Source organism: Tachypleus tridentatus, chromosome 2 (genome assembly GCF_004210375.1).
Source record: "Tachypleus tridentatus isolate NWPU-2018 chromosome 2, ASM421037v1, whole genome shotgun sequence".
In the NCBI taxonomy this organism is placed as follows: domain Eukaryota; kingdom Metazoa; phylum Arthropoda; class Merostomata; order Xiphosura; family Limulidae; genus Tachypleus; species Tachypleus tridentatus.
The window spans coordinates 29,880,427-29,952,515 of NC_134826.1; the positions used below are offsets into that span (position 1 = coordinate 29,880,427).

Genomic DNA, 72,089 nt, shown 5'->3' on the forward strand with positions numbered 1-72,089 from the left:
AACTGAAGATCTTTACGAACTTTCTAAACGCAGCGCACCCCAAAGTTTTGGAATCTAGTCACATTTATAGTATGTGAACACGTATAAACCTGAGCGAGATTTAAGAGCTTTCCACAGCCTTTTTATTTGAAAGCTAAAGTTGTACAACTATGAAAAGTGAAACCAATTTAAACATGGTGGTTTCTTTGGATACTAACCTTTATCTCGATCATGATAATGACGAGTTTTTGGACATAAGTTCATTTCATCAACTTGTCATAAACATAAAAATCCTGAGCTGTAACAAGGTGCGTCTTGACAAATATTCTGACTGCGTGTTCTACGTGATCAAAGTGTATTTTCAATTAACTTTTGTGGTCTCAGAAGAAGTACAAGACAAACGACGCTTTCACATTGCAAGTTGATTGAGCCCCCTAGTGACGGTATGTTTGCAGACTCGCACCAATATAAACCGGGTTTCAATACCCGTGGTAGACAGAGCACAGATAGCCCATTGTTTGGATTTGTGATTTTTGTTTTTGTTTTGGAATGGCTCACAAACAAGTCAACGGGAGATATTTAACAATATGGACTCAAGTCAGTTGTTCGTAAACATCGAAGTGTTAAGAGAATCTGAAGATTATCAAGCATCAAAATCAACCACGAATATCTGCTCCCTGGTAACAGTAGTGCCTAGAATTACTTCGTTCACAATTCATCATTTTCAACTTCAATTACAAACCATACTTAACTGTAATTCAGAGAGATGTGAAAGAGTGATGGGTGCTGAATACGACACAGTATTTTTCAACTCAATAATCAATGTTGTCATCGTGTCATTTATCTGTAAACTGTTTGAAGATGGTGAAATTTCTTATTCGTATTTGTTGTGCAGTTTACGTTCATATTTGTATTATATGTTTGTGTGTGTACGTTTCTTTTATTATGTATGCTTATCTATTAGTTAAGAGTTTACAAGAAATAATATCTTTGAAAAATTACAAATCATATTAGTCTTTAAATTTATGAATTCAATCCACACTTTTGTAGTTTCAAAAAGTATAATCTGGTTTCAATAGTTTTAATATCTTAGTAATGGTTTCTGGTTACTGTCACACGTGAGAGGGTTTTTTTTTAATACTTGCTTTTCATCATTACCAGAGTATCACATTTGAGTTTGATGCTATTAATGAGAACTGCTATTATTTTGTATTCAATTAGGTGTAAAGTCAGGTGTTAAACAAGTTTAATATACAACTAATACTGATTTTGCAGTGAACTAACTATGAGTCTTCGTCGTTACACAGCCATAAGGACAGTACTTTTCTGAATAAAATACAAATTAAATATACCTCAGAGGTTTTTATTAACTAAATCCCTTTAAACCCACCACACCAGTAGTGTAGGAACATAACAATGTACAACGTATATTTTACGTCTTGATGAATTGTGAAATAGCCTACCTCGTAGGTTGATTATTAAAACTATTTTGGAGTCTTACTGTGTCATTAAAGACCATGTCGCCACTAAGGTGCATCTTAACAATCGTTTTGTAGCATGGTTGTTTTGTTTTCTGTAAAAATACATTGTCGTGAAGTTGTTGTATAACAAGTACACCATTCTGTCACACTTTATCTCGACAGCTTTCCATAATACATATAATGTATGAAGATGATGATTTCCCAGGGTTTTGTTTCTGCACTCTGAATGCATACAAATTGGAAGGAACTTTGTCTAACAACCTTAATTTTATTTATTCGTGTGAAATAACATAAATGTTCATTTTCATCCCGAGCTGCTTGAGGTATGTGACGGTTGAACGGATAAGTCATGGAAGCGGCTTGTATAACTTTGAGTTGTATCATATTTTTATAATTAAATATTTGTTGGTCGTATTGCATAGTTTTACTTTTCACATGGGACATGCCGACAGGTTTTCTCACTTGTAGCAATACGCCACACTTTGCTTTCTATGGCTGGAATATATGACTTGTTACAGGTCTTAGAACCTCAAATTATTTTTCAGTTAGATTCTTCTACATCATGTAAAGTATAAATATATCAAATTAATATATATTACTACGACAAACAAATGTTTGAAAAACATTAATTTAAGTAGAAATTAAATTTTTAATAAGGAGCAATTTGGATAAACACTGTTATTAAATTTTAGTAGCATTATAAGGCTTCTACTAAGGAACAGAATAATTTCACTTTATTTATATAAAAGAAGATGCTACACCCATTAACACACAAAAGCAGAAACGTGAAATATCACAGTATATTATGTGTGAATAAAACATGTTCAAGTGTTTAATATGGTTTTGAAATAATTGACTGCGTAGATTTTACAGAGAATAAAGTAAGTATGTTGTAATAAAAACAAGGAAAACAAACAAAAATTTCCTGAGATATTAAACTACATCAGTCCTCAGACCCTTCACGTGCATGACGTGTGCCCTTCCTCCACAAGGTGCCCAAATCGACATTAGAATTAGAAGGTTTTTTATTTTTTACAAGCTTAAGGAGCAGGTTTGTCGAATACAAAGTTCATGCTTACCACAAATCTATCTAGTTCCAGCTATGACATATTATTGACTGTGATTTATTCAAGTCATTTATTAGTTTTTCAAAAATAAAATCCATTGAAATGTAAATGAATAAAAAATATGTAACACGATTCAAAATTCTTTGATTTCGGATGTTACTGCCATTTCATTTTGAAAAGGTTTTAAATATCTCGAAGTTTCGTTGTAAACTTTCTTCCAAACGTTAAATCGCACTAGTAAGTTGCAAATCGAGGGTTAGGGATATTATTTGCAACTTCTTTTGAAAACTAATTTGGTTGAGAAGAATGAAGAATGAATTGCAGGTTACTGAGAAGAATCTGATGGTTTACAACTTCATTTAATTCCTTTTTTTTTTTAAGAATTTGTTTAGGACTAACTAAAGAGTTAAAATGTACAGCCAGTACAAAATTTGGACGATTTTTCAAAATTCAGGTCTTACATTTTTTAACCTGAGACTGCTGTAAATAACGGCTATTTAAAGTTAGGTTGATAATGTGAAGAGTTAATTAGTGTTTGTGTTCTTAATATTTCATCCAATGTAAAATACAACTTTTTGAAAAGTTGATTTCTTATTTGGAATGTTTTATCTTAACTTTGTCTTCTTACCATTGGACTTGATTTAAACAAATGCATAAGAATTTTCCTTGTTTCTAAATTTTCTCGTATTTTTCAAAAGTGTAGTTGTGTTCATCATATTTCGTTTCCCCTAAGTGACTTAGATACGGCGTTACAAGTCGTTGTTTAAACTAAGAAAAGTTTTCTGTTATCGTTTTTAGTAATCAATAAAATCACCAAAGTTTAATTGTTTATAATTAATCAACTTAGATACTTCGCAAATGAAATCAGTTAATAATTAGTTTTTACCTTTCATTTCGGTTATATTTAATTTTTGTCTTTTGAGATAGGATTCAATTCTTGGTTAGGACGTTCGATTACGTGTTTACGAAAAGTTAAGCTTTATCCACTGAACTTGGGTTCATTTTATCAGAAATTGCCTTAATTAGCGATTTGGATGTTGTCAAGAGAGATATTGGGTACTACAACAGTGTCTATAGGTCGTTTTCTCTGAAACTGAAACTTTGTCATGGTAGTGTGATTTGCACTTTCTGTGCGACATGATGACTCACTTGAATAATTTGAATGCGAAGCTTCAGGGAACAGGTAAAATAATAAGCAAGCAATCACAGTTTATTCATGAATTTTAATTAAAGCTAAACCTCCTTGTGGAACAATTACAAAAGAATGATTTGACACATTTTGTAAAGTTGAATAGTTTTCTAAAAAGCAATAATGACTATGATTTATCTGATGCTAAAGATGATCTCTGTGTAAACCGGATCAAATCTTTATCTCAAAAATTTGAATCACGTTTCCTCGAATTTAAAAATTTGAAATTGATATTTGAGTTTTTGCATGATTCATTTCAATTTGACTTAGAAAATTTCAGTAAGGAAATTACATCTTTTTTTGTCTTTGGACAAGTGTGGATTTGACGACGAAATGCTTACCCTGCAAAGGTGTAGAACACATAAAAGGTAAACAACAATGTTCTATCAGAGAGATGTGGCTCACTATTCTGATAAATGAGTCTTCCAATTTCAAAATTATTTTCCATGTTTGGATCCACATAGGAATGTGAGTCAACATTTTCTACGCTAGATTTTCTTAACTTTAGATACAGATCTCGGCTTATTGACAAATTTAAAAGCAGAGCTGAGATGCTCATTGAGCATAGATATTAAGACAAATTTCATGAAACTTGTTGATGAAAACTTCCATCAATTTTCACATGGAAGGTTAATTGAAATGCAATTATTTTGATTAAACTAATATCTTTCAAGTTGTTGTTTTTTTGTTGTTGTTAATAGTGTGGCCAACGTTGTTTTCATTAGCCACAGTTACTATGAAAAATACGTTGCCCACTCCTGCTGTAAGCCTTCAGATTTTCCACGGCAGAATTGTTAGGGTTTTAAAAAAAAAGGATTAAGGCACTATAGAATATTTAAATATTTCTGTTATTTTGAAAAGGTTTAGTAGACTTTAACTCCGTTTGTGCTGAGTTAGAGATTCAACTAGTTAAAGCAGTGTTTATCTTAACTCTATTTAGAAAAAAACATCAGTTGGTATACAAGAAAGTTTAAAAGGCTATCGTAACCTGTAAAGATTTTCTATGTATTTTGGATTTAAGTTTTTACTTTTTCTTATGTTTATTTTTCAAACTTTAATTTGACGCAGACAAATTAACAGAAACGTACAGACAATTTAAAGTTGAACGCATTTATCCTGATTTAGATGTGTAATAAACAACTTGGAATTAAGTCAAAATTTTAAACATCTAGAGATTTGTCTCGATGTTTTTACTGGGCTGTAAGAACAACTGAGAAGTTACAGTAATGTAAGGTTTGATTGATTTTTATAGGATGTACTTTATTAAATATTTTATAACAATCTTTAGCTCTGTTATAACTAACAGGCAACTTATAATTTAAATCACTTTTAAAAGGACTTGAATTTTAATACAATGATTTCCGTCTTCACCTTATTTTCCAAGCAGTAGCTATGCTTTAACAAAAGCTAACTAAAGGCAATTATATAAAATTGCTTAATTTTGAATTAGTAGACGACTACTTTACCTCAGTTCTTTTTTTTAACAATTTAACAGATTTTGGGAGAACTGTAAAGGAAATTTCACCATATGTTTCAAAAATCTTTTATATTCTATCTATTTTTCACCTTATCGTTCTCTCTTTTCCTAACATTTCTTCTCAGGAGTTCGTAAGTCTTCTACTAGGCTACATTTTTCAAACTCTGACAAACAAATACTGGAATCTATTCCTTGAAGTGCAAAGTTTCTTATTACTTGAATTCCGAGTTTTACAAACACCACTAATTATTTGACATCCTTCCGTTCGGTTTCTGAATTATTCATATTTTCCAGAAGTCTTCTTTATTCAAGTTCCCCGGTATTCTTTCAAAAGTTTATATTATCTATCCTCAAACCTACTTACTAGAGCTACGTAGTCAGCAATAAGGGTACATGCGTTACTTTAACTGTTAGTTTACATTATAAAAATTCCAAACACCTAAGCTGCAAGAGTTGTGAAGTTTTCTAAGTGAACATTATCAAAGTATCGAGGTCTTTCGAAAATATAAATTTCTCTGTAAATGTCGAAGATAAACATTTGAAATTTGAATCACATCATCAGAGAGACCACAAATATATGAAATACGTAACCTTTTTATCTGAAAGTATAACTTAACAATAACGCTGTTTAATAATCTAACAACTGTCAAAATGACCAGCAGCACCAAACAAGGGAGTTTCTTTAAATAAATATACATGTAATGTTCTTTTTTTTCCTGAAATGTTCATATTATTTTGGATTTAACCTACGCTGGTTTGTACAAAATATTTTATAAGTGTCAGAGTATTATTTAAGATGCAGTTAACCTATCACCTTACTATTTAATTTGAAATCAAATTATTGTGGGAAAAAATCAAATGGATGTTTCACACGTTGTATTCTACAACATAAGTACATTAAGGTACAATAAACTATTTCCATTTATGATTAGAAAACAAACTTAAAAATAAATTTATGTAAAACTTTTGAAACTTATGAGAGTAAAATACAATTGTACATTTAATGCAACATTTTCTTTTTGATGAAGTGAAAGTTATTAAATGTTTGTGAAAAAAATGAAACACAAAAAGTTGTTTCAGGAAAATTTTATTTCAATTATACATAGAAAAGTTGACAGTAGTTAAAATAAGACATTAATGTAAAACGTTATTTTATTACTAAACTTTAGAATTCAGTGAAACTGGAAACTACACTAACAACACTAACTAGCACAGGTATTGCCCTCTTTTAATGCTGAGATTCACTGTTATTATTTTAAGATTCTTTCTCTAGATTGTTGTAGAATATACTCAGCTAATATTTTGTATTTGAAGGGTTAAGCAAGACTAAATATTTTAAGAAAAGCCTCATTTTGATTTCACGTGAGTTGAAAACTCCTGTTAGCACCTAAATCTTTTAAAAAATAAGAAACAAATATCAGTTATTTCATGGTTCTTAGCAGCCATTCTTTTTATTAAACCTACTATATTTTCTATCAAAAATGAAAATAATACTTAAAATATAATTTTTGAGTTACAGAAAATAGAAATGTTTTTCTCTCCTGGCTTAAGTTGACTTCCAGAATATTTTTTTTTCCCACAGAAGAAAATAGCATTGCATACTCGTGAATCATAGATGACTCACGTGACTTGAAACATTTAACATTTCTTGAAGCAATACTACCGCATGTTTTGCAGTTCCCCAAGATAAACCAATACCATGACTTCCGTGGCCATAATTGTGTACAACCTAAAAAAATATAAATGTTTATTTTCAATGATATTGTTAATCTTTAGCCTTTTATCTTGAAATGCTCTTAAAAAGAGACTGTATAGATAAACACCAAACATTAATATACAGCATATATCTCCTACATTTTAAAATTTTTAATTCATAACAGTGATCCAAAAATTAATTTTAAAACAAATTTTGGGACACTCCGTTTCATGCTTAAAACTTGTAAATATTGTATGTTAAAACTTATGAGATGAATCAAACTTGTAATATGCAAAAACGGCTCGCTTGGGCTGAGAAAACACTTTTACATAGAAGAGCGAACAACGTTTCGACCTTCTTCGGTCATCGTCAGGTTCACAAAGGTGACGATGACCGAAGAAGGTCGAAACGTTGTTCGCTCTTCTATGTAAAAGTGTTTTCTCAGCCCAAACGAGCCGTTTTTGCATATAAATTTCTCAACAAGTGGGTTTCTCGTCATCACTGATCAAACTTGTAATAATCAATTAATCTGAAGGAAAGAATTAATAAATAAAATAACTTTTGTAGAATAAACTAGTTTTATACCTTTTTGGAACAATAATGAATTTAATTTTAAGATCTTTTTAAATGTCCTCACTAATCAGCAATGATTCTTCTCTTCTTTTTATTCAGGAATGATGTAAGAGGTATAAACTAGAAAAAAGTCTGAGAGAACTTGATTCCCAAAGAAAAACATACTGTGTATATATGAAATTCATATTTCTTTAAATTGTGCGGGGATTTATGACAAATTATTTAAAGAAGTGTACTATAACTCTCAACATTTTGTGGTGAATGACACGTAAACAAAATAGTTGGAATGTTTTGTGTCATTTGGTTACTTTAAAATTTATTTTTAAATAAACTACTTATAATAAAATAGATCTTTTAAGGGATGTTTTAAGGCTAAGTGTATGAGTGTAGCTGTCAAAATAAACACAAGTATCAAGGGAGAAGACTGGATAGATCGAAGAGTCCAAAGTTCAAGAAGTAACACTGCTGAATACTTTCAATACTGGGCATGTTGTAAATCGTAATAAATCACGTTGTTTGGTCAAAGAGATACACAAAGCTCTTGTAGTGGCAAGCGATTGTTTGCTGGCGACCTTCTCTCTGGTCAGTTTTTCAAAATTTCAAAATGTGCACATAAAATACCGTTCATGTTGAAAATTCGTACTCTTTTACCAATGGACAGCTAAATCTGAGTAAATGCTAAAGATGAAAAATTTTTAGATACTCTCGTAGGCCTAACTCCAAATATTTATTACTCATAAGGTTACATAAGGAATTTTTAAAGATTAGACGTATAAGTGTGCAGCTTAAAAAAATAATGACTATGCAAATAATGTACGGTTCATTAGTTATTGTTCATTCTGTTCTTCATAACTCAATCTACCAGGTTCTAACTGAGCCTTAGTTGTTCATTCTGTTCTTCATATCTCAATCTACCAGGTTCTAACTGATCCTTAGTTGTTCATTCTGTTCTTCATATCTCAATCTACCAGGTTCTAACTGATCCTTAGTTGTTCATCCTGTACTTCATATCTCAATCTACCAGGCTCTAACTGAGCCTTAGTTGTTCATTCTGTTTTTCATATCTAAATCTACCAGGTTCTAACTGATTATTAGTTGTTCATTCTGTTCTTCATATCTCAATCTACCAGGTTGTAACTGATATTTAGTTGTTCATTTTGTTCTTCATATTTCAATCCACCAGGTTCTAACTGAGCCTTAGTTGTTCATTCTGTTCTTCATATCTCAATCTACCAGGCTCTAACTGATCCTTAGTTGTTCATTCTGTTCTTCATATCTCAATCTACCAGGTTCTAACTGAGCCTTAGTTTGTCATCCTGTACTTCATATCTCAATCTACCAGGTTCTAACTGAGCCTTAGTTGTTCATTCTGTTTTTCATATCTAAATCTACCAGGTTCTAACTGATTATTAGTTGTTCATTCTGTTCTTCATATCTCAATCTACCAGGTTGTAACTGATATTTAGTTGTTCATTTTGTTCTTCATATTTCAATCCACCAGGTTCTAACTGAGCCTTAGTTGTTCATTCTGTTCTTCATATCTCAATCCACCAGGTTCTAACTGATCTTAGTTGTTCATTCTGTTCTTCATATCTCAATCTACCAGGTTCTAACTGAGCCTTAGTTGTTCATTCTGTTCTTCATATCTCAATCTACCAGGTTCTAACTGAGCCTTAGTTGTTCATCCTGTACTTCATATCTCAATCTACCAGGTTCTAACTGAACCTTAGTTGTTCATTCTGTTCTTCATATCTCAATCTACCAGGTTCTAACTGATCCTTAGTTGTTCATTCTGTTCTTCATATCTCAATCTACCAGGTTCTAACTGATCCTTAGTTGTTCATTCTGTTCTTCATATCTCAATCCACCAGGTTCTAACTGATACTTAGTTGTTCATTCTGTTCTTCATATTTCAATCTACCAGGTTCTAACTGAGCCTTAGTTGTTCATTCTGTTCTTCATATCTCAATCTACCAGGTTCTAACTGATCCTTAGTTGTTCATTCTGTTCTTCATATCTCAATCTACCAGGTTGTAACTGATCCTTAGTTGTTCATTTTGTTCTTCATATTTCAATCCACCAGGTTCTAACTGAGCCTTAGTTGTTCATTCTGTTCTTCATATCTCAATCTACCAGGTTCTAACTGAACCTTAGTTGTTCATTCTGTTCTTCATATCTCAATCCACCAGGTTCTAACTGATCCTTAGTTGTTCATTCTGTTCTTCATATCTCAATCTACCAGGTTCTAACTAATCCTTAGTTGTTCATTTTGTTCTTCATATCTCAATCTACCAGGTTCTAACTGAGCCTTAGTTGTTCATATCTCAATCTACCAGGTTCTAACTGATCCTTAGTTGTTCATTTTGTACTTTATATCTCAATCTACCAGGTTCTAACTGATCCTTAGTTGTTCATCCTGTACTTCATATCTCAATCTACCAGTTTCTAACTGATCCTCAGTTGTTCATCCTGTACTTCATATCTCAATCTACCAGGTTCTAACTGATACTTAGTTGTTCATTCTGTTCTTCATATTTCAATCTACCAGGTTCTAACTGATCCTTAGTTGTTCATCCTGTACTTCATATCTCAATCTACCAGGTTCTAACTGAGCCTTAGTTGTTCATTCTGTTCTTCATATCTCAATCTACCAGGTTCTAGCTGATCCTTAGTTGTTCATTCTGTTCTTCATATCTCAATCTACCAGGTTCTAACTGAGCCTCAGTTGTTCATTCTGTTCTTCATATCTCAATCTACCAGGTTCTAACTGATCCTTAGTTGTTCATTTTGTTCTTCATATCTCAATCTACCAGGTTCTAACTGAGCCTTAGTTGTTCATTTTGTACTTCATGTCTCAATCTACCAGGTTCTAACTGATCCTTAGTTGTTCATCCTGTACTTCATATCTCAATCGACCAGGTTCTAACTGATCCTTAAGTGTTCATTCTGTACTTCATATCTCAATCTACCAGGTTCTAACTGAGCCTTAGTTGTTCATTCTGTTCTTTATATCTCAATCTACCAGGTTCTAACTGATCCTTAGTTGTTCATTCTGTTCTTCATATCTCAATCCACCAGGTTCTAACTGAGCCTTAGTTGTTCATTCTGTTCTTCATATCTCAATCTACCAGGCTCTAACTGATCCTTAGTTGTTCATTCTGTTCTTCATATCTCAATCTACCAGGTTCTAACTGAGCCTTAGTTATTCATCCTGTACTTCATATCTCAATCTACCAGGTTCTAACTGAGCCTTAGTTGTTCATTCTGTTCTTCATATCTCAATCTACCAGGCTCTAACTGATCCTTAGTTGTTCATTTTGTTCTTCATATCTCAATCTACCAGGTTGTAACTGAGCCTTAGTTGTTCATTCTGTTCTTCATATCTCAATCCACCAGGTTCTAACTGATCCTTAGTTGTTCATTCTGTTCTTCATATCTCAATCTACCAGGTTCTAACTGAGCCTTAGTTGTTCATCCTGTACTTCATATCTCAATCGACCAGGTTCTAACTGATCCTTAGTTGTTCATTCTGTACTTCATATCTCAATCTACCAGGTTCTAACTGAGCCTTAGTTGTTCATTCTGTTCTTTATATCTCAATCTACCAGGTTCTAACTGATCCTTAGTTGTTCATTCTGTTCTTCATATCTCAATCTACCAGGTCGTGCCTCCTGTTTTCACATGAAGCTCATTTGATGTTAACATTTTTATGAATAGATGAAAACAGTCATGCAATTCTATCCAATTAAAATTACCCATCAACAGTTCAGTCTAGTAGAAGAAACTGCATAATATTATTGATGAATAATCCCTCTTCACAGTAAACTCGATGTAAAAATGAACTAAATTTCTATAAAAGCCAAGACCGGAACCTATAATGATAGTCAAGGGTCCCTATGTGTTATCAGAGTGTGCCCTGATAACATCAAAAAGACTTCCAAGTTTTTGTTTGATTATTTGTTTGTAGTTAAGCACAACACTACACAATGGGTTGTCTGTGGTCTGCCCACCACGAGAATTGTAAGCCGGTTTTTAGTGTGTGTTGTAGGTCCGCAGACACACCGCTATGCTACTGGGGGGGATGAGCCTCTAAGTATCGACAGAAATGTCTCTACACACTGAAAACAGAATACAACCACATTATCAAGTAAATAGAATAAGAAAGCAAGTTCCCTGGATTTTACAGAATTATATGAGACGTATTCGAGATGTTGTCACATTCACAGATCCTTTTCTGGCTGATGTAACGCAGCGAAATAACAGGTGTAATTAAATGTTAACATGTGATGCAGTAAAGTAAATACTGGTCCGAAGGACTGTGACTCACACTAGCATAATACTGGAACAAGCTATATACACAGATGTAGATGCTGTGATTTGGAGTAAAGAAGACAACCATCAACTGTTCAGCAAGAAAGTGACTGTGTGATTAAACCATGTCTCATTGAGTTGGTTAATCAATTTTCGAAATTTAAATGGGACGATGATTCAATGTGATATGTTACAAAGAACGTTATCATGTTTATATAAAAATCAAGTCCACATATGAAGTTTGAAAGAAGAGTATTAAAGTACTTTTGTTGTAAGGTTATGTCTTATTATGTAGTTAATAAGTAAATACATATGTACTTGTGTAGGTTTAAGTATCAATTTATCGTTAAGTTAAGAAGTGGTAATAAAGATACTTATGTAAGTATTTGGTATTTTCAATCCTGATGACATGTTATGCGATACATAGACGAAAGAACAAGGACAGACCCCCTAAGATTTAATCATAGCTATCACTGAATTAGAAATGATTACTTGATGAAGGGCAGCCAGTCAGTAGCAACCGCTGTCCATTCAGTTACGCTTAACCGAATATTGGGATTGTACGTCTCTGTCAAAACGTAATCACAATTCAAGTTTTAAGCGTTCAGTAGTATATCGCTATATGAATCTTGGATTTCCCAATACACAGCTCTTCAAGCTAATCTCTAGGTCTTACCCAGCTCGATCTCGTGCTGGTCTGAGTATGATTGTACGAGTAACAAGTGAATATTAACATATTTAGAGTTAGAAGATGAATAGTGGTCTAAATGATTCTGCAATTTTGACTGATCATTATAGTAAAGATTTTATCAAGTGAGACAATTTATCATTTTATGTAAAACTCAGGGAATAAATTTACGTGTGGCAGTTTCGGTGTGATCACAGTTTTATTTGATATGCAACTTATAGCAGAAAACAACAGCTAAAAAATCATGTGCATATAAATGAACAAAATAACTACTGATAACATTAATTATTTTTTAGGTTTAATATTACACAACACACATGCTGTTTCAGTAGACATAACTTCAGCATTAAAAAACACTTGGATATTTTGAAACGTATTTTTAAACAAAGTTAATACAGATGCTTTTAATATTAACCTTATAAAATTATGTTATTATAAATATTTTATACCTTCTGAGTTCCATGCTTCAATTTTATTGTCTCTTTCTCGACACGAACAGGCTGGCGGAAGGGTCTAAGTCCGACCCACTCCCACAAAATTTCTGCTTTCTAAAAAGATGTGTTGTAAACATCTTAAATTATTCTCACATGAATTATATGATTCAGTGTAGGTATGCTCACAAAAGCACCGGCTACAGAAGGTACAGGTATGAACACATAAAATTGTTTTGAGGAACTATGAAAGCACACTTTATTAACTAAAAAAAGATTTATTTAATTTTTGTAGTGCATATCTGTGTATAGAAAATATTAATACTAGAAATAAGTGACCTTATAAGACCAAAATATTGTTCATTTTTAATTAAACAATCAACGTTTCGCTTTACAACTTCTTCAGGATCGTTTGCCAAAACACAAACCGAAAACAACAAAAAATAACTTATTGTATTAGGAACAAAGTTAACTTATTTTTAACAATGAATGTAAATGGTGATTGTTGTTTTGCACAAACTCACAACATTTACGTAAAAACATCATTGGAGCATTAACAAAAAAATTAACTTAAAATTGTTTTTGAGAAAATGGGTTAATAAAAATGGACTATTTTATTAATGTACAGTTCACAATAATGTGATTATGAAGCAAACAATATTATGACTTAATATGTGTGTATATATATATATATATATATATATATTATTTATGTGCAAGTTGAATAACATGTGATAAATCAATCAGCCTGTCGATACTTAAAACTTTGTTTAATGCTCATTTTATCTTGTTTTAACTTTGTGAGAACAAAACTTTTTACACCAACATTTGCTATGACGTGAACATCGTTTCTAAGTTGGCAAAGCATTGGTATTAGATCTATCGTATTTTGTAACACGACATTCTTTAATCAACCATTTGGGAGTTTTGAGAAAAAAGTAACGTGTGTAACAGTGTTTCAACCATATTAAATCTGTCACATCAACTTCCGACGACGCTTTCACTCTGCAGAACTTCTCAGACTAACTGGGACACAACAAACACTATAATGGTCGAAACATTGTTTAATAAGCCATACAACAACGATTGTTTGGGGGTGAAAAACCATAAGAAAATGAACAAATGATGTATTGTTGAAAATATGATAGGCCTAATACCAGGGTCTTATAAGTGTAATTAATCACAATTATTTATACTTCAGAAACATTAAGAAATTAATAATAAACTACATACTGTAATCGTTATTCCTAATATGATTAGTCAGTTTTATTTACTACACGTTAAGAAAAACTTCATATGAAAGTAGTTTAGATTACAATTATTTCAAGATGGCTTGTTCATCTTATGTTTTATAAGAGCGCCATTTTAGAAATTGTCACTTTATGAACCCTTATAGCATAGCATATAAATCTTTAATCACATTTCCTTATTTACATCTAATTAACTAAAAGTTAAGTACCTCAAGGCTCGGTACAAGTCGGATACATCTTTCCCAAATGGACCGTCGGTCATAACAAGACAAGTCAGTTTTCCAATTTCCTAGTTCTTTAGTGCCTCCTAGTGTTACATAATCAGTCCTAAAGAGTTGCGAAAAGTAATTTTCATTTCAACGAAAAATACTTTCATATTACTTTTATAAGCAAAATTTGTGAAGCTTAAATTGTTCACCTCAGAGGAATATCTTACAAAATATAGCATAACATAGTAACAATTACATTTCATAGAATGAATAATATTATTTGTGCTAATAAGAATAAGTAACCATCATGATATTTTCTTACAATATTGTATATTTTTCTTTTGGAGATTGCTAAAGGTTTGTTTTCGTATAAGAAACATTTTTATAAGTATTTATAAGATAAGATTAATTATTTGTTTCACATAATGAATTTTACCACAATATGAGTTGTCAATGAGAAACATGCTTCTGAAGCTAAGTTGTGTAGTTGGTAAGATAGGAAGAATTTTTTAAATATAAACATAAAAGCAAAGAATCATCATTTGCGTATGATGTATCAATAACTGATACGTCACTGACTAGAAAGATATCAACAGTTACTAGCTAGGTTCTATCATGTATTCTTATATACCTATCACTTATACAGCAATTTTAAAATCTATTCGATACTAGTTACACAAGATAAGTTGTGGGTTACCAATAACTGACAAGTACAGGTTATTACTGGGTGAAAAGATGGTAACAATTACCAGCCATAACATTCACTTCGCTACATTTATTGGTTAAATAGATATAATTACTGTAAGTTATACCAGTTAGAATTCTAAATTCACTAAACATGAAATAGAAAGGCGAAGAACAAATCATGATAAGGATCTACGCTCAATCCATTGTTGTTTTCTTAAAGACTACAATAATTCAAAAATACAAAAAAGAGAGAAAATATATGAAACATAGTTGCCAAGAAATAAATTCTAATAAAAATATAAAATAACAATGTCATTTTACACTACACTTAAATTTAGTATAAATTATCTAACAAATTTTCAATAGAACCAATTAGCCATTTCAAGATTTCTTTTTTAAATTTCATCTCATTATGTTGTCTTTCACAGACAACGTTAATAATCTATAAAGTTTATGGTCAAAGAACTTGGGATATATTTTTTGCAGTTTTCTTGGTCTCAAATGGAATATTCATTGAGTTACCAAATTTATATTGATATTACTTGTTCACTAATACATACAACTTTTGAAGTTAATTTCCTAGTAGTCATTAATTAAACTTACCAAAAATATTTCTAATGTAATTTGTAGAATTTTCTTTTGGTTTTGGTTTGAATTTCACGCAAAGCTATCTGTGCTAGCCGTCTCTAATTCAGCAGTTAAGAAACGATTGAATGCAGCAGTTTAGGTGATGATAGATTGTGTGGGAAGCTTGTTTATGTTTCGTGGAAGTTGTTAGCCAATCACCGACATTCTTTATTTATTTATTTTATAATGAATACATTTATATAATTTTTCACTAATATATATCCCATTTATTTATTTCTACCTTGTTTATTATTTGTGTATAAAGTGTGTTTGAAATATACAGTTTGGACCTATCAGTTGTTATATAACCTCACATTACACCGGAATGGCTAAGCGTGTTAAGGCGTGCGACTCGCAATTTGAGGGTCGCGGGTTCGCATCCCGGTCGCACCAAACATGCTTGCCCTTTTTAGCCGTGGGGGCGTTATAATGTTATGGTCAATCCAACTATTCGTTGGTAAAAGAATAGCCCAAGAGTTGGCGGTAGGTGGTGATGACTAGTTGCCTTCCCTCTAGTCTTACACTGCTAAATTAGGGACGGCTAGCACAGATAGCCCTCGAGTAGTTTTGTGCGAAATTCCAAAACAAACAAACTTTCTTTTTTATTCAGTTAGCTGTAAATTACGTGTGTATTGAGTCAATTATTATGTAAAAATAATTATGTAATTAGATTACAAATACACTTAAAGTTGTGACAAACATTTTCTTAGCCACCCGTGGAAGCTTGGAATTGGAAGGCTTCACTAAACATAATAAACGTTTCCGTCTGAATTCAATACAATGTAAAATTTTGAATATCAAAATCCACTATTAGTATTAGGAAATCACATGTGATAGATATTTAACACATTCTGCGTTTGCAAACAGATTTAATTCGTTAATACTTACCCTGGAATGACGTAAGTGTGTTCTGCAAAATAAAAATGCTTGATCCATGGAGCTGAGACCTAATATGTAATATAAAAAATAAATTAATATTTTTGAATTGATAAACATAGTTTAAACTTCACGACATGCAAATAAAACTATGTAACATCATATAAGTAACATTTCTGACTGAGATGAATTAAAACATACAAATTATGAAACATCATGGTAATTAACATTCCTGACCGAGACGAATTAAAATACACAAATTATGGAACATCATCTAAGTATTGGATTCAACATTGAATGGAACATCATTGGATTTCTGACTAAAATGGATTAAAACATTTAAGTTGTGGGGCATCGTGGTATGTAACAATTTTGACCAAGATGGATTAAAATACACAAATTATAAAAGGTCATCTAAGTAGCATTTCTGTGTGTGGTTTCTTATAGCAAAGCCACATCAGGCTATCGGCCTTGTCCACCGAAGGGAATCAAACCCATGATTTTAGTTCTGTAAATCCGAAGACTTACCGCTGTTCCAGCGGGATACAGTGACATATCTGACCGAGATGAATTAAAATACATAAATTATGGAACATCGTGGTAAGTAACATTTATGACTGAGTTAAATTAAAATACACCAACTATTGAACATCATTAAATTAATATTTCTAACTGAGATAATTATTATAAGTCTGTCAAACAGCAACTACCTTTCCAAATGTGCATCATTTAATATGGGAATGATAACTCGTATTTTCACAGAAATAAAATGTCGCTTTACATATTATATAAAATCTGCAGTAGAAATATTTTTTCCCTGCACAATGATCCACCTTATAAATCAACGAAAATGTTATAGAACTACCTTGATTACTTGTCCACGCACCGGTGTCAAGTATTTGTCATCGAACAGCTGTTTTGACCCCAGTCCTGTACAGTTGACCAGAACATCAAACTGCCCAGCTAGCTGCAAATAAAAATAATTAATTTTGTCAAATTATCCCAACTAGTAAAACAATATGCATTCATAAATGTACAATGTTGGAAATAGCCAATAATGATAATACAGTTATTTCAAGGATCAAAAAATACTTTTAGTTATAATAAATAAGTTTATTCGTAGGATATAAAAGTAACTAATAGATATAAGAATGTCCTCCCCAGGAAGTAAAAATATACTAACAACTATAATAAAATTATTCCTAGGCTATAAAAAGTAGTTAATATGGCTTCTCGTAAGATAAAAGATAACTAAAGGCTATAATAAGTAATCCCCAGGATAAACAACTAACAGTTATAATACAATTATTCATACGCTATAAAAAGTAGTTAATATGGCTTCTCATAAGATAAAATATAACTAATGGCTATAATAAGTAATCCCCAGGATAAATAACTAGCAGCTATTCCTGTGCCAGAAAGTAATAGTTAGAATACAGTAATTCCTAATATAAACAATAATTATTATCTATAGTATACTTATTGTTAGAATGAAAGTAACTATGTTTAACATTCAACTAATTAATGTGATAAATTGTTCGATTTTTGTAGCTCTCGTGTTAAGATTAAATTTTGTTCTAGTCCTTGCTCTAATGACAAGTGAGTGGTAAGAATTTTAAATCTTCTGAAGTGGATAGGGAGAGTGTTTTATGTTGATAATCTAGTTTTGTTGGTGTCTGTAAATTTCTAAAATACAATTTCTTTCCTTTTTCTATTATGAAATATAAATCGAATGACGATGATTGACAATACACGTAGGTCACTTTCATTGGTGTCTTCTTAAGCTTTTGCTTGAATTGATAAGTTTAACTGCACTCAACTGTGTGTTTGTTCTTAGTACCTCTGCTCAAAGTCCCCCGCTGGTACAGCGGTAAGTCTACGAATTTAAAACGCTAAAATCAGGGATTCGATTCGATGTGGCTTTGCTATAAGAAAAACACGCAAACCTCTGGTGAAGCCGTCTGGCGGTGGGATCAATGTAATCAAGTTCTCAACTTGGACGAAGGCCCGACATGGCCAGGTGGGTTAAGGCGTTCGACTCGTAATCTGAGGGTTGCGGGTTCGAATCTCCGTTGCACCAAACATGCTCGTCCTTTCAGCCGTGGGGGCGTTATTATGTGACGGTCAATCCCACTATTCGTTGATAAAAGAGTAGCCCAAGAGTTGGCGGTGGGTGGTGATGACTAGCTGCCTTCCCTCTAGTCTTACGCTGCTAAATTAGGGATGATTGGGGCGCAGATAGCCCTCGAGTAGCTTTGCGCGAAAATTAAGAAACAAAAACAAAAACTTGGACGAGCATAACGAATAGAAATACAATAATAATATAAAAAAGGAAATTAAAAAAAAACTTTAAAGATCTTATCCACAGCTTAACCTGAATCTTTAAAACTATTAAACAAACTAAGATTCATGTTTTCTTTTACGGACAAAACTTTTGTTAAGATTTTTATTTTATTTTAAGCATTCCTTTGTGCATACCTAAGACACAAAAAACACCGGAAATTAAAACCCTGTACCTTATTACAAACACGTGTTGAGAATGCTGGGGTACAGTGATATTCATCCAGTCAAGCAGCAACACAAAACTATTATACAAGCCACAATGAAAGTGATCTATGTGCATTGGAAACCATCGTCATTCAACTTAGAAGACTACAGGTTAACAAAAGAAAACAGGCTCTACTTCTGAAACTAAAACTGAAACTCATAAAGATTTCAACATATGAATTATAAGAAATGTAACTGAAAGGAACCTGACATTTAAATATGTAAACATGACTAAATAATAAAAATATACTACCTACCTCTTTAAAACTTTTGATATTAGTACATTGTATTTTTACTCCTTTACGTTCGATCCTACATGGTGAAAAAAGGAAGTATTTATGAACGTGATCCACAAATTAGAATTGTAAGTATTTTAGAATTTGTAATTTAATTAGAAGTTTATAATTATAGAAAGTAATGTCCCCATAATCTTATATTTTTGTTGTGTATATCAGTATTTCTTATACAGTTTGATGATTCTACTGTTCGTTACCCTGTCATTAGGTAAAGAGTACAACTTTATTACTGGTCTTGAATTACTAGTTGTCGGTATCCATTTTGTATTTTTATGTTTTGAATATTTCGAAGGGTTTTTTACTTGAATGATGCCGTATGTACGAAGAAGGTTGCATCTTAGAGAGACCTAAGTTTCAAGTACAGCCATCTCTACTTTTGAACTGCGGACCGAAATGAAAACAATCAGTCAACTGCAATCGTCGCCTGAAGCAGTTACTCTCAAATGGACAGCGAGATTTACTGTCAGCTAAAACTGTGAAACGTGCTTGATAGAACTACGTCTCAAACTGGAATTCCGATGAGAGATACGTGCAAGTTTTGTTTAGACTTTACAGAGCACTGTGCCAAAGTTTGCAGCCGAACTAGATGGTGCCAACATATCTAACGTGATTCCATTATGGTTGGAAGCAAGCAGCATCAGCTTTAACAGGAAAACTGAACTTCACCAATCACAGCATAACAACTTGACAGTTGCGCAGTACAGGGGTAAAGGGGTGACGTCTTATCAATTTACAAAAAACATTGGTGACAACTTCATCCTTATGAATGACAATGTTAACCACACTGCACTGTGTTCGTGTTGAGGAGGTTATCGTTCAGAAGGAGTAGTGTACCATGAAGTGGTCAAGTTGTGAGTTGAGCATATCGCGAACACTCTTGAGCATAGAAAATTATTAATGTTTATAATTTAACGGAAATATAATAGATTTACAAACAGTAAGCTTAAGAGCATACATTATGTTGTTAACTATTTATTAACATGTATATTAAGTCTCAAGTTAGAATATTTTCAGTTGATTCTCTTTTATCCTTGCCAATTTAATGATGAAAAAATGTTTCACTAAATACACATATTGAAATAGAAAGCCCTGAAAGCCTATAATAATGGTCAGATATGTTCATAAGAATTGTGAATAAGACTGTAATGCATCACAGGTAATGCCCAGTCTAAATTATCACAGGTAATGCCCAGTCTAAATCATCACAGGTAATGCCCAGTCAGTTAAAGTATAATTGATTTCTGTATTGTATCCTTTATCAATTTAAACAACGATGTTCAACCTAGCTTAATTCAAGTATGGTCAAAATGATGCCATTTGGTATTTAAGGTTCTTACCAAATATACTCTTCAAAAAAAGAAACGCAAAAGAGATATTTGTTTTATTTTAAAGAGAAATATATGTAATAACGTTACAAGCTCAGAGTATGTAATGTTACACGTGTTAAGGCACTGATTGTCAGACCAAAATGACAATAAAAGTTGTGCACTTTGAATACGGAGGAAAACATCGGATTTTTCGCCAAAACGCATTCGTGTCCAATAAATTTGTTTGAGAGATCTGCATGCTCTGCAAGTGCAACATGTGCAAAATCCCTATAAAAGTGACGGGTTCTCGGTTTCCATAGCTCAGTGTTAAGCCACCGACACGCAATACAGTTACGCCAAGACTGACTGAAGCACAACGCAACAATGCCATTGGTCGCTTGGAAGCAGGCGAATCTCAATCAGATGTTGCCAGAGCTGTGAATGTCTACCCAAGCACCATCACAAGGCTATGGAATCGTCACCAACAACATGGATCTACTTCTGACCGTCCACGATCTGGCAGACCTCGTGTGACCACGCCCGCATAAGATCGCAACATCCGGTTACGTCACCCTCGGAATAGGACCACCACTGCGACATCTACTGCCTCAACCATACCAGGGCTGCGTAGGATTTCCGATCAGACCGTTCGTAACCGTCGACGAGATTCTTAGGCCCATGTGCAACCCATCATGGTGAACGTCAACGACGTTTTTCAACATGACAACGCCCGTCCTCACACAGCCCGACTCACCACTGTCTTCTTGAGACACCACAACATCAACGTTCTTCCCTGGCCCTACAGATCACCAGATTTAACACCATCGAACATCTTTGGGACGAGTTGGACTAACGTCTGCGACGGCGACAACCTCAACCGCAGACTGTACCTCAGCTTGCAGCAGCTTTGCAGGCTGAGTGGACAGCCATTCCACAGGATGTGATTCGTTATCTCAGCACTTCCATGGGCAGGAGATGCCAAGCAGTTATTGATGCTCACGGGGGACATACTCGTTATTGACGTTGAGTGACGTTAAGCTTCAACTAGTGAGCGTGGACTTCACCTTTGCAGACTTTGGATGTTCAGCAGTGAATGTGCAAAGTTTCACACATGTCATACAGAACTACCCGGAATAAACTTGTTAACAATATGTTTGCGTTTCTTTTTTTGAAGAGTATAGTTTATTTTACCAAGCGTACTCAGCTACATATCTCAAGGTTAATAAACTTGTAACAACTACGGTTACAAATGTATTCTGTGATGTTTAATTGCCACAAATATAAAAATTAAATAACCCTATTGTCATATTGCAGTCTCAGAGAGACCAACATTCATTACTTATTTCAAAAAATGACGTACACAAAACTGCATATATTTCAAAATTATAATAATTTTAAATAAACTTTGTCCAGTATTTAATTATTATAACGGATAAAAATTTACATAAAATAATGATATTGTACTTTTTATATATTTACCTGTTTCTCAACCAAGGTAAATAACGCCGACAGTCAACGACAAATGAGGTGTAAAATATTCCAGCCCTGGAAATTAAATAACTTAAATTTTCAGACATAGACAGATAAAAACATTTTTTCAAGTATAAGGTTGGTTTTATTTTTTACTATTTCGTATCTGATGGCATATTCTACTTCTAAGTTAGGGTCCAAAGGGCTAAGGAAACAAACAGAGAATTTCATGAACAAATTTTAAGATGTATTTTATAAATTAACTTACAACTACAACAAAAAAATGTTGCTTACTCATGATCTCATGTTAGTGACATATTCGTAAAGGTTTGTGGGCCTGGCATGGCCAAGCGCGTAAGCTGTGCGACTCGTAATCCGAGGGTCGCGGGTTCACGCCCGCGTCGCGCTAAACATGCTCGCCCTCCCAGCCGTGGGGGTGTATAATGTGACGGTCAATCCCACTATTCGTTGGTAAAAGAGTAGCCCAAGAGTTGTCGGTGGGTGGTGATGACTAGCTGCCTTCCCTCTAGTCTTACACTGCTAAATTAGGGACGGCTAGCACAGATAGCCCTCGAGTATCTTTGTGCGAAATTCCAAAAAACAAACAAACTACAAAACTTAGTAAAACGTTATATTTTAAAATATTTATGTACTTGTATCATTATTGCAACATAACCAGTTAGAGGAATTTTCAGCAACAACGAGGCCTATACTTCTTTAGTATTCGCAGCAGAAAGACAGGTGTTAACTGTATTTTTAAGCATGAACTACACAGTGGATTATCTGCGCTGTTCTACCCAAAATTTCAACATTATAAGCCTTCAAGTTCATTACTGAATTACTGAGGGTAAGCACGTGTTCATAAGATTAGAAATAATACTTGCAGGGTGCACTAAACCACATATGTTTTATGGTGCAATTGAACGTAACACTGCTGCAACAGCTATTGCATTTGCTAGCATGTACCCTGACAGCGTTTCAATTCTAAGATCAACGGTAATCGTATTAGTTCACTCATTTCACGTTATTAAGGAACCCTCTGGTGTCCAAATACTCTGTGTGTTGCAGTATTTTATCCTTTCGGTATCAACTTGAAACAAGACTTTGATAGAACGTCAAATTAAAGCAAAATGGCTTTATATTATTACTAAAAACAACAACGCCTTATAATCGAGCCAATGAGGTAACTTAAGGTCATGAATATTTATTATATTTAAAATAAATTCATATTTACACAAATCCTACGCATAAAAATTTAAATTTCCTGTTGGATTGTTTGTTTTAACTTAAGCACAAAGTTGCACAATAGCCTATCTGTGCTCTGCTCACCACGGGTTTAGAAACCCAGTTTATAGAGTTTTAAATACGGGAACATACCACTAGGGGATTGAACTTCCTAACACACTGACAACTAGGTACGTTATAATAAAGTCTTTTTACATTTTCTTATTTTTGTTATATATTTATCATTACAATGTGTTTCTATATAAAAAAAAATAGTAACTCATAAGCTATAACTCACTGTACAAATCGGCCTGCTTACCTGATTTCCGGAGGGAAAAGCTTCAGTTCTTGATCAGTGACTGATCTCATAGACGGTATCAGCTCAACTAAAACATCAGTCTTGAAAAACAAATATCGGTAAATCATAATAAGAAACAAATTCTGGTAGTTGATCATTGTAGTATTATTGTATGTCTCTGTTCAATTGTATTATTAGTAATTTTTAAAATCAGCTTATTATTTTGATAAATACACATCTCTATGTAAATTAAGAAACACAGCATATGAACTGATTGGTAAATTCGAAACATTTAGATAACCCCAACTAAGACCTGTGCCTTTTGTATTTAGAGTACAGGAATCTTGACATGTAGTCATGCATTTTATGAAATAATTTGACTTAATTCAGTGATTGAGTGATGACTGCCAATGTTTGGTATGTTTAAATTGATTTTATAGCAATGGCTGACTGTGACTGATGTGCAGTTTTAATGTGATGATGATCGCCTATAAATGACATGTTTAAGTCAGTTTTTGACTGATGGCCGACTATGACTCAATAGGTACTCAGGTCAAGAATTCAGATATTATAATTTCCTGTGAATGTCTTGCCACTCTAGTAATTGAATGCTGACCCCATATGTGAATTGTTTAGATATCCAATTACCTATAAATATCAAGATATTCCAGTTGGTACATTGCAGAAGTTGTGGCAGACATGCTTGGTCGAATAGCGAATGGTTTGTACCAGCAGGTAATATTTCTTACCAAAAGAATAATATAAACTACATTTTAGATCAGAAAAACAAAATAATTCTAGCGTATTGCTGACAACCCACATCCTTAACCTCAAATAACATCCTTAGAACTTCTGAAAAGATAAATTTGAAACTGAAAAGTTAGACCACGGTCCTACATTCCTTATCAAACGACTTCAAAATATCAAAGAAGAATTTCATCAAAGCAGTCAGAAAACCTAGTTAATTGGATATTTTGTTGAATAGCTACAACTCAGTTGCCATTACGTTAAACAAATTGGTATAGTACAAACCTACCGTTACGAAAAACTGAATTTCAGTGGTTGTTTGCTTAACTTGTAAGTTAAAGATTATTTAACTTATAAATATATAAGTTCAATTGATATATAATTATTATTTTTTTACAAGTAAACCTAAAGGATGGGTGCCATAAGTGATTAAACACGTACTTAAACTATTTACATTATAAACTGAACATATTTGTTTTTAACAATCTCAACTTTATGTGTGCACAATAGTTTGTTTTGTTTCAGAATTTATTGTAAGGATAGTGAACACCACCCATCACAAATTTTGGGCTGTTCTTTACCAATGAAGAGTGAGACTGACCGTAACATTATAACAACTCTACAGAGGAAAGGACGCGCGCGACCGTGTTCAGTGACACAGATTGTAAGTCGAATAACCTAACCACTAGGTCGTGCCAGGTGCACGGGTGTGTAAAATATGCGTGTTTTCTTATAGCAAAGCCACATTGTGCTATCTGCTGAGTCCACCACTGATTTTAGCGTTGTAAATCCGAAGACTTACCGCGGCACCAGCGGGAGACAGGGTGTGTGAACAAGGTTTCATTAATTTCTCGCATTTACACATCATCTGAAAAAAATACAACTGTCAAATTGTTTAGAATATTTCGGGGAGTTTCCATGCGTATTTGATTCTGTTTGTTCTAATACTTTTACTTTATCGCAATTGCGATTAGGCAACAATTTCACAAAAATGAAATTAATTACAAAATGAACATAATAATAGATTACGAAAAATTACAATCTCAAAATTATCTTGATTTTATTTGTGATTAAGCCTAAATTTAGGCAATGCACTATCTGCACTATGTCCATCGAGGTGATCCAAACTCTAGTTTTAGCATTATTAACCCTCCAACTCATCGCTGAGTCACCAGAGGGACATAAATATTTTAATTAATAAATTCCACCCTACTACAAAATATTTTCAAGATGTCAAACTTATTTATGACAAACATATGTTATGTTTATAAAACCATTTGAAATTTTGCATTTTTAAATTGACATTTTATTTATTTAAGTAAAATAACTTAATTTACTTCCTAGAATATTTTAATGAAATCCAATGGCCAAAATATTTGAAACTATACGACGATGTATAAAATTATAAGCCAACTTTCTCTGGCATGGAAACTATAAATTATAGCGGAATATAAATAAAGCATTAATGCAGTATTTTTCATGCAAAATACCAATATCTTTGATATCTTGTTTTAGGCAGAGTATTTATGATGAAACTGAACTCAATGGACGGCAATTGTTGTAGAAACACGAGTGTGGAGGAAGAAATTTCGAAAGTCTTTTAGCATTGTAAGTCTGTAGACTTACTATTGTCTCACTGGGAGACAAAGAGAAAGTCAATATATATTTCATTGATATTTCTCATGAGTCGAAATAAAAGCAGAAAAACTAATGAAGTTGATACTTATGACAAAGATTAGATAGGTAAATGAAAATGAACATGCAAATATTTAACATATGCATAGTGTTTTGATGAAATAGTGTAATACAACAAATGTCACTGAAAACTAAATGTATATAAATAATATGCATATAAACATTTATTTTATCAGTCTACTATCTCAGATTTATGTATTATCTGACAAAATTAGTGAAACATAGATATTAGAAGCGTCGATAGATGCTTAAAATATTCGGGGCTCAGACTCATAGGCGCAGACACTTTCGGATTTTCAGTACAAAGTCAATTACGGTTTTCTATTCTGATATTTCAAAACACCATCTGTTGATTCGGGCATAGAGCCCTTGTGCTAACAGCTAGCTACGCCTCAGACAGATACTAAAATAACATATTGTTTCAAAAGAAAACGTAAGTTACACAAAATATGATAATTGCTAGTAATAAATAACAACTCAAAGACATGATTAATTTGAATATTATCTTTTAATTTATTATATTTGGTGTATATTAATTTCCCGAAATTTTCGTGTTTAAATTAGAGGCTTACAATGGAATATCTCTCGGTAGATTCAGCAGATATCCAAATGAGGCTTTGCTATAAGAAAACACAAACAAACACAATACAATGGAATAGAATAAATGCAATACTGAATAATAAATTTCTTAAACATCATCAGAATTGTCGTATTTATATGCTATTCTCAAACTACATACAAATCCAATTAACTTTAGGCCAGTTATAAAACAGCCAGACTTCTTCTTAGGCAAAATTTCAAATTCATTAGCATTAGGTTGTCCAGGACTAAATGTCGGAATTCTCAAGATAACATTTAAAATCTGAAAATTGAGTGACTTATCGTTGGTGTTGTCGCTTACAAGGTGTCTTAATTGCCTGCTGTTTCAGCTCTACTCAGAGTAAGTTTTGCAACCCCTAAGGCAGCATGGATAAGAAGGACTTTCGTTTAATTTTCCTCTACAACTTCAAATTTGGACTAAAAGTTACCGAAACTACACGGAACATCAACCAGGCATTTGGCCATGGATCTTCTACTGCTTCAACGCTTGTTCCAAAGGTTTTGACATGGAAATGAAAGTCTTTAAGACATCGAAAGTCGTGGAAGAAAGCCATTCTTAGATGAAAACACATTAAGGGAAGCAGTTGAGACTGACCCTCGCACAACAGCACCTGAGCTTGCGGAAAAGCTAGGCACAAGCAAATAAAGCATTGCCAATCACTTGAGTGCGATTGGAAAGAAGAAAAAGTTAAATAAGTGGGTTCTGCATGAGCAAACTAAACATCAACAAAACTGACGTTATGAGACCTGTCAAGGATGACGCTCCAAAAATTGAACAAATTGGGAATCGTGATTCTGCCTTATCCACCATATTCCTCAGACTTTTCTCTTAGAGATTTTCTCTTTTTTTTCAAGCACTTGTCAGAACCTTTGGAACCAGCGTTGAACTGTACGTTCAGTAGAAGATACATGGTCAAATGCCTGGTTGATGTTCCGTGTAGTTTCGGTAACTTTTTGTCCAAATTTGAGGTTATAGAGGAAAATTAGACGAAAGTATTTCTTATCCATGCTGCCTTAGAGTTTTAAAACATACTCTGGTAGAGCTGAAACAGCAAGCAACAAACGCTTTCGAAACCAGGCAGCTGCAGAATAAGCCTTCAGGGAATTAATTGGCCATATAAACTCTGATTTCTACAGCTGGGGCATAAACAGCATCGTTACACGTTGGCAAAAGTGTGTTTAAGCAAATGGTGCTTACTTTGATTGAAGCATGTTTTACAACACTGGTTTATACTTTTCCAAACTTCGCAGTTCATAAACGACATTCATTTCTGGACAACTTAATAAATACAATTAGTGCGTGTATGTGTTTTCCTTACAGTAAAGCCACATCGGTCGATCTTCTATGGTCACAGATGGGAAACGAACCCCTGATTTTAGCGTTGTAAATCCAAAGACTTACCTTTGTCAAGGAGGACAAATATAATCGGAAAAAATTATTGTACCATTCCTAATTCGGAAAACATTAGGTAACAATAAACAATTTTAAATAGTTTACAAAGTTTAAATAAGGTTATTTCGGTACAGGTTTGTTTTTCCAACTCCATGCGAAAGTTCGTTTAAACAACATTTTTGGAGTTTGAAATATCTTAATTAGTTACCTCATCAATACACTGTATGTTTTTATTTTAATCTCTTGATTAATTAATACATCAATATAATTTTTTTAATCTTAATGTCTTAATTAATTCAGTTATTTGTATCCTGTCCGATTTTTCGAAATATTAAACTCTTAGATAATTTATCAATATACTGTCTAATTTTCCAGATCTCAAACTGTTAATAAGAAAATGCAAAAAAAACTTCTCAATTTTTGTATGTATAAACGCTTAAATATAAAGTTTGCAATAAACAGTTTACGTTTAATGTCAGCCAACTATCAAACAGTTTACCTTTAATGTCAGCTAACTATCTTCTTGGGCCCAGCATGGCCAAGCGTGTTTAGGCGTGCGACTCGTAATCTGAGGGGCGCGGGTTCGCATCCCCGTCGCGCCAAACATGCTCGCCCTTTCAGCCGTGGGGGCGTTATAATGTGACGGTCAATCCCATTATTTGTTGGTAAAAGAGTAGCCCAAGAGTTGGCGGTGGGTGGTGATGACTAGCTGCCTTCCCTCTAGTCTTACACTGCTAAATTAGGGACGGCTAGCACAGATAGCCCTCGAGTAGCTTTGTGCGAAATTCAAAAAACAAACAAACTATCTTCTTGATGTTAGTGATTTATATCTACATTATATGCGAAAAAACATCGGATTTAGATTTATTTATAATAACATACAGATAAACTGATGTTTAGATTATACGAAATAAACATAGCCTTGATAACCATATATTCTGCTGAGTTACAATTTGAAAATACTGCATGTCTTTAGGGTGCTACTGATAACAACATAATGCAACAAACATTGAAATTTTTCATTTTCAATATTTCGAGAATAGTTTTCTTACTTTAACAGCCTCTTCAGTAGTAGTACTGAGATCGTATCCTGATAACGGTATAACTCCAGTTGTACTTGCATCAGGTGACAGGAGAAGAGATAAAAAGTGCTCGTAGCTGTCTCTGCACCATTGTCTGTTAACAATGAAAATACTTGCAGATTATCAACCGTTTAAGTTATAAGATAATTTCAATTAATTAGAATGTAAATCAAATGAAATTTGAAAGTGTTCATGATGCTACGTAAATTTCTAAAGTGACCAAATAATTTCTTTTCGCTAAGGGATATAATAGAACAGCAAAATGCGAATCTATTCCACTTTTGGTAACTTCATCGCAAACTGAAAAATAAACTATGAATTATAAATTGCTGTAATAGTCATCCACTGTTGAGAGTATCAAAAAGTAACTTTGTTCATAGTAATTTCTATGTATCTAATTTACTGTAAGAAAAAATGTTTAGTTAAATGCTTAGTTAAAACAAAGAGTTTAACTGCTTTACAAATGTGCAATAAATAATACCAACTATAGTAAATATGAATATTCACCTACATGCAGTAACCCTAAACCCTAGTTGCTCTAATACTAGATAGAGGAATTGCTGAAAATTCTGTTGTTATTATGAAATCTACCATGTGAGGTTTGCAGTAGCTAGCCAGTTATAATATGCAAGTTAGAACTAAACAAATCATCACATATACAATAATCCCAGGACAGTATTGACTGTTGTGATATTTATTATCGTATTATTAATTGAGGATACATATTTTGCAATATCCAATTTTTTACACTTTTCTTCGGAATTTGTGTGTTAGCATGACTGTGTGTGTTTTTCTTATAGCAAAGCCGCAATGGACTATTTGCCTTGTCCACCGAGGGGAATCGAACTACTGATTTTAGCGGGAGATTCTTCGGAATCATTGTCTGTTCTGAGGCCCAGTGCATGTAGATAGAAGTATGTTTTTCATGACTGATGCAATATTATCTGTTTATTATACAAGCAGCTTTATAGGCTATCTGGTATTAGATCAGACTATATTTTTGTTTGTTTTATTTTTTGGCTACTAATAGAGGTTCTTAACGACAGCCGATTTACAAGTATAACTGCATAGCTAAGGATTGAGAGTTAACTCCACACACAAAAAAGTCATTGTTTCTTTGAACAAAAAGACTTTCAACAACGTAGACTTCTCGAAGAATTACAGTTAACCAGTCAAATGTGAGCCATTGTTACAGAGATGTAGAGACATTGGTTGTGTGGAACAGCAGATACGAAGAGGTAAGAGAAAAGCTTCCAGAGTAGTTGACAACCATGTTATGAAATGCGTGATCCTCCAGAATCGTCGACTTTCCTCCATAGGTTTCAAAACAGCATGGTAGAAACTTCAAAGGTCACTGTCACCTTCTGGTCTTACCTGTGTTTAGCCAGTCTCCAGCAAGGTGGTCAAGAAAGAAACTCTTCTTCACCATCAAGAGGAGGAAGATGAGACTAATATGAGTCAAAGAACTAGCTAATTGAACTGAAGCAACAGGAAGTAAAGTCTTTTCAGACAAATCAAGGTTCAACTTCAAGAATCTGATGGGAAGCACTTTATGAGACATCAGTGTGGAGAGCAGTTTTATTTAACGTGCTTAAATACAACAATAAAACATTCACAGGGTCAGATTATACGGGACAGAATCTCTGGCCAGGATGTGATCATTGTGTGAAAGGCACTGTTAGTGCCAACAAATACTTCGAATATCTCAAGTTCCAGTTAAAGCCAATAAATGGGGATCAGTTCGGTGAAGTTGACCAGTGCACATTCCAGGATGATTATATTCCTTACTACAGGGCTATAAAGGTTGGTAACATTCATTCATTCTATGCATTAGATGTGAAATAAAGTGACAGTTTCACTCTATGTGTATTGAAAGACATCTTTGGTTGTATTTCATTGCTTCTATTGAAGGACTATCTTTGAAGGGAAAGAATCAAGACAATATGCTGGCCAGAAAAAGCTCAGATCTTAACCTTGCCAAAAACTGGTGCAAAAGAAGAAAACGAAAAGCATCTTGAAATCGTAGGAAGTTCTAATCCGTGTGTGGTATCATGAACTCACCCCTGTCTACATTTAGTTAGTCATCCTCTCTATGCCACAAGCGGTTATCAACCAGAAGGAGCAAAACAAAATATTTAAACAAGAAACAGACTCTGTGACCACTTTTGTTAATTACATTAGCAGCTTTATCTTTATATCAAGTTTTCCTAACTCAAGGAATATTTTTGTTTTTTGCCAGTATTTGTTGATAGTCTGCTGTATTATATTTGTCTAGTTGGTTTGTTAAAGATGTATGTATGTGTTTGGATGACTGAAATCGAAGTTATCTTACATCACATAGTGTCCAAAACAGTTTTACACTAATTCGGATCCAACAATCCACAATGTCGTAAACAATTACTCGAACCGAGAAAAGTGTGAAAACTGGATAATACAATACTTTATCATCATTGTAAATACTACTATAGTCGTAATAACTGTTTGACATGGCATATAAAAACTAATATCTGAAGGATAATAAAACTCATTAAAATAATTTTACTTAAATATAGCTAGTTTGAGCTTTTGGAAGAATTTTCTTCGAAAAAAATTGTAATTGCCAAGCAAAATTAATTTTCTTTTGAACACCAACATAATTTTTTATTATATCATTATAAATGCTACAACTAACATAAGTGAAAGCAACTTTTTGTTGTCGGATGAGACTAAAGAAGTCATATAAATTTTATAAAAACAAAAGAGAAATCGAAATGAACTCGGAGTTCATTACTGGCTAAACACACTATACTTATAAACTGTACAATATTCCAATGAAACTTTTTCAACCAAGCGTGTTAAGGCGTGCGACTCCTAATCTGAGGGTCGCGGGTTCGCATCCCTGTCGCGCCAAACATGCTCGCCCTTTTAGCCGTGGGGGCATTATAATGTGACGGTCAATCCCACTATTCGTTGGTAAAAGAGTAGCCCACGAGTTGGCGGTGGGTGGTAATGACTAGCTGCCTTCCCTCTAGTCTTACACTGCTAAATTAGGGACGGCTAACACAGATAGCCCTCGAGTAGCTTTGTGCGAAATTCAAAAACAAACAAAACAAACTTTTTGAACTATTAACTAAACCAAGTTTACATATTTTGAGATTCTATTAGATTTCTAGCATTCAATTTGGTCTGTGTGCTAACCCATAAGAAAGCAAGCTGACAGACATTTATAATTAGAATGGACTGTACATGGATTTTTCATCTATTGCTCTGAGCATTTTTAGTCACCTTCGTGAAGAAGGGAAAGTTGGTCTGTTCGGACATGCACCATTTTGGTATATACATGTTGCAGACACTAAAGTGAAACAATGTTGTCTCGGGTTGTAGCAAAACTTTATATATGATGTACTTACAGAAAACGTTTCTAAAGTCACGGTGTATTTGTTTATATAGTTGCTGTTTCAATCTTAAATATTACTATTTAAACGCCGAAGCAGACTAAGCGTTAGAACTTAGTAGGTCTCAAATTTTTGATAAAAACCGTATGACCTGAAACTGTATTTTCAGCCCCAACGTCCCACAGAATAACTCCGTGCTTTTCATATGTAAAGGTGTAGCTTATAGATTCGTCATACCTTGATCGATTTGCGATCTAATTACATTTTTGGACCTAAGAGGTCAAACCATTTCGATAGCACAAAGTTACTCGAGGGCTATCATGCTAGCCGTCCCTAATTTAACAGTATAAGACTAGAGGGAAAACAGCTAGTCATCACCACCAGCCGTCAACTCTTGGGCTACTCTTTTACCAGCGAATAGTGGAATTGACCGTACATTATAACGCCCCCACGGCTGAAAGGGCGAGAATGTTTGTTGTGACGGGAATTCGAATCAGCGACCCCCGGATTACGAGTCGAGCGCTTTAACCATCTGGCCATGCCGGGCCCCATTTTGATTGATTTATTTACTTTAATCCTTACTTATAGGAATTTCAGTTTGATGGTATGCTGTTAAAGATCTTCATGGTAATAAAATAGAATCGGATATACGCGCCCCTCCCCACTTGGTGTTGCTGGTATACAAGAATATAGCTAAATAAATGTGGATGAAAAAGTTTCTTGTTAATTAATATATTCTAATCTTGCCTAAAAGAACTGTAAGTGCCACGGCTATTGTGGACTCCCTATTGTTTTCCTACAAAAAGTCAACCATTGGTTTGGTTGTTACATTTTATTGTATGTTGCTGACAAGACTTCAAGTTTGAGCTTTCAGTTGTTTAATTTTTTCATAAAATGTCAAGTTATTAAGTACTATTTGCACCATAACGATTATGCAATATTAAGATATTATATACTAAAACAAAACTCATAACAATAAACTCTTATTTACATAAGTTATTTATATGTAGCTAAATTTTGTTGATTTTTAAAATAAATGATAACAAAAATGCAAAAATGATTTAAGTTTCTTATTTTGTTATTCAATTTATTTCGCATAGATGACGTACCTGAAAACCTCCTCATTGGGTCCAATGCTTACATCCGGACCAAACAGTCCACCAGCTCCGCTGCTCAAAGTTTCATTGTCAAATTTATCTGCAATAAGTGTTAGGTCAACAGAAGGTATGGTTTCCTTTATACAAAGAGCCGTAGAAAGACCGATAATACCAGCACCCATGACAGCAACTTTTGGAGAAGAAACTTTCAAACTGGCCATTGAGTGCTGTTTGCTATGAGTGCAACTGTAACGTAAAAATCGCAAGTTTTGTAACATAAGTGGCTGTCGAAAGTGTTCGTTTTTCAGAATAACAGTATAGTATTTTTGTATTTTGTATAATCGTTTTCCATTAGTACAGTGGGCAATGAACGTAACTGTAAAAAACATGAAAACATGTCGAGCATACAATGTTTGATGTGGTTATAAATATGTATCTTCGTAGCATTTTGCTCTGAACATTTATATCTCTTACAGTATTAGAAATCGTACACTAAATACACACTTAGCCACTCCTACTTAGAGAAGTCGTATAAATGATTTAACTAACAGCCAGTGACAGATTGCATAGTTGGTCCATAGAATGTCTAGTGGCTATCGCTGTGGAAATGAAGTACAAATTCGTATAGCAGCTGAGAAATGATATTGAAGAATACCTACTAGCGTTGATGGTAAACTTGGCAATTTATTCACATAAAAACGATTTATTGAAGCTGATTTAAAACTGTCAGGGGTTGTGGAACTGACGATTTATTCTTCTTGAATATATTTAATGAGGTTGATTTAAAGGCATTTTACTAATAAAGACACTGAGTTAAAAAGCACCTAATAATAAAAATTTAAGTGAGAAACTAAGAAAAGGAATTATATGTTCCAAATAAATTTTCAGGGATAGTATTTAAAATAAGAAGGATGGAAACAACACCTTCCTATTATGACTCTTATCTGAATACAGTCACAAGTTAAAACCCAGAGAACTGAAAATATGCCAGGTGAAATATCGCGTTTCAAGTCTTGGACCTTTGAATCCACAACCTGGAACAAAGTGAACATAATAAAAATGTCATCTCACAAACTGCTTACTTTCACATTGTCTTCAGTCACTTGTTAATTCTGTTTACGAGTCAAGCGAAATTTAACTTTCTTTATCAACATAACCTAACATTAAAGATCGGCAAAGAACCTTTTGAACCAATTAGGTTGTCCTATTCACTAAACTAAGCTAAGTTATTGAAAATAAATAAAGAAACCCGAATGCCAACTTTTATTAATGAAGTATTTATCAAGCCCAATTATAAATTAACTGCAACTCGTTCCAAAGGCTAACTACAGTCTTGGCCAAAATATTTGCATATATTGTAACAAATAAGATCATTGTTGTTAAAACGGGATATAGATACACTTAATATTGTCAAACTGAAAAATGCATGCTATAATAAACTTCTACTATATAATTTGTATAATGAGACAGGTTCTATAGACATTCTGAACGCTTTTATTAAAATGGTAAATAGTCTTGTCAGACACCAGTAGGAAGATGTATTATTCAGTATTTTACCTATCCAAACAGATCCTTACCAAAACATACATAGTGACAAAATATGATATTAAATTATTGTAAGTAGAGTCTTCAACTTTATATCAGTTCGTATTAAACCCAAGTGATTAAAGCACTCGAATCCCTGTCACACCAAACATGCTCGTCCTTTCAGCCATGTAAACACTATAATATGATGATCAATCCTACTATTCTTTTGTAATAAAGTATCACAAGAGTTGGCGGTTGGTGATGATAAGTAGCAGCTTTCCCTCTAGTTTTACACTGTTATATTAGGGACGATTAGCGCAGATAGCCCTCATGTGGCCTTGCGCAAAATAAAAAAAAAAATGAACCGTATCGAACATTTAGTTCTGAGTTGAACCTCCTAGTACTTTAATAACCTTTGCAAGGCAAAGTTATATGCATTTGATAATGTTATTGATATAATCCACTCTAATTTCATCCCAACTTGACACTGGAAAGTGTTGCAACTCAACTAAAATAGCTGGCTTGGAGTCATGATCAACAGTTTTCCTTCTTGGTTCTATCCAACAGTTCTCCATGGAATTGCAATTTGAAGACTTTTCTGGCCATGGAAATCTTGTAACGTCTTCTTGATCGAGATAATCCTATACAATACGCGCTCTGTGAGCAGTGACACTGTCATCCTGGAACACAAAATTATTGACAAATCTTGTTATAGCATATATCAGAAATATAATCTTCATGTGATGCATGTAGGATGCACCATTGACGTTTCCACGGAGTATATCAAGATGATTTTATACCATGATGAATATTTGCCCAAAGATATATTGCTCCACCATCTGTGGAACAGACATTCCTCCCTAATCTCTTCTCCAGCCAAACAACGAAAATGTATCATATCATCAGTTTTAAGAAGTTGGAAACAGGACTTATCTGGAAAGATGACATGTTACCAGTGTCCTGAGTGTAACTTGGTATGCTGTCTTGCTCAATTAACATGGTGATGGTGGTGAATTCGTGTTAACATCAGTTTACAGATAACTCTTACAAAATAACCTTGTTTGGTTCTTCTCCTATTTATTTTGCTTCTGGATACACTGCAATGAATGTGTTCGTGCCATTTTTGTCATAAAGACTAGACTTCTTTTAACCTTCATGATCAAAAAGTGACGAGATATAACTCTACATCAGGCATAGAGAGCCTGTCTGAATAAATCACTGGTCTGTTTTGAAAACGATTATACCCAAAACATACCCTTTTATATAAAACAGATGTGTTTGAAGAACAACTGCTCAAAATAACTTATAAAGATCAGAATAACGTCTCTTCTGATGTTTGTCCAATCACACACTATCTTCTCTCGTATTATTTAATAACTACTCAATGTATGTAGACAATAACATCAATACAAAACAGCCAGGACTATATCATGTTAAAATAATAAAACTGCCTTAGATGAAGATAATTTCTTCCCTGTGTTGATCATTGTGTCTCATTGTCTCAACATTATCGCCGTTAAAAATGAAGGTGATGTATTAACACTATCAGTTCCAAAAATACTCTTTAACACATTAATCAAATATGTTTCAACTCTTTTTTTCTCGAGAAAAAAACAAGTTCAGAGATCTTAGCCTGTCTTCATATGATAAAATTTCCATATCAGGCATTATCACAGTAGATCTCCTCTGAACTTTTTGCAAACAATTCAACGTCCTTTTTTAAGAAAGTTTCTCCAAGACTGAATAAAATACTTCAAGTGTGTCCTAACAAATGACATATACAATGCAATTTCAATCTATACAAACATATATTAAATATTTCTATATATATAACCTAAAACCATATTTAGCCTTCCACTTCCACATCTAGCAACATCCAAGACGTTAATATTATCAGTCACATTTAAATAATATAATGATCATTCTTTCATCTATGTCTTTGATGTAAATCAAAAAGAGCAAAGTTCCTAATACTGAGGCCTAGGATACCACCCTCATTACAATAAACCAGCTTGACTGAACTACACTTAAAACAGTTTTCTGGTTCCATCTATCCAGTGATCCAACCCATCCTCCACACCTATAGAGACATTTTTCTAACAAGCCTTTTAGATGACATCTTGTCAAATATTTCTTCATAATCCAGATACAATACATCTACACTTGTCCTCTTCATAATAACTTCTTCAAAGAATGTCAAAATATTGGTAAGGCAAGCTCTGCCCCTAATGAAACCAAGCTGATAATCCAATAAAATGTAAAACATTTTTAAGGTTCTTTATAAATTATATTTTATCAGAGCTTGAGAAACTTTTTCCCACCATTAAAATGTGTGTGTTCCTTACAGTAAAGCCGCATGGGGCTATGCTCACCGTGGGGATTCCCCACGCTAAAACCCCTGATTTTAGCGTTGTAAACCCGAAGATTTGCCACCGTCACACCAGGGGACCCACTGAAAAAAGGAGTAACGTTAACTAATTTCCAATCTGCCCACTTTTCAATAATTTGGAGAAAATGATAAGTGTCTCAACAAACCAGACCTTAAACGCTTTCAAAACCTTTGAGTAAATATTGTTGCTTGGTCTCCAAATGATTTGCCAGAATAGTTGTATCTTACATCCTGCATAATATGAAATATAATACAGTTATATAAATGCATCTTATTAAATAATGTTGATGTTTCCAATCATCAGGAATATTCAAAAGGTAAGACTACCTGTAGTCTGAACCTTCCCCTTTACTCTTCGGGATGAGAATATCTTTTTATATTCTGCTGGATGTGTTGGTAGAGGATTGGTCACGGACAACACACTACCTTTCTCTATTACAGTAGTCTACAACTTTAAATTGGGAAATATACAAATAAAAAGTGAATAAAAGGTCAAAACGGAAGCCTCTTAAATTATACAAAAAAGGTCTGTGATTTCCATGTCTCTACCATTACATTTGTGGAATACGTAATGTTCTCCTTCACGTACTGTAAACTTGATATATTTTCCGTTCTCCTCATCCATAACTGAATTCGACCTCATTCTACTGACAACAAATGTGAAGAGATTTTTTTTTTTTATAAATCACGAAAAGAACCAAATTTACACTTGAAAAAGAAAATAAACTAAAAATAAAAACGTATACTTGGAAGTAAACTAACCACAAAGTTAACCATTGCAAAAAAGTATTTAAGGACAAAGTAAAAGTTTTAAAATAAATTCTTAGAAACTGATATAACATTTATTAAAATTGTATTAATTATTTACGGAATAAAAATAAATGAAATTAGACAATGACGATTGATTTAACATCAACTGTCTATGATAAATATATATATAATAAGAAATTAATATATAGATATATAATTAATTAAACGTGGTATCAAAATATGAACGTTCTTGAATTTTTCAAAACAAACAATACATTTTACCTTTACCTAAATCACAAAACACTGAGATTAATACTTCTGATACTTCTGAGATTAATTTCAAATATGTCAGTAAATAAATTTTTTACGTAAAAACACTTATTTAAATTATTAAAACAATTTTATGTAATTACTATTTAAACCTGATACTAAACAACAAGCTTTCCTTGTTAACTTACCCTTCAGAGTTAAGGAAAAGTTAAGTAAATGTTTGTCGAGTGTTCAGATCGTGTCCTCGTTTCACTTCTGGCTGTCCTGAATCACACACACATGTATATATTTATATGTATCTAACTGGAAGATACGGGACGAACCAAAAGTTTACATCGGTTGAATATAAGCTTTCGTTACGGTGCTGTTTAGCAATTTTGAAAAATTAATTAATTATCGAATTTCATACTCTTACTAATTTATCTTTCAAAGATTTTACCAAGTTACTTCCTTCATACGATTTTCTTTTTTTCTACAAACGTATATAAGAATATGTTTAGATAAATCCTATGGAAGTGCAAAAGCGTCTACATTTCTCTTCACATTGAACATCTAAAATGCAGATCGCGTCTCTTAGCACATGTTATTCTGAAGATGCGTGGATTGATCAGGTGATAATTTACGTCCAATCAACCAAAGCTAGAAGTATGTTAAGAAACTTCTGGCATCGTTGCGTTTAACTTTCCCAACAAATACAAAATCGTATTTTTTTATAAACATTAAGTAGGCGTAGTAAAAAACAAATCCCTTTGAAAAAGTGTATTAATTTTTTCGATGTAACACAAAATATCAAGGCCAACATACTATTAGATTCTTCAGAAATAAATGTTGGAATTCTCACGATGACACTTAAAAGCTGAATATTGAGTAACTTATTGTTAGTTGGTTGGTTTAATCCAATGTTTATTGCTTACAAGGTGTCTTAATTATCTTCTGTTTCAACTCTACTTAGAGTAAGTTTTGCAATCTCCAAGGCAACATGGACAAGAAAGACTTTCGTCTGATTTGCCTCTACAACTTCGAACTTGGACGCAAAACTACCAAAACTGTATGGAATATCAACCAGGCATTCGGCCATGGTTCTGTTACTGAACGAACAGTTTTGCGCTTGTTCCAAAGGTTTAGACATGGAGACGAAAGTCTTTAAGGTTCTGCTTCATCCACCATATTCCCTAGATCATTCCCTTACAGATTTTCATTTTTTCAAGCACTTTGACAACTTTTTGAACAATAAACACTTTCAAAACCAGGCAGCTGCAGAAGAAGCTTTCAGAAAGCTCATTGGTCACAGCAACTCCGATTTCTACAGCAGCGACATAAACAGCATCGTTTCACGTTGGTAAAAGTGTGTTTAAGCAAATGGTGCTTACTTTGATTAAAACATGTCCTACAACACTGGTTTATACTTTTACAAACTTCGCAGTTCAAAAACGACATTCATTTCTGGACAACCTAATATTTACAGTTAGTATAGTGTATCCAAAATATGATGAACAGAGTTTCACTTATATATGAAAAACAATGAGATATTTTCTTCTTTTTTTTGTCAGGATGGACGATGTAAATAATATTTTTTATGCTGCAAAATACTAAAACTTTGAATGATCTTTATGTGTTCTAGCATTTAACTTTTTAGACATCTCTTTAAAATATTATAATTATACACATTAAATTACATTTAAAACTGTGAAAATTTAATCTATAGTAATAATGCTGTCATGTTATTTAAGTAGAATAAAAAAATTGAGCTGATTATGAAAAATTGCATAAGAATACCTTGATAAACAAATATTGTCTATAACTAACGTGTGATGATAGAATGTAGTTATTTCTTAGTCGTCAAGACTAATTTGCATTTGCCAGTGTTTCAAAATACTATTTAATTAAGGCAAAGAAATGCGTAAGTTAAATTAAATTTTCATTGTGTTATTGAGTTAATAGATGTCAGAGAAGATAAGACTTGAAGAAATACAACTCGAAACATGATTATTTCCCATTAACAGAACTGTTAGGCATGCTGCTCAGTAAGATTATCAGTTTGGTAATTGTACTCTTCTGTGATAGTGATCACTTTGGAAGACTATAAGATCTGCAGCTGAAATCTCAGTCTTATTTGTTTAAAGAATCTGCTTCACTGCATAAAAAATATATTCCGTATATTTCCATTGAAATACCTAAATGGTGTATTTTTATTGAAGTATTCTTTTACTGCATATATACTTTATCAGGCATAAAGCAGCTCTGCTTATGTTGGAATGGTGTGGATTCTTCATCAAAATGGTATTTTAAATATCTACTAAATACGTAGATTTTCATAGTTACAAAAATATAGTGTAACTGGAAGGAAAAAGTTATATAAAACATAATCCCAAAAAATTACACTTATTTAAAATTATTTACGAAATCGTGTGTTTATTTTGTTTTATGGAACAGCGAGTAAACAATACGCAGTGCTATATTTATTCAAGAACTTTTTATTTTTCTTTGATACATGAAATGTTTAATATTAACTTCCGACAGATGAATATATCTACCCATATAAAAATTAAAGATATACTCAGTAATAAATGTGGTTAATAAAATGAGCTGTTCCAACTTTCTTATTCACAATGATTAGGAGGTCGAATCATTGTTCTCTACTTTATTTTCATAAAAGTTTTAATACCCATACCATCTGTCTTTATAATACATTTTTACTTCATGTTTCTCGTTATCAGCGAAAATTAATGGTGTTGCAGGTTGTCAAGTATCATACAAAAAATAATTAGAAACAATTCAATTTATATGAAGAAAATACCCAAACAATTAAAAAACTAACTAGTTTTAATGTAAATGAAAACATAAGAATATAACTAGTAGGATTATTTAAAGAATAATTACGGTATCCAAGCTGTATAATATTTTTTAAAAAACTAAATAACATGCCACGACTTGTAAAGATACCAAATACTTTAACTAGAGAAAATGAAATGAAATCTGACTTGGTTAATCAAAGGCATCAAATACAACATGGCATTTCAAAGAATCAACACGTACCACATAACACTGCTATTAGCGACAAGAAAGACGATGAGGTTAGGATAGTTCAAATTTCCCCAAAAATAAGATTTTGAAATTGAACAAAATTCAGCCAAAACTGCACTTTTCTCTATTTTTTGTTTTTATTCTAATTTATGTATTTCTAAATTATTTTTTATTTAACATGTGAGTTTCTACTTTTTGAATGAAACTATTAGGTTGTTCAGAAATAAATGTCCTTCTTGAACCGCCAAGTTTGGAAAAGTATAAACCAGTGTTGTAAAACATACTTCAATCAAAGTAAGCATCATTTGCTTAAACACACTTTTGCCAACATGTAACGATGCTGTTTATGCCCCTGCTGTAGAAATCAGAGTTTCTATGGTCAATGAACTCCCTGAAGGCTTCTTCTCCAGCTGCCTTGTTTTTAAAGCGTTTATTGAAAGTTGAAACAGCAGACAATTAAGGCACCTTGTAAGCAACAAACTTTGGATTAAACCAACCAACCAACGATAAGTTACTTAATTCTTGGAGCGTCATTTTGACAGGTCTCATAATGTCAGTTTTGTTGATTTTCAGTCAGCTCATACAAAACTCACTTTTCCAACGTTTTCGTCTTTTCAATCGCACTCAGGTGATTGGCAATGCTTTATTTGCTTGTTCCTAGCTTTTCTGCAAGCACACGTACTGTTGTGCGAGGGTCTGACTCAACTTCTTCCCTTAATGTGTCTTTTATCTAAGGATGGTTTCCTTCCACGATGGACTTTCATCTCCATGTCGAAACCTTTGAAATCAACGCTGAACTATACATTCAGTAACAGATCCATGGCCGAATGCCTGTTGATGTTTCACGCAGTTTCGGTAGTTTTCGTCCAAGTTTGAGGTTGTTGAGGCAAATCAGACGAAAGTCCTTCTTGTTCATGTTGTCTTGGACGTTGCAAAAATTACTCTGTGTAAAGTTGAAACAGCAGACAATTAATACACGTTGTAAGCAACAAATTTTGGATTAAACCAACCAACCAAAGATAAGTTACTCAATATTCAGCTTCTAAAATCATTGTGAGAATTTCGACATTTATTTCTGGACAACCTGATAACATGTCAAGAATGTATCCTGAATGTTAATGACTTTTACCTATTATGCAAAGAATGCCAACACGTGTTAAGTAATAGACCTGAAGGTTTAAAAACAGTTGTGTTATGTGCAAAAGAACTTATCAATAGATAACAGGCGTGGCTGTCATAAGGGTGAAGGCAATAGCGTCATACTTGCGCAAAGTTGCACCACAGAATGTCTTACAGTAGGATTGACAGCATGGTTCAATGGCGAATTTGTAAGTGACGTCACCAGTAAATAGTCAGATGAGATCTCAACTTATAATTATATCATCAAAAGTGCGGTTTTCACTTCTACAGTTAACTAGATATATATTGAGAAGCTAGTTAATACTTTACAAGTAAAATAGATATTTGTTCAAGACAGTTATTATATCTGACTGTGTTTTAATTTAATAATTAATTTTCATGAGCCATAAAAGTTTGAATACTCTACAAGTCAGAGAAAAAGTAATTTCCAAACTCTCTTCGTTAACCTGAAGATGACTTATAAAGGTCGAAACGTTGTCCTCTACTTTATTTTAATAAAAGTTTTAATACTCATAACACCTGTCTTGATATACATTTATACTCCAAATGTGGTTCTCGTCATCAGGAAGTCAGAGTATTAATTTAAAGAGATAATTATTATAGCATAAATAATAATTTGCATTACACATATCACGTGATATGGTTTTGAAGCATAATATCTTAATTTATGAGCAAATCCATCATTTGAAAGAGATAGATATTATACTGTCACATATTATCATTTTATTTCCGACTAGCCTCCGATTTATTACGTTATGCACGTAACGTCATCCTTTAAGTAATGTCCGATTTTAGATTCAGAAAAAGAGAAAGGATTTCAAATGCTTTTAATGTTATTTAATCAATAATGTATGTTCCATTATTATTAACTACTTTTGCCAACGATTCACAAGCTTCTGAATGCCACTTCTATAAAATTCTTGGGGTTTGGAGTAAAAGAATGTAGAGAGGGTAGTTTTGACATCTTCATGTGTTCCAAGCTCTTTTCCATCAAGATAGTTCTGCAAACTTTGGAATAGATGATAATCAGATGGGGCAAGGTCTGGAGAATAAGGAGGATGTGGAAGTTTTCCCAGTCTAGCTCTTCAATCTTTACAGGTATGGTTTTTGCTGTATGGGGTCGTGCATTATCCTGGTGTAACACAACATCTTTACGACTGATCAAAGCAGGCCTCTTTTCTTTCAGTGCAACATTCAAGCACTCTAAATGTTGACAATAGAAGTCTGATGCAATCGTTACACACCAACAATATCCCATCAAACGCTTAACAAGACTTTCCTAGGGTGTAGGTCCATTTTGGGCTGTGATTTAGCCAGTTTATCTGCACTGAGCTATTGTCTGCGGTGTTTAACATTCCTATAAAATATCTATTTTTCATCTCCAGTCACTAACCTGTCCAACAAAGTTACGTTCACGAGAGTGCAGAGATGTGCAAATGTCACACTTACTCTAAAGTTGGCTCCTGTCAAATCATGGGGGACCCATTTTCCAAGTTTTGACACCTTTACAAGTTGTTGCAGATGATGATGAACTGTTGGATTGGTTGAATTAAACTTCTGTGCTAGTTCTTCAACTGTTACAGTACAATCTTCATCAAGTGCCGCCAGCAGCAAGTCATCATTAAACTCAACAGAACAACCTCAACGTAACGCATCACTTAAGCTGTAGTCACCTGATCTTAACGTCTGAAACCACCTTCGACATTTTCTTTCATTGAGAGACTCGTGTAGTTTCTGCTGCACTATTGCCTTTTTTAAACTCATAAAGCATTATATGCCTAATGTGCTCCTCAGCCACGTCCATCTTCATAATGGTTTATTTTATTAATGACCTGAAAAGATGGAATTGGGTTGGTTTCTTTTGTTTGTCTGAACATTTCTATACACGCCCCACTATATATTTTAATCAATAAAGCATTCTACAAAGACAGAAATGAAGATGCACATTCTGTATTCAATTTTCGGACATTCTTATGGGATGACCTGATACTTCAAATAACCAGAATTTCAAACTGAGTTAAGTAGTTAGTTAAATATTAATACGTATTAAATCTGTTATTTACCAACAAGACTGATACATACAATTTTCTTTTTTAACACAAATATAGTTTAATATACAAATAAAAAAAAGAATACAATTTACAATAACCGTTATTACTAACAGTTATTACAAATGATGATTTATATACAACAGCTTTCCAAATTTACACAATATAAGGTCTAGAACTAAATATTTTATCGACGATCCAAGTCCACACCGAACAAATTAATTCTGAGTTGTCATTGTTGCACCTCGCAACAACCTCGCTTAAGCTAACGCCATCTTTCTTAGCTAGTTCCACACCCTAACTAATTCATTTCTTTCGGCGAAGATAATTAATATTCACTTAGGAATAGTAACGTCCGAAGTAATTCACTGAAGTTGAACGGTTTCAATAGTTCGAAAACTATAACAATCCTAATTAAATTCTGTAGTTTTCTGATTAATAGACGTTAATCACAGTTACAGCTTGCTAGGCCTAGAGCGTACTCACTGTAGTCGTCCTATAATATTCTTCTTCTCGGTGCGTTACTCTAGTACAAATCACTGGAATCTCTTGAATCTTTACCGAAGTCCGACTGGCAACAATAATCTAACGCAGTGGTCACCAAACTTTTTTCACAGGGGGCCAGATTACTTGGGGAATGAGAAGTGCGGGCCACATGATCATTATGTTCAGTACTCATAAACTAGAACGAAAGCTCTCTGTGAAAGACTTAACAATAAGTCATTAGCCATGTGGGAGTAGCATGCAATACACACATATAATAAAAAACAAACCAGTGCCAGAGAATACCATAGGAAGTTTCTAGCTTTTTGGCGTATCTGTAATGCGATGTTCTCTCCAAGTTCTTCTGCTCTCCGTACAACTGAAGTTACTTTCAAAGAAATTGGCTTTATCAGGACACAGCTCATTTGCTGCTTCCATCATACACTCTTTGATGAAGTTGCCGTCAGTAAAAGGTTTTCCTCGCTCTGCCATCCTATGCACTTTTTTGTAACTTGTACAAGTGACAAATTCATTTTCAGCAAACTTTCTCGTGAAGAGATTCTTTTGAGATTCAAAAACACGTTTCATGGATTCAAATTTCTCAGAACGGAACTTTCCTGAAAATTTCAAATATGTTGATAGATGTTTTGTTTCATAGTGACGACGAAGATTGTACTCTTTCAAAACGGCAACACTTTCGGTGCATATCAAACAAGTAACTGTCTGGTTTTTTGTTTCCACAAAGAAGCACTTTTCTCCCCATTCTTCATTGAAAGCACGACACTCAGAGTCAACTTTTCTTCTTTTAAAAGCAACCGTAACGATGGGTGAAGAAAAACAGGATCTGAAAATGAAAAACACAGAACGCTGTGAGAAAAGTATTGTACTGGTTCAAGAACGCACAAACAAAATATATTGAAACGTACGTTTGCCACGAGGCCTGGCATGGCCAAGCGTGTTAAGGCGTTCGACTCGTAATCCGGGTTCGAATCGCGGTCGCGCCAAACATGCTCGTCCTTTCAGCCATGGGGGGCGTTATAATGTCAGTCTACCTCTTAGCAAAAGAGGTAGCCCAAGAGTTGGCGGTGGGTGGTGATGACTAGCTGCTTTCCCTCTAGTCTTACACTGCAAAATTAGGGACGGCTAAACATATGATGTCAGATAATAGTTGTTTAATTAAGAGTTACAATGGCTGGTGTCAGTAGATATAGTACATAGACCATCAATATTTTATACAGCCAAATCTATGTGTTTTAAACTCGATGAAAGAGTTTGTAACTTTATTTTCTAAGCTATCAAATGACTTTTTCAAGGAAAATTGTGTCTAAAGTCTTAAGAGAATCACCAACCTGATCAAGCTGAGTAGTAAAAGTCCTATTTGCTTGTATTTTGTTGTTGTTTCTTAATTTCTTGTAAAGCTACAAGAGGGCTATCTGCGTTAGCCATTCCTGATTTAGCTGTGTCAGACTAGCGGATAGGCAGCTAGTCATCACCACCCACTGCCAGCTCTTGTGCTACTCTTCTTCCAAGGCTGAAAAAGCAAGTATATTTAGGGTGACGGGAATTCGAACCTCCGATCCTCAGAGTACAAGACGAGAACCCTAACCACGTGGCGATGTTGGGCCAGGAAGAAGTTCTATGAAGCATACTACCCTGTCCTTGCTGGGTTCTTCTATTTAGATCTGAATAGTGTAATGGTATATACAAGTTTTATGAAGGGGTTTTGCTTCCTCTAAGTGTATTTTGATTTGTACTGTAGTAACAGCACGAATATTAAATGTGATTTATGAGAAACGTAGCCAAAAAGTCTTAATTTGGCTAGATTTCATCTGTGATTTTTTTTTCTGAAGACGAAAGTCTGCACCATGCCAATGGAAATATACCCCATGGTATATTTCAAGGATAGTGCAGCAACAATGACTGGTTGAAATAAAATCTTATAAATGGATGCTATTTTATGTGGTTATGATAAAATAATTTAAATCATGCTGGTTTAAATGTGCATAATTTTTTTGCAGTTAAAGAATATTTGATGGTCAACTATTATTAAGTGAGGAAGGCCAAGTTTCAGTTTCAGATACCTCGCTTATCACAGCACGAGAAATTCAATCCTTTCCTTTAAATTCGTAGGCTAGTGAAGAATGTAAACACATGTGAATAACAGAATGCTTGAACCAACTTCATCCGGTACACAAATGGTCCTTTGTTTTGGACATATATGTATGCTACACCTTCCTTAATTTAACATAAGCACAAATATTCACAGTCAATAAGAGTAACTTCTTACTTTTTATCATATTGTCAATTCCATGTCACTATTACAATCATGACAGGTAATTAAAAATAAGATATTTTTGCTCAAATACTTAACACAATAAATGTATAATAGTTATATAACTTTAACAACACAGGCTTTTCACATTACAAGTATAAATATCATGTAGATATTTAATTTAACTAAATAATGCTATTTTAGAAAAAGAAATATGAAAAGAAATACAATTCTTCAATAATAAAGTTGGCAAAACAGAAAATATTTTACTTACAAGGCACGAACGTTTCGAAGTACACTTATTTCTTCTTCAGCAAAATGTAACGGATTGTAACGGATTCATTGTTATAAATTTATTTTGATACCTACGTTTGTTTCAGTATATTTTTTTCATGCATGTGACGTATATTGTTGGATGTGTATTGCGCAACTCCCGCCTATTCTTTAAATTTGTGAAAGATTCTCGAGAACAAGAATTAACAATATATGGGTTATGAAAATACTAGCTTGTTTCGAACATTATTAATATTAAACGCTCGAGAATATCGCGTGATTGGTATATAAAAGCAAGCCATCACAAAGCACCAAGAAACAGTTGTATATTATTGGTCAACTATAGTTAGTTAACTATAAGCTTCGAAAACTATACTTGTGATTAACGCTTATTAAATAGAAAACTAAAGAATTGATCAGGAACGTTTATCGATTTCGAGCATTACGCACCTTTTAACTTCAGAGAATTAACTTCGGACATTACTATTTTTACGAAGACGTCAGATATTGTCCTCTGTAAAAAACAAACTTGTGAACCACATTAGGCCAAACAAGAATAGAGCTAGTTAGCATTCCTGTCAAGCGAAGTCTACCTACTTACCACCATAAAAGTAATTTGCGCCTCGTGGATCTGGACGGTCGATAAAATATTCAGATCCAGACCAGATAGTATATTGAATATTGTTTGTGAGTTTCTAGCATTTTGGTATATAAATAGTTATTTGTAATCTACGTTATTATTTACTTTACTATTGTTCGTATATTACATTATATTTGCATTGAAAAAGAAACTTACGTGTATCAATCTTGTTTGTAAATATAATAATTTTTGATATATATCAAAATTCAGTTAATTTCTAAATTAAAATCTACAGATATTTGAAATTATTTTACGTAACATTGTAGATCTCAGAGGTTAGTTTCCATTAATTCAATACGATGCTTTCAAAATATCTGGAATGCATGCATGTGATCTCATGTTGCAAGAAATAGTTCAGGGTCATCTGATTGCAGAGCAATTTTTTTCGTCTAGGTCGTGTTAGTTCCAGGACCCTTGCAGGCCCAGGAAATTGTCGACTCCACGCGTTCTCTCAGCATAAATATCCTGTCTTTGATTTCTTTTCGAGCGTCTGTTGGTTCCAGGATATATATGGATTATAGTTTCTTACAGACTTCCTCACTTCATGTCTCGCTTTGTACGAACATATTGTCAATTCAAGACCTTAAAAATGTGCTGTGATAAAATTACCATTATATTTAGTTTCTTAACTCCTGATTGAACATTCTGATAAACATTTAATGAAATCGTATGTGCTATCAATACTATATTTTTCTCTGTAAGTGGAAATTATCAGTTTTTAATTGATCTGTTTCATAACTGACAGAGCTCATAACATATGTCTAGTATGGCCAGGTAGTTTAAGGCGTTCGACTCGTAATCTGAGGGTCGCGGGTTCGAATCCATGTCGCACCAAACATGCTCACCCTTTCAGCCGTGGGGGTGTAATAATGTGAAGGTCAAAAGAGTAGCCCAAGAGTTGGCGGCGGGTGGTGATGACAAGCTGCCTTCCCTCTAGTCTTACACTGCTTTGCACGAAATTCAAAACAAACAATCATAACATATATTACAAAGACCGGGCACCCTTGTTTTTATCTTCATTCATAAATAATCAACAAACTTTTGTCAAATATGTCATTTTTAGACCCAAAAATGGAGATCACAATTATATTCTCTTCACTCATGCACAAGTATGCAAACATAGACACAATATCTGAAAAACTCTTGCATAATTCTCTAAAATATTTCAATAAGAATGACTTAATGTGTGATCTCGACAGATACCACGTACATGATGTAAATAGTCCTAAATACCTTTCCCCTTTTAACATGTATTTAAGAAATGTAACACAAGCTGGCCACTATGCACTAGACACTTAATCCTTGTTTCTTTATTATTATTATTATTATTATTATTATTTCTTTTTAATCATTATTTTTTTCTTTCATTTATTGAATTATTATTCAATTATTGAATAATATTTTTTTTTGTTACTACAAGTAGTAGTAGCATTCTCTCTATGAAGAAAAAGGAGAAAATACAAAAAAATAATATATATATGTATCTATGAAAATACAAAAAAATATATATAAAAACAAAAAAGAAGAAAAAAATACAAGAGAAATAATAACAGGAAAAAACAAACAACTTCTTGTTCGTTCATGCATGGACTGAGCCCTGAAATGGACCTGAGTACGATGTTATACTTCTATTCTGGCCCAAAGCTATATAAAAGAAAATCCTAAAGACAGACGCTATAATCGTTCGGGAGGGAGGAAGAGGTCTAATGTACCTGACCCTCCTGGGTATTTAACATCAATACCCAAATACTGACACAGTGAAACTCGAACTCTCTTCACTCCTACTTTGATCTTATCCTGACGTCATAATGCCCTTACCCGGCTCGCCCTCTGGTGATACTTTTTATGAGACAAACAAACAATAAGTGACCGAAAGACAGAAACAATGACGACAAACTTTTAGGTGTAATTAAACTATTTTGCGACTATAAATTCAGATCAGTATGTGTTCTATTACATTTCTGAAAAGCTGGGAAAGCAAATGACTGATCGAAGCAGTGTAAAAGCGATAATTCGACCTTTTATATCAAATTACGTAAGTCTTCGACATTTACGACAACATGATTCTTAACGTTATCATGTATACACAATACTACTAGTAGTAGTACAGTACTGTGGTATCGTGGTTATACAAAGATACTGTAAAAAACCGACAAATCAAGAAAATCAATTTAGGATTGTCTGAAATAAGTGCATGAATTGAATAAGTTCATGTGAGCAAGGTTAGTACTGAGTACTAGGTTTAACGTTAGTGGCCTCAGTTGCAATGTATTAGCATTAGGCCTAATGTTAGTGTTGTTGTCTAAGAAGTGAGTGACAATAGCATTAGACCTAAATATTGTAACTAGTTTAATGTAAGTATACTGGAAACGATATTGTAGCCTGGAGTAATCAAGAGGACTCTTTCCAATTTAAGGCCGTCGTTTTGAATTTGCCTTTGCATCCAGGCATGGATAAAGTTTCAGACATATGCTTATTTTGTTGATGTATGGTTTGTTGGCCCATCTGAAGTTCTCAGGTCAAACCTGAGCTCCAAGTTGAAGTTACAACTCATTCGTCAGATATTTGATTAGGATTAAGGTACTGTAGCCTAGGCCTAACCCAGTATTTAGTAGTTAAAGGTGCAGTACAGTTTACAGTTAATTATATGTTATGTATGTGTACCAGTACATAATGATCACTGTGTATATAGGCTACTACAGTATGGGTTGTTGATCACAAATTGTTTTGGAATACTGTTTGGCTCACAATGGATTTGTATATCACCATTGACATTGCTTCTTGCATACAGCGACCATAGCAACAAACTTAATGAAACTTTTGTAATGATTGGACAATAATTCTCAACCAAAGAGAATGCAGCAAATCAATAAAGGTATTTATGAATTCATGTTTACGTGCTGATGGACCTAGATCCTAGGATAACTTTCTGACAACCTTTGTCTAAATACAGACCATGAGTTTAGTATGTTTGACTGTCTTACCAACGTTTTTCTTTATGAATTTCAGTGTTTCTCTAATCATTATAACTATGTATGACCCATATTCTTTTGCGTTTTTTTATTTTTGTTTCTGTATTTTACAGACTGCAAGATGAAACGTGTTCAATTAAGTTGTGCACAAAAGAGAAACCTGGCAAAAAAAAGAACCAACAAAAGGCTTTGGATTAAGTGGTTAAGGCTGGAAAGCTTTTTCACTCAACTTACACAACATAATCTTCCAAATCAAAACCAATCTCCGTCATCAGAAGTCACTTGTACTGCATCTGAATCTGACAAGATTGGAGTTAAACCAAGCTCCACACCTACAAGTACTATTTTGTCCACTTCAAAGTCAGAACATTATGATGACGTTGAGATGTCACAGGCTGGCTCAGCTGTCACAAGTCTCTCAACTAATCTCACTTTGCCTGTAAATTCTACTTATATCTCTAGTGTTAATGTTGATGTCAGTTACAAGACAGTCTCAAGTTGAAATAATTGCTGTAAATGAAAATCTGCTCGACTATGGTAAAATGCTTCAGTCTATAAAAGATAAAGAAACTAAAACAAAAGATCCAGGGTTGTGGCTCGACTTCCCCTGCTAATGATGTTGCTTATTGGATTGCTTGTGGACCCACTGACTGTCAACACCACAGTGGGCCATTTGGCAAATCTTGCTGGATTTTCAATAGTGGCAAACCAACGAGATACTGTTCGCAAAAACTTTTCTTTGGGGTAAAAGCCAATGGTGAGCAATACAAGAGAGAATGGTTATTGTATTCACCATCAACAGGGACAGTTTACTGCTTTGTTTGTAAACATTTTGCCCCTAAATTTTCCTCGTGTTTTGTTGAAAGAGAAGGGTTCAGTGACTGGCGAAATACTATTGTAATTGATCATCATGAAAGAAGCACTACTCACCGAGATTCTATGCTAACATACTTAACTCGCAGACAAGGTTTAGGCTTGCGACATGAGTTGGAAAAACAAAGAAGAATGCCATTACTGGGAGCATGTCTTGGAGCGTGTAATAGCTGTTATTCGTACGTTAGCTAAACGTAGCCTGGCTTTTTTGAGGAACAGATAAAGATTTTGGTTTACTGCAGAATGGGAATTTTTTAGGGCTGCTTGAGCTTATAAGTCAGTTTGATCTATTTTTAGCAGTGCACATTTTGAAATGTGGAAATTGTGGAAAAGGAAATCCTTCTTACTTGTCCAAAACCACCTGTGAAGAACTTATTGACCAAAGGCTGAGAAGATCCAAGCGTTCGTTGTTGATGAAGTAAATTCCTCTGGTTCTTTTAGTTTGTCAGTTCACTAGACGCCAGATCTGTCACATATAGGTCAGTTAAGTATTGTACTTCGATACTTAAAAGATGGGCAGTCTATTGAACGCTTTTTAACCTTTCTGGAACTTAAAAGCCATACTGGTGAGGAAATGGCAAAGCACGTATTGCAGTACTTACATGAAATTTGAAAACTTAATTTTTCAAAATGTAGAGGTCAGTTTTACGACAATGCTGCTAACATGTCTGGGCGTTATAAGGAGATGCAGCAAAATATTTTAGAAGAAAATAAGTTTGCCATATATCTGCCCTATGCAGCCCATTCACTAAATCTGGTAGGCCGAAGTGCTGTTGACTGCTATCAAGTGGCAGTTAATTTTTCTCTATAATGCATTTGCTCTATACCTTTTTTTCAGCCTTAACTAGTCGGTGGAAGATTCTTAAAGCTTGTGTTGGAAATGAAAGTGCGTTAAAATCCCTCTCTGATACTAGATGGGAGGCACATGCTATGGCAACAACAGCAATTTTGAAGTATTTCTTTCAGATTTTGGAAGCTTTAAAATGTCTATTTGAAGACCAGTTACAAAAGGGAGACATTAGAAGAGAAGCAGATAATATTGCATATAAGATGCAAGAGCTAGAATTTGTTTTTATGTTGATCATGTGGGATGAGATTTTGCAAAAGTTTCATAAAGCAAGTTCTGCAATATGAGGATGTGAACTTAAATCATGTGCAGATCTGTACGGGTCATTAGCTGGCCAACTACGCACTTTAAGGGATAACTTTAAAAGATTTGAAGCAGTTATAAAGGAAATACTACCAGATGTTGATTACAGTGCAGCTCAAACTCGCAAACATGTCAGAAAGAAGGTACTCAATGACGGAGATGCATAAGACGTAGATCTGAATGCCAGAGATATATTTCGTATCACCTTCTTCTATACAAATGTTGACAAACTAGAAACCCAGATGAGAAAAAGAGGAGGGGTGTACAAAGAAATAGCAAAAAGATTTTCTTTCTTAAGTGATGTGCCAAATGATGTCACTTCATTTGCTGAAACTGAAAGGTAGTTTCAGTGTTCCCAAAATCGAATTGATGCTTATCCAGAGGACTGATTTCTCTGCCGAGCTTCAGCAGTTTCACTCATATGTGCGCCATAAGCTCAGTGCAATAAAAACTGTAAAAAACAAATTCAGTCATGTTGAACTTTATAAAATAATTTCATAAGACAAGATTGAGTGTGCGTTTCCAAACGTAGACATTGCATTGCGTATGTTTTTAACACTACTGATCACAAATTGCACAGCTGAGCGTTCATTTTCTCAACTCATGCATATTGAAAATCCCCAGAGAACAACAATGCGACAAGAAAGGCTGGATGCCTTGTCTCTGCTAAGTATAGAGGCAAATCTTTTACGCCATATTAGTTTTGAGGACATGATCAAAGACTTTGAAATTAAAAAATCTAGAAGAAAACTTTTTAAAATTCAAATAAATACTAAGGCATAACTAAATAATTTGCTTACAGGGTTTTAAGTTCAAAGTGAGAATTTTTTTGAATAAAAGGGTTTTGAGTAAATTTTTCATTTTTGCTGACATCAAAGTGAGAATTGTTAAGTCAGAGTGAAAAAATATACCTTAAAAATAATTATTTTTAATTATCATTAATCAAAGAAGTGATTTCCCTCGTCATTTCTAAATAATAGGCATCAGTCATTGTTTAATTTTGATCCATGCACAATTTACTAAATAAATAAAAAAGTTTTATTTAATATAGTTGTGGGGTCTGGCCTGGAAGAAAACTGGAGAAGGGTTATATATTTTTAAACTTTTATTTCACTTTCAGCACTTTTTGCGTCTGAATGTCTTGTCAGTTAAGCAATGGAGGGGGGCACCATTGTTGGACTGTGCTTAGGGCATCAGTTGCCGGCCCTGGTTTAGAAGTTAATTAATTCTTAATATGTTTCAAATTTATGATATTTGCCAACAAGACTGATAGACATAATTTTCTTTTTTAACAAAAATATACTTTAATATTCAAACAATACAATTTATAATGATGTTATTACTAATAGTCATTACAAATGATGGTTTATATACAATAGTTTTACAAACTTACAGACAACACTTAGTCTTATATTCGGTCTGCAGATGAATATTTTATTGTCGATACAGGTCCACGACTAGCAAGTTAATTCTGAGTTGATATTGTTACACCTTGCTTTGGTCCGGCATGGCCTAGCGCGTAAGGCGTGCGACTCGTAATCCGAGGGGCGCGGGTTCGCGCCCGCGTCGCGCTAAACATGCTCGCCCTTCCAGCCGTGGGGGTGTATAATGTGGCGGTCAATCCCACTATTCGTTGGTAAAGAGTAGCCCAAGAGTTGGCGGTGGGTGGTGATGACTAGCTGCCTTCCCTCTAGTCTTACACCGCTAAATTAGGGACGGCTAGCACAGATAGCCCTCGAGTAGCTTTGTGCGAAATTTCCAAACAAACAAATACACCTTGCTTAAAGTGCACGTGTCACAACGTTTTGAAGCGTTATTTTCAGTTTTATTAAATAACATTATATTAATATTAAATAAATATTATTTTTATTACTTATGTCAAAGAGTCTGGCATGAAAACGTAGTTTATAATTTAAATTTTTATACTATATGTGTTTTAATTTAAAAGAATGTTAAGTATCGATTTTTGCGTGCTAGATAACACGTATTTTTGCCTTATTGCTCAGTTTCTATTTTATTTTACGTGCTATATAACATGTACAATTAGCTATCGAATTAGAAACTCGAACGCGAGATATTGATATGCTAAATATAAAATCACGACTCTCCACCTCTATGATTTGTTGAGACAACAATATTTTTAGCGAATCTACTAGTGTGGCTCCGCGCACTGCATCGATCTTTTGATATTTCTTATTTAGCACCACCTACTAATAATTAGCTCTTTTTTTATAACTAGTATAAAAATAATTTTCCTCTCTACGTAGTTCTGACAATTATTTATAAGTAGCTTGAAGAAGAAAGTGATAATTTTGTGCAAACTGTTAAGTGTGTGTTTGTTTCTTATAGCAAAGCCACATCGGGCTCTCTGCTATATCCATGAACGGGAATCGAACCCATGATTTTAGCGTTGTAAGTCCGAGGACTTACTGCTATACCACCAGGGGACCCCAAGTGTTGAAGTGTGATGAACAAGTCGTTGCTCTGAGTAGGAATGGAATTTGTTCAACCTACATATACTTTATTCAGAGATCCCACTAAATTATAGGGATTTTGAGGATATTAATACTGTAAAAGAAAGAGTATTAATGCTGTTACTGAAATACAAATTAGTATGGACAGCTAAAACCCTATTACTAAAGAAAATATCAGAAAATCAAGGAGTATGGAAGGAAAGATAGGTGACTAGAATTCAGAAAAAGGACAAGGCCTGAGTCCCATGGCTGTTGCTACTCCAGTATATGCTAAAATATCTTCACAAGTTACATTACTCCATTTTACAGATTTTTTTTCGCTTGGGATTCACCTTCCCCATATGACTGCTTACATTGAGCATACTGGTTTATTTCGACAATAATATGATTTAAGATTTCAAATGTAAAGCAAAGTTTAAATAAAAGGGGTTCACCCCTTTTGAAGTATTTGGGTAATTTCTTCTTCAGTTATCTGCACCTAGGACCAGGTGTCGCTACAGATGAGAGGACTTTTCTGCTGGGAAGGGCCAGTCCTGTAGATAATATAGCTCTACCTCTTCCCCTACTCCTGTTTGTCCTACCTCTTTTCTGTAGTGGTGGAGTAGGTTGCATTTGGTGATCTTTTGTCACAGATGAGTGGGTTATTTGGGTTCTATCAGATGGATGTTTCCTACATTCTCTTTTCTCACCCCTTTTGTTACAGTTACCCGTTTCCTTCAATCAGCCTCAGGATCCTATCACCGACAGCCCATTGAAGGTAAGACAAATCTCAGTTTTATTCCAGGCTGATTATTGCCCCCTTCCCCAAATAGAGACTGGTAGCCTACTATCATAGATTTGTTCCATCTCATTTAATTCTCGTTTTATCATAAAATTGTTTCTCATCCTCATGTATATGGATGACCAAGATGAATGCCACCAGTGCTTTCCAGCATATCCCAATAGCTCTGCAGTCCTGACCATATCTTTCGTTTCTCCATCAAGAGATGATTTATCAGTTTTACAAACACTTGGGTTGAGTTATTGGGTCAGAATACATCACACAAGACAGTGGACAATTATGCTGACTGCCTTTTGTGTAAAAATGTTCACTTTTATTTAGCTCCATCCATTTCCATTTACTTTAGTTGATTTCTAATTGGAAACACTGTTTGAACTTGATTGCAATGTTCCTATGATAAAAGTTCTGAGATTATAAAACTTAAAATTTTGTTGGAGCTCATATTAAGATACTTTAAATTTTAATGTGTTTACCATTCACAAAAACCACCTGAGTTTTACTATATTTTGTATGGTTCATCTAAGAGGTAGTATTCTGTTGATGTTTTTAATAACAAGAAATTGATTCAGTGTTTGCATTTTTTTGGTCATTATTCATACATGAACACTGTATACATATGTAAACTAATTATAAAAAAACTATTTCAGACAAGAAGAATGTTAATAACTTATTTATACATACATACATATATATATTAGTGAAAATAATTACATTTTAATGAAGTTAAATAAGTCAAATCATGGGTAAGGACTGTGCTAGAAACAGCAAATCCAAATCTCTGATTAATTATATAATTTGTTAATTTAACTCAAAAACAAGCTGAAACAAAAACAAATTAAACAAAAAACACTGTATCGACTGCTTGTATCCTGAGATCTTTTCAGTTGATGCAGCATTTTTTTTTAGTTTGGCTAGTTTTTGAGTTAAATTAACAAAGGCCAGAGGTTTGGATTTGCTGTTTTTAATGCAGTCCTTCCTTATGATTTTACTTATTTAACTTCATTAAACTCTAATTATTTTCACTAAAACACATTTTATAATCTCACACCATAGCTTGTATGCTGAGATTTTTTCAGTTGATGCAGCATTTTTTATTTATTTTGTTTTTGAGTTAAAATAACGTATATATATATAAGTTACTACTTGTTTTGCTAGTAAGAGTTACTACTTGCTTGCTTTATTTCTATTATTTTTTCCGTAACAAATGTTTTTGTGATAGTGTTATAATCTCAAATATGTGTTATTTATAAAATAAGTAAATTGTTATGATTTGCAGATCTATCTTAACAAATATACTTGCCAGTTTATGTTGCTACAAATAAAATGTTTAATATTATAACTTGAGGAGGAAATTATACCAACTAGTCCTTCATATCATGTTATGAAGCTTTAATAATTCAGAAAAAAAGAAAGTGATGCACCTACAATGTCATGTATTACTAAAATAACAATAAGAGTTGTGGCAATGGTTTGTGTAAATTCTCGTAAAGAAATAACATTTATGGAAATCTCTAGAAATTTCCATCTTTTTGAATACTTTCTCAGATGCATAAGTGAGAGAAAAAGAAAGAGATTTACTAAAAACACATGTACATTATAAATGTAGGTGATAATGAATACAAATATTTTGAAGGTGGTGATGACAAAGTATGTACGTTTTTTCTAATGATTCTTGGAGAATTTTATTTCATTAATGGTTTGAGAAACAATTAAAAGCATTTTCTCATTTTTGGTTTTCTCTTTTATGTGATTTTGATGCCTGCTTTGAGTTCTTCGAGTTTTATTGCAAACTAAAGGAAATTCTGTACTACCTTATATTACTATAAAAATGAGAATTGTTCAAGAAATTATAGAAATACCAATGTAGGACTTCTAATGATTAGGGAGTGTGTTTGGTTTTTTTTCACTTTTTTGTAATATCCTTTCTCTGAGTTTTTTATGATAAAGTATAGATAACATTTTTATCAATAGAAATTTTAAACTAGAATACATTTGCTTACAGAGGAATGATTAAATATGAATTGTTATAGATTCTTCTACAGTGCTTGTTTGGTTTACAGTACACTTGCTTTGACCTTGTTTTTACAAATCATGTTGGTAAAGAGTTGTAGTTTAACATATGTCAATGTATCATTACAATGCTGTACCCTGTAAAAAATATTAAACTTGTAAAATATTAAATACAGAACTGCGAAAAACTTATGACAAAGTCAAAAACAGATTTCAGGCTACCTTAAAAAATAACTGAAGGTTAATCTCAGGTGACACATCAAAACTTTATTCTATCTTAGTCCAACATAAACTTAGTGAGAGTGATTGAATTCAGGAAATAGTAAATATTTTGTATGTTCCCCTTTTGTTTTAATAACTACAGACAGTATTTCTGATATTGCTGCAAGATGTTTACTCAGAGTGTCCTTTGTGGTTTTACTCTAAGTATTTATAATAAAGCTTCTTGGAAGTTACTTTTGATTTGTCAAGTTTTTGGTTTATGAAATCTCAGGCCTACACATCTTGTTTGAGCTTAGAACTCTTTTGGGACAATTGCATCACTTGATAGATTCTAGCAGCTTCTTACTTAGGTAAGTAATTTTTGCATTGGTTGGATGAGTGTTTGGGGTAATCATCTCTTTATTGGTAGAATCCTTTACCAATAATATGCAAACCAATGGGTATATTCTGATGGCTCAGTTCATGATAGTTCTTGTGCTGGCCTATTATTTCATCTATTTTGCAAATATTTCCTGTCACCTTAGCTGGAAAATATACCCAAATCATCACACAGCTTCATCCCATGCTTCATGGTAGGTGCTATGTATTAAGGTATCTTTCACCTATCATCATCTGATCCTGCATGGCTACGTGTTTAGAGAGCTCAGCTCGTAACCTGAGGTTCACAAGTTTGAATTCCCGTCACACCAAATGTGCTCACCCTTTCAGCCTTGAAGGTGTTATAAGTAACAGTATATCCCACTGTTCGTTGGTAAAAGAGAAGCCCAAGAGTTGGCAGTTGGTGGTGATGACTAGCTGCTTTCCTTCTATTCTTACACTGCTAAATCAGGAACAGCTAATGCAGATAGCCCTTGTGCAGCTTTATGCAAAATTCGGAAGCAAACAAACATCTTTCTTATAATGACTATGAAGTAATTTATGATGTTGATTGCGTGAGATCAATGGCAGTGTTTCCCTCTACAGAAGGCTGCACAAACAAAAATACTTAACATAAATATCATTAAGTATTCTGCATCTAACTTTCCTATTTTCGACCTGGAATGGCCACGTGGATTAAGGCGTTTGACTCGTAATCTGAGGGTCTCAGGTTCGAATCCTTGTCGCACCAAACATGCTCGCCCTTTCAGCCATAGAGGCATTATAATTTATCAGTCAATCCCACTATTCATTGGTAAAAGAGTAGCCCAAGAATTGGCAGTGGGCGGTGATGACTAACTGCCTTTCCTATAATCTTACCCTGCTAAATTAGGGATGGCTAGAGCAGATAACTCTCATGTAGCTTTGCACGAAATTCAAAAACAAAACAAACAAACCTTTCCCATTTTCAAATTTACCTGTTTTGGCCTCACAATCTATGGTGTAATTGACAGTGTTTGGGGAACAGCAATTTGTCAAAGAGTACAACTAGCATCACAAAAAGATTTTATGCAAATTCTCTGCTCTACTGACAGTTTTCTATGGTTTTGAGGCTGTTGTGTGACAACAAAACTAAATATATGGTATTAAATACTGTTTTTGTGAAAGATTATTTGTGGAATACTGTTAAATTTATTTCTTCCAGCATATAGAGTTCTATATATTATCTTCTTTCCACATAGTTAGGACACTGAATAAGGTCCTATGAGGACTATTTCAGGCCCTAAGTTTGATCATTATATTCATTGAAGAGTAGTTGGTACAAGTATATAGTTACAAGTATAAGACTTATAGATGGTATATCACCATCGCAGTGTGGGTCCTACTTTCTCAGTCACCTCCAAAACTTACGGTACATTCAGGGACGTAGATGTTTTACACCCGATGGGAGGGATGATTTTTGTAACAACTTATGTGGACTGTTCAATTTTCAAATTGGTAATATCTGATTACATGAACCTGAAAGCTGTAAACATGCAGTTACAGAGTAATCTTGTTGCCACGATACTTCAAGGTTTCCATGTAAGTTTGTATAAGTGAGGTGCTGTGAACAGTTTTCAAAATGGTAATAAAGACAACTGTGTCACAAATTAACTACAACATGAATTTATTCCTACACACCACACAGTATAAAAGATGGACATTATACTTGACAAGGTTACTAATAACTTTCATTGCATGCATTACGTTTTCAAATATTAATAAAATTAGTAATTACCCTTGATAAGTTTGCATCTACTGAAAAACTGTTCATGTTGTTTGATAAAAATAATTAAAATGTATTTGCGAACTCTTGAAAATCACACATCAATACAATGTATCACATAATTATTCATACTTTTCATTGAAGTAAGATTCATTTAGTTCTCTAGTCTACATGTTCCCAAACGTAGACCTCCTTTGTGATAATCTGTTTACGAATTCTTTCATAAGCTCTTCTATATTTATCTTGTCGACCTCATCTTTGTGAGTGTGACAAACTGCCACATGGTTGAGGCGGCACTGAGACATAGTTGACCTTAACCACGTCTTCAACCGTCTTAATGAAGAAAAACTGTGTTCACATTTGCAGCTGGATACTGGACATACAAGCAAAATTTTCATTTGAAGAAACACTTCACTAAACATCTGCTAGCTTGTTTCATGCATTTTACAGTAAGCATCCTTCGCACCTTTCAGAGATACTGCTTTTGTTGTTTCTTTGAACATGGGCAACTGAAACTCGAGACGTTGTGCAGAGATTTCTGGATAGAAGTTTATAACCGAGTTGTCAATCTTGCCAGATGTGATCGTGTTCTCAAGTGCCAGATATTGCCTCAAGTCATTGTTGTCTGCATTGAATCTAGTGGTCAGATGTTCTATGACTGTGTCCATAAATTCAAAATATTGGCTTCTGTAGTAATGTCTAGTTGTTGCAGAATGGTGTGCTGAGCCATCACCTGTGATCCTTCTGGGGGGTCTGCGAATGTGTGGTAGTTCAATGGGCATCAGATCCAGGGAAGTTACCTTTTTCTCAGCTTCATCAAATATCTTGTTGTCATTTTCCTCTGTTCGCAATACCCACAATTGCTCAACTGTCGTTGCAGATGCTTCAATCATGCCAGATACTGTCGCTTGGAATGCACGGTTTTCACCCTTGTGCAAATTGCTTGAAAACGGAAAATTACGATTTTTTTCAATTTTTTGCGTTTTATTTATGAGAATTCAAAAATTACTCACAAATTAATACATGATATGACCGCTTTATTTTTTAGAAGATCATTAATCCGCTTTGGCATCGAGTCCGCGAGTTCACTGCAATCTTTATAATTTTTTGGATCGCGGTACCACACCTCAATTATGGCCTCAATTAGCTTATCTTTCTTAGTACAGTCTATTCCCCGAAGTCTTTCTTTACATATCGCCCAAAGATTTTCAATAGGATTTAAGTCCAGAGAGTTTCCAGGCCACTCCAGCACCTTTATTCGCGTTGTAGTCATAAAATTCTTCACAAGTTTCGATGTGTGGCACGGAGTCAGATCTTGCTGAAAAATGCGAGATCCATCTGGAAATCTCTTTTTCAATTCTGCAACGACTCTTCTCTGCAAAACTTCGATGTACTGTGGCCCTCGCATCATACCTTCTACGATATGTAAGCCTCCGACGCCATAGTAGTTGAAAAAGCCCCAAAACATCTTCTTCAAGGGATGTTTTACGAACTGATTGATGTGAGATTCTCGAAGTTTCTCACCTGGAGATCTGCGAACATACAGACTTTTTTGACCCTGTACGAATAAATGAGTGTCGTTACTGAATAGCACCTTCCTCCATTGTTCTTGCGTCCAGTTCTTGTATTTCAGACCCCATTGATACCGTTTTTTCTTCATTGAGTTGGTAAGAAGTTTTTTGACTGGTCTCCTTGCCCTTCTAACGCAATTTCGAATGACATAATATTCCTTAAAATTTCGTCATATATCCCAATAATAGATCGACCGTAGTGCAAAACACAGCTAATGTGTGAAAAAATGACTATTAAAAGAAATCATCGGGTCCAGCGAGCTTATACTGGCCGCCATGCTGAAAATATTGTAAAATGACCATTAGTTTCAATTAATTTGCGCAAGGGTGTAGTTCCTCTAATGCAGCGAATGGATGCTGAGTCATCAACAATCCTAAAACTGCCTTACCTTTGTCAAATCTGTTTAGCATACCTCGTGCTTTCACTCTTACATCTGATTTTTCATTTGCTAATTCAGACAAAGAATCAACAATGTCACTGTAGTGATCATTAGCACATGTAATTGCAGATAGGCAGCACAACCAGCGGGTTGGACACAGTGGACGGATGTATTTAACTGGACCATTGGGGCTGTCTGACGATACAATATTTTCAAAGATTGTCTTGTATTTGCCAGACCTCTGAAGCAAGACACCAAGTTCATGTACCCACTGGATAGAATCTCGAACACATTCACAAGCTTCAACTGCATGTTGTATAATTAAATTAGCCTTGTGTGCTCCACAGTGAAAAACAAAGCTGACGGTTGCTTCTCTTTTATTTTTGCCTGGTATCCACTGTTCGCACCACTCATGTTAGCGGCTCCATCATAAGTTTGTGCTCTTAATCCTGACAGTGATAAATTGAGTCTAGTCAGTACATCAAGTATAGTCGAGGATATTGTTTCACCAGTTGTATTGGAAACACTGTACAAACCAAGAAATGTCTCATATTGCTTCCTGTTCGGCACCTGTAACATCTTGAGTGCCATCAATCTTTAATGCAAAGATTTTACTTTGCTGCACTTCGTGTGCTATGTTCCTCAATATTTGATGGCTGAACATCTCCATTATTTCATTCTGAGCCTGGGGTGATGTGAATGTGGTTTTCTTTGAAAAGTAGGTCGTCAACTCAGGATCTTTCTCTTCCAGGAGCTTCATTACGTTCCCCTCCGTATCAGTATGTTCACGTAATGCTAAACTTTGACGCAGTAAGAAACGTAAACTTCTGAATATTTTGGCTAGACTTCTTTTGCATTCTTCCTGATGCTTCTTTTTTTTCATCATGTAGCTGGACAGTCACTAGAGTTACATCAAGTGAATCTTCTGGAGATATAGCGAATCTGGGCTGAGAGGAGGATTGGTGCTCGTTGAATTTCTGTTTTGCCTTTTTTAAGTTGCAAAAACCGGTGGATATGAAGGTATACTCCACTGGCCTCTCCAATTTCCTGTAAAAGGCCTTGGCACAATGAAAGCATATGACTTTTTGAGTCTGATTGTCGAACTGCAACCATGGGAACTCATCAAACCACTTGCCCTGGAAGTTGATATTTTGAGATTTTTGCTTTCTGTTGTGGTATTAGTTGTGCGTCTGGATGATATGGCTTTTCACACTGTATCTGTAGAGTGTCAGATTTTTCATTACTGCACAAATTTGTTTCATAACTATCTGGTGGTTCATGATATGCAATAGTTGCACAAGCATTTTCAGACTCGTCCTCTCATGAACATGGTATTTCCTCTGTATGGCAAGTTTCTATTCCTTTGCTTAAGGTTGTTGGATTATCTGCATCTGCATTGTCACTTGTAGTACTAGTAACTGGCTTGCAGAACTGTCTAATATCGGAAAGTTTCAGACGCTTGCTTGTCATAATTGGAATGTATTTTCCCAGATGACTCAACAGGCTAAAATATAGTATTAATTGAAAAACTCTAACGTACAACGAACGAAGATAAAACAGAATGGAAGTAGGACTGAAGTAGGAACAATGTATTTAAGTCAAACGCGCGAACCTCACAGTGACTACCAAGCCGACTGACCGCCTGGGCATCGCTTGGACAATAATGTGTGCTAGTTACAACACAAGTAATTACAACTTTCTCGAAAAATACTTAAACAATCACAAATATATTATATTCCTGTTAAAGCTCATCAAAAGGCAAACACGTTGTGATATAATGTTTATAAGCACGTCTTTTAAATAAAAACACCTAAACAAAACTAACAATACAATTGAGTAGAGGCTTCAGGCCGTTGAAATAGCTCCTTTTGTGTTCTAATTATACAAGAAAATACAATATTTTTACTATCTATGAAAAGAGAATATATTGTTCTTTTACCATAAAGCATCAGCACTTTATTAGAGGGCGGTGATAATCTGAAATTTCATGGATTAATGAGGGCCACAAACACAGGTTTAATGAGCCCTGTTGTAAAATCGAGGCTCAGACTAAAGGGAGCGGAGGGGGGTGATGTAGGGCGCGTCTGGATCCGAGCGGCCCGAACCTGTGGTTAACTGTGCACTAAACGTACACTATGGTCAGCGGATTCGGCAGCTAAGGAGAGTAAGGCGTTCGAAAATAAAACCGGCTAGACATGCATAAGAACAAATGGCGTAAGAAAACCGCACAATATATACATAAGATTGATGCAGCTACAAGCTACAAATGGCCTGCCAGATCTAGATCATAGAAGTTTATGCTTGGGAGTAATATTTTCGAATTTCATGCTCTGTTCAATCTGTTGTGATGAAAATTTTACTTAATCTTACACTACGTAAAAGACGTAGGTAGATTCTGTGATAGTGCTTGCAAGCCTTGCATGTATACTTAGGCCTACTGACTGATTCTTACGAACTATCGCTTAGATCGAAAAGCTTAGAAGCACGCCTATATTAAATATGTACATTTCGGCTACTGAAAAAGCCTACATATAGGCCTAATTATGTGATTCAATTGGTGAGAACACGAGAATCACAAGATCAAACACACAATTTGTAGGCCTGTGATGCAATAAAACAATTCAACAGACCAAACTGTGGGGGGGATGATTGTATGCACTTTACCCCCCACCTAAAATGAAGGGGGAAATGTATCTCACCCATCCCTTCAGGATGTACGCCCCTGGGTACATTTTATATCTGGCATTATTGTCGGTACCCTGGGGATCCTTTCAATTAGTGCGGCGTTTTTGATATATGCGACCAAACTAGTGCAAGTTAACTAAAGTTATTGAATTCGGCGTATGAATGATTTCTACAGTGTATTTCACAGAGATGTATTGTAACAACAGATATAAGAAAAAATATTTTGTCGTATCAATCTGACAGTTATTTGAATCTCTATTTATAACTATAGTAACCAATAAACGAAGTTAAGTGAAGTTAGAATACGTAATTGTTAGTTTAGCCATAACAGGCTATATTTTAAAGTTTCACAGTTTAACAGAGATAAGGTTAATAATTTGTGTTGTGAAATGGTACTTTTAAAAAATTGAACATGTCTGTGTGTTCTTTGACCAAAAGGAGACAGTTATTAAAGCTCTGGATGTAAGTGTGTCCCTAATATCACCATCTAAAGGCTTATAACACTAAAAATCTGGTTTCGATATTGTGGTGTGCTGAATTACAAATAAACAAAAATCTAAATAAAAAATAATATAATGAAAGACAAGAGGGACGCACGGAAATTCATATTTAAAACCTTAAAACATAGTGCCTGCATTATAAATTAGCATTTTAATAGTAAAAATGGCTAAATTCGATTTTTGCTTAATATAAATAGAAAAATAAATTCCCAATTGCATCTATTTTTTCTCTTAATTTTTCTTTTGAATATCAAAATAATGCAGAATACAACTGAAAAAGGTTATAGCTGTTTTTATAAATGTAACTGTTTCTACAAAGTTAAATTCTATTCAGTCTATGATTTAATCGTGTTTGTCATTTATCATAGTGTTTGCTTGTCATTAAATTATGATATATGGATAGTAAATAAGTTTTGGTCTTTCTTCTTGTAATTCAGTGCGTAAATTTATCAAGCATTTTTGCGCTAAGAGATAGCTGTTATGTCCAAATTTCAGGTGTGGTTTGTTTGGAATTTCACACAAAGCTACACGAGGGCTATCTGCGCTAGCTATCTCTAATTTAGCAGCGTAAGACTAGAGAGAAGACAGGTAGTCATCACCTCTCACTTGGGCTACTCTTTTAGCAACGAATAGTAGGATTGGCCGTCACATTATAATACCCCATGGCTGAAAGAACGAGCATTTTTGGTGGGAAGAGGAATCAAACTCTCATATTGCGAGTCAAGTACCCTGACTACCTGGCCATGCTGGGACCACAAATTTCAACATTCAGTAATATCAGTATAGAAGAAGTAGCTACAGTACAACGAAAAATAGTATGAACTTCTGGTATGCGCAAGAGCAACATTATCGACAGATATGAAAGTAATGCTTCAATAAAAATTGTGTGATGAAAAAAGAACAATACAATTATTCAGTTCACTTGTGTATGATGAAATGATGAAACATCTAGACGAGGAAGATGAAAAGGACTATAACTAATCGGGAAAGCGCACTTTGAGAGAAAAAAATGGATACCAGTATTATATATTTCTTTCCTATTAACTTAATATCATTGGCCAACTTATATAACATATCAGAGTACTTCCTTTATCACGTTAATTGAATTTTGTTTATCTTTGTTTCGTTTTTTTTTAACCTTAATTTTCTTATGTTGTTTACTCAGAACTTTTATTTCTGTTATTTGACATTTCTGGTACACTGTATACTTAAACTTTCCATTCAACTAGCGTATGACAACTTGTCAAAACTAATACGTGTTGATTACTACCTGTATGTGAATAAACCTGGTCAGAATTGTAATGTTTTTTTTTCAAATCTACGCATAACTGAAAATAAAACGTGACGTCTAATGTATTATTTTATTTGCTGTTGTTTAGTAATAAACCTAGACAGGGGCAAACATATGAGTTCAACCTTTCAAGAGCAAGTATTAAACTACAGGTAACCATTGTTAATATGGAGGTTATAATGCTGAACAAGTGTTTGTTTTTTGAATTTCGTGCAAAGCTACTCGAGGGCTATCTGTGCTAACCGTTCCTAATTTAGCAGTGTAAGACTAGAGGGAAGGCAGCTAGTCATCACCGCCACCGCTAACTCTTGGGATATTTTTTTACCAACGAATAGTGGGATTGACCGTAACATTATAATGCCCCCACGGCTGAAAGGACGAGCATGTTTGGTGCGACGGGGATTCGAACCCGCAACCTTCAGATTACGAGTCGAACGCCTTAACACACTTGGCGATGCCGGGCTTGCTGATGAACGATTAACATTATAGAGAACATGAGTATAATTAAATATTGTTTGCTTAACAAATAACACTGAAAAAGTTAGTAAGGGTTGAGATAAAAATAGGAATTAATTTGACTATTACTATATTTTAAAAATCGTGCATAATAACAAAATCAGAATAACTATGAATTTAATATCAAAATGAAGTGTTGTTGATTTTTAGTTAAGCGCAAAGTACACAATAGACTATCTATGCTTCGGCTGCCACAGTATCGAAACCAACTTTCTAGTATTGTAAGATCGAAGACATACCGTTTTGACAACGGGAGAGAATGAAATGTTGTGTTAAAGGCATCTAAACAAACTTTAACAACTTCAACAAAAATCCTGTTTATACTGCAAGTATCATCAAGACATAGGCTATAACATGAGATATAAGATAAACCCTAGATTTCAGGGATCATCATTTTACTTCTGTTTCAATAACTGTATTAGAGATCGTTAATGAAAAAAATAACAGACTTCAATGCGAGAACATTTCAAATTAAAATCTTATATCCTTATTGATTAAATCAGTATTTAATAATCCTACTGATTTAAATGTATGTAATGATTAATATATTGTTAAAGCTTTCTTTTTATATAGTTTTATATTAAAATAAAAAGTAAAAGAAAAATAAAGTGGATTGATTTTTTGGAATTGTGCATTAATTTATATAATATGTTTTATACTACCGCTAGTGTATATATAAGCTATTTTAAAAAGATTTATAGTCTTGTAGCACTTGCCAACTATTCAAGGACTTACGGAAAACAGTAGCAAGAAGCACTTAACATAATCTAAAATGTGCTCCTTCCGTGAAAGTCTGCATGAGTGTTAAGGATCTTCCGATACTATACTGTTTGTGAGATGTAATGCAATGAACAGCATAATTTTCTTTAGTTCGCTTCCCTGTCGCACTCAACATGCTCGCCTTTTCAGCCGTGGGGGCATTATAATGTTACGGTCAATCCCACTATTCGTTGGTAAAAAAATTCGTTGGTAAAAGAGTAGTCCAAGAGTTGGCAGTGGGTGGTGATGACTAGCTGCCTTCCCTCTAGTCTTACACTGCAAAATTAGGGACGGCTAGCGCTGATAGCCCTCCAGTAGCTTTACGCGAAATTCGAAAACAAACTTTCTTTAACCGCCATAATACTAAAGCAAGTAATATTTTGCACTTTTGCAAATCAATTTTTAAAAATGTATGGTATGTTATTAATTTTAATATAGCTGAGAAGAATGAGGAGATTGTTTTTAACTGCAAAATTAAGTTTAAGAAAACTAGTTTGAAAATAATCAGATTGCTGTAGTTATTATTGTAAATCATTTTATTTGTATGGTATTTTCCAACACTTTTAGTTTCAATTTTACACTGTTCTTTATGGTTTTCTTGTATTTTTTTTTCTTCTTTTGTTAGTGTGATGCTTGAATGCTAGATTTTTATGTGTCTGATTGTGGTGAATTGTATTTTGTATTTGGAATATTTTTAATTAATAATAATTTATTTATTTTTATTCGCTTGAAAAATTACGCCTAAATTTTCATAAAAGTAAATCATAAGTAACATTTAGGAGTGTTTCCTCACTTTTTAGTTTTAAGGTGTTTTTTTTCTCAGGGTCGATATTCTGGATAATACAATAATTGTTTGTTTGTTTTGGAATTTCGCACAAAGCTACTCGAGGGCTATCTGTGCTAGCCGTCCCTAATTTAGCAGTGTAAGACTAGAGGGAAGGCAGCTAGTCATCACCACCCACCGCCAACTCTTGGGCTACTCTTTTACCAACGAATAGTGGGATTGACCGTCACATTATACACCCCCACGGCTGGGAGGGCGAGCATGTTTAGCGCGACGCGGGCGCGAACCCGCGACCCTCGGATTACGAGTCGCACGCCTTACGCGCTCGGCCATGCCGGGCCATAATACAATAAACTCAAATTGAATTACTGTATTCTGAGATTACACAAAAAAGAGCTATTGAAACTTTTGTCAAAATGATCAATATAGGCATTTAAATGGTTGGAAAATCAGTAAGATGTTTGGACTTTATACACTTTAAAAATTTTATTGTATCAAAAAGTAATAAAAGCATTATAAAAGTTAGGAATGTGTAATTGGTTAGATTAAATATTTTGAGACGACAGGTAAAAATTGACTTATACAACAGCTTGATAGTATTATTTTTAATTTCTCAAATTATGTGTTAAGTTAAGTACAAAAGACAATCGAGTTATATTATAAACTATAGCTTAACATACCAAAACAGTGTATTTTACTAAATTGGTTGTCCCACTAGTCACGTATTATCTCTGGGGTTTCACTCAAATGCTTTATCTACACTTGTCTTAAAAACCATGTTCTTAAGAAAATCCATCTAAATATACGATATTGAGAACATTGCAACAACTCGAATCATTTCTAGTTTTGGAAGAACAGTGTGGTTTCAGGAATGTCTAATACTACAATTAGTTCAACGTTTTAGCTGAGTCATTGTTTTATGCTGTGAAAGTCATACTATTCTGACTCTTCCAAGTAATTCTGCCTGAAGACGGAGGACTAACACCAATCATTAAATGAAAGCCTGCTAACTCGAGGCTATTCATACGGTTACGTCGAATTGCATTTGCTTACAAATAATTATCAAGACGCACATTAGTGTGTTGTGCGGACAAATCAACCTGCAGGACACATTGTGTGTTATTAACAAGGATTGTAAATAAACTATAATGGATGGAAATTGCCTGTTGTAAATAAAACAACAAAAAACACAAGTATAGAGGACGATGTTTTGAAAGTATTCCGTCTTCAGGTCAGTGTGTCAGTATGTTCAATTCTTGGTGGCTATTTTGTTTAATATCTTTTTTATTCTTTTGAAAAATAACTAGGGGCGATACAACTATTATTTCTTCACCCATTTCGTGGCCAATGGCTTTTCACTTAAAAACAAATTGAGCTTATTAATTCACCGCTATTCAGACTGATTCACAAGAAGTAGTTTGTTGGTGTACTGTGTTCTATCCTAATGTCTTTTATTCTGTGGCTTTTCTCTTTTATAAACAGTTTTCTTTCTCAAATTACAGAAATTACAAGTCAGAAATATTATGCATTACTAATCAAAATCTTTTAACTAATTAAATAGCAGAAAATATGCATTAGTATTAGCATTTTAAAGTTTTTGTATTTTAAAAGCTATTGCACCATATTATTATTAATACGCAAGGTCGGAATTTTAATGTAAAATGTAATACGTGTTTGTACTTATACAGTTTGCTTCTTTGATAGTATTTATATATTAATTCCAAATATCTTTCAAAATATCCAAACCTCCTGTCAGTTCTGCGTAACTAATTCCTCTTATACAGCAGACATTTACTAAACAATTCTAAGATATGCAATATTACAAACCGACTTTAAGTTGTTGTGTTTTTTTTTTGTACAAGTCTAAATAGTTCAAATGAACTAATTTTGCAAATATTTTACTGATACTTGTTGTTGTTGTTGTTTTGAATTAAGCACAAAGCTACACAATGGGCTATCTGTGGTCTCTCCACCACGGGTATTGAAACCCGGTTTATAGCGTTGTAAGTCTGCAGACATACCGCTGAGCCACTGAGGGCATTTTTACTCATCCTCATAGCAAAAATGTGTAAAAGTAATTTAGTGAACAACTTAGTGTGATAAATACATTTCAAATCTTAAAATTGGTTTGAACAGTATTTTACAACATAGAGTATTTCTGTTCGGGCCGCGTCCTGATAGACATCTCACTACTTAGCTGTAAACAGAATTAATTATAGTATAATAGAAACTGAATGGTTAGCAATGAACAATAAATATTCAGTACATTTGAAAAACGTGTATAATTTATGCATAGTTTACTAAATATAACATTCTCGTTGGATGTGTAATGATGGCAACTTTTGGTAGTTTTTAGGTATTTAATATTACCAGTATCTATTCATTAAATGAGAGGATGTTAAGTCTCTTCCAGAAGTTCTAAGTATAAAAAATGTACAGATATTCTACAAATCTCCATTCAATATAGTTAATGGGTGTTTCATTTCAGTTCAATGTGTATTTACCAATTTTA

General features: G+C 33.9%; 1 protein-coding gene across 1 annotated transcript; it reads right to left on the reverse strand.

The window, feature by feature from the left end:
• Nucleotides 1-6,267: 6,267 nt before the first annotated feature.
• Nucleotides 6,268-39,165, reverse strand: LOC143240189 (D-aspartate oxidase-like). The gene is made up of 11 exons (XM_076482256.1): nt 38,796-39,165; nt 33,684-33,917; nt 29,171-29,294; nt 23,705-23,784; nt 22,171-22,236; nt 19,346-19,400; nt 17,407-17,508; nt 16,554-16,612; nt 14,352-14,469; nt 12,911-13,009; nt 6,268-6,922 (listed from the first exon to the last, which is right to left on the reverse strand). Exons 2-11 carry the CDS (start codon nt 33,890-33,892, stop codon nt 6,803-6,805), a joined length of 1,032 nt encoding a protein of 343 aa, XP_076338371.1. The 5' UTR covers nt 33,893-33,917; nt 38,796-39,165; the 3' UTR covers nt 6,268-6,802.
• Nucleotides 39,166-72,089: the final 32,924 nt, after the last annotated feature.

What these genes read in the sequence shown, in the direction of transcription:
- LOC143240189 (XM_076482256.1), bottom strand. Translation starts at nt 33,892, where the DNA reads ATGGCCAGTTTGAAAGTTTCTTCTCCAAAAGTTGCTGTCATGGGTGCT. An exon ending in TTACCTTGGTTGAGAAACAG is followed by an intron (nt 19,401 to 22,170) that starts GTAAATATATAA and finishes TTCACCATGTAG; the next exon opens with GATCGAACGTAAAGGAGTAA. An exon ending in GACTTGTACCGAGCCTTGAG is followed by an intron (nt 13,010 to 14,351) that starts GTACTTAACTTT and finishes ACATCTTTTTAG; the next exon opens with AAAGCAGAAATTTTGTGGGA.